General features: G+C 42.5%; 2 protein-coding genes across 3 annotated transcripts; one reads left to right on the top strand and one right to left on the bottom strand.

Annotated features, from left to right (window-relative positions):
- Positions 1-34,810: 34,810 nt before the first annotated feature.
- On the top strand, positions 34,811-37,609 carry LOC127331817 (uncharacterized). Of its 2 annotated transcripts, XM_051358020.1 has the most exons (9): positions 34,811-35,150; positions 36,102-36,215; positions 36,317-36,385; positions 36,484-36,503; positions 36,584-36,636; positions 36,752-36,782; positions 36,879-36,960; positions 37,262-37,292; positions 37,393-37,609. In XM_051358020.1, the coding sequence occupies exons 1-9, from the start codon at positions 34,907-34,909 to the stop codon at positions 37,403-37,405; spliced, it is 657 nt and encodes a 218-aa protein (XP_051213980.1). In that variant the 5' UTR covers positions 34,811-34,906; the 3' UTR covers positions 37,406-37,609. The 2 variants fall into 2 exon arrangements, with proteins under 2 accessions (XP_051213980.1, XP_071682077.1); XM_071825976.1 differs by having other exon boundaries at positions 34,821-35,150; positions 37,262-37,609.
- A 566-nt stretch (positions 37,610-38,175) lies between these two features.
- Positions 38,176-41,808, bottom strand: LOC127331816 (serine carboxypeptidase II-3-like). The gene is given in 8 exon segments (XM_051358018.2): positions 38,176-38,596; positions 38,777-38,864; positions 38,866-38,880; positions 38,981-39,073; positions 40,236-40,354; positions 40,474-40,731; positions 40,827-41,089; positions 41,162-41,808. Coding segments are annotated over 8 exon segments (1,524 nt in total). The 5' UTR covers positions 41,673-41,808; the 3' UTR covers positions 38,176-38,419.
- Positions 41,809-72,089: the final 30,281 nt, after the last annotated feature.

The raw sequence follows: 72,089 nt of genomic DNA, 5'->3' as shown, positions 1-72,089 counted from the left end.
GACAGCTACTGGGAATTTAACCCCGTCCAACTGCTCGAGCATGTATGCATTACCCTTCAAAACCTGGTCGACTCTGTACGGACCGTGCCAATTAGGAGACCATTTATCATATGCTTTATCCTTAGTTCCTAATGGCAACACAGCTTTCCATACTAGATCACCAACCTGAAACTCCTTTGGTTTCACCTACTTATTGTATGCGCGAGCTACCTTGGCTTTATTCTCTTTAATCTTCTCCAATGACCAAAGTCTTAGTTCCGTTAGATCCTCAATACTATCACTCATCAAAGCCGCATACTCTTCAGATGTTAGATCATTCTGAAACGTAACACGTCTCGATCCAGCCGTAATTTCCCAAGGCAATACGGCTTCTTGTCCATAAACCAGCTGGTATGGCGAAGTTTTTATAGCCCCATGACATGACATGCGATAAGCCCACAAAGCTTCTGACAATACTTCATGCCAACGTCTAGGGTGCTCGTCAACTTTTCTCTTAATCAGCTTGATGAGGCTCTGGTTGGACGCTTCAGCTTGCCCATTTGCTTGAGCATAGTATGGAGACGATCGGATCAACTTAATTCCCATGTCATCACAGAACTTTCTGAACTCTTTAGAAATAAAGACCGAACCTCCATCGGTCGTAATGGTCTGAGGGATCCCGAATCTATGAATGACATGTTCTTTCACAAAATTGATAACATCTTCCGATTTTACCTTCTTCATAGGGACGGCCTCCACCCATTTAGTGAAGTAATCTGTAATGGCCAAAATCCACTCGTGACCTTTGCTCGATGCCGGATGGATTTTGCCGATCATATCCATGCCCCAACCTCGAAATGGCCAAGGCTTGATGATGGGGTTCATCGCTGATGCGGGTACCATCTGCATCTTCCCAAACATCTGACACGCTTGGCATCCCTTATAGTACCTGAAGCAGTCCTCAAGCATGGTGGGCCAGTAAAACCCTGACCGTCTGATCAGCCACTTCATCTTATGAGCCGATTGGTGAGTTCCACAGGCGCCTTCGTGTACCTCGTGTAAGAGCCGATTCGATTCGGCCGGTCCCAAACATTTGAGAAGTAGCCCCTCCAATGTTCTGTAGAACATGTCATCTCCTATAAGGACATATTTCATGGCCTTGTATCTTATCCGTTTAGGTGCCCCCCGAGCCGAATCTTTCAAGTAATTGAAGATATCGGCTCTCCAGTCATCCTGTTCCAAGAACTGTACTTGAACATCGGCTCCATCTGTTACGTCCTTGTAGCCTGATGCCATCTGTGCGAGATCGTTGGCCTCGGTATTTTGTAACCTTGGGATCCAATTAAAGTTTATGTACCGAAACTGTGCCATCAACTCACGACATTCCATCCATAATGGGAAAAGTGACTCACTCTCGCACTTGTATTCCTCCGTGAGCTGGGAAATCGCCAATTTGGAATCTCCAAAAAGTTCCACTGCTTCTGCCCCGGCTTCTATAAGCAACTCCATTCCCTTGCGTATTGCTTCATACTCGGTAACATTGTTGGTACAAGGGGTAGATAATCTGATGGAGAACGAATATGTTGCCCCCCGGGGCGATACGAGTAGAATGTCGATGCCACAACCATCATCACAAGCCGATCCATCGAAGAACATGGCCCATGCACGTACAGACAGCGCTGCTATATCAGTATTGATTCGTTCAGCAATAAGATCGGCCAATGCTTGTCCCTTGACTGCTTTCGCAGGCTGATACCGGAGATCAAATTCCGATAATGCAAACATCCACTTACCAAGTCGGCCTTTCAAAACAGGGGCCGATAGCATGTGTTTGACGATGTCTGACTTGCATATGATGATAATTTCTGCGTTCAGCAAGATATGACGAAGTTTGGTGCAGGTAAAGAACAAGCAGAGGCATAACTTCTCGATCTCAGGGTACCTAGTTTCTGCATCCAACATCCTTCTGCTGAGGTAGAACGCGACTTTTTCCAGCCCATCATAGACTTGCACCACTACTGAGGCGATGGAAGTATCGGCTACTGACAGATAGATAAAGAATGGTCTGTCCTGCTGGGGCGGAACCAACACAGGTGGCTTCGTTAGATACTCTTTAATCTCGTCGAACGCTTGTTGTTGCTCTGCCCCCCCAGTGAAATTCCTCGTCGGCTTTGATTTTTACCAATCCCATGAACGGCTCGATCCGCCCTGATAGGTTGGAGATGAATCTTCTGACGAAATTGATTTTGCCGATGAGACACTGTAGTTCTTTTTTCGTGGTAGGCGGCTTCATTGTGCGCACCACCTCCTGAATTTTTAGGCCGATCTCAATTCCGCGTTCATGAACCAAGAAGCCCAAGAATTGACCGGCCGTCACACCAAATGCACACTTCTTTGGATTCATTCTTAGTCCGAATTTCCTAGTTCGGTCCAGGATGCGTCGTAAATCCTCCAAATGTCCCTCTACGGAGACAGACTTGACTACCACGTCGTCAATGTAGATCTCAACCAATTTGCCGATCAGATCATGAAATATGTAATTCATGGCTCTTTGGTACGTTGCACCGGCGTTCTTCAGTCCAAATGTCATGACTACATATTCAAACAAGCCCACTGAACCTGGTACTCTGAATGTAGTCTTGTGTATATCTTCTGGAGCCATGAATATTTGGTTGTAACCGGCATTGCCATCCATGAAGCTTAAAATTTTATGACCAGCAGCTGCATTGATCAACGTCTCTGCTACTGGCATTGGATACTCATCCTTTGGAGTAGCTCTATTGAGATCTCGAAAATCTATGGCGACGCGCCATCGGCCGTCCTTCTTCTCTACCGGTATGATATTAGAAATCCACTCGGCGTACCTGCATGGCCTGATGAATCCGGCGATCAACATCTTCTCGATCTCCTTCTTGACTTCTGCTAGTACTTCGGCCTTCATCTGTCGTACTCGCTGTTGGAACGGCCGAAATCCTTTCTTGAGAGGAAGCCGATGCTCAACGATGCTCCTATCTAGCCCGGGCATCTCTGTATAATCCCATGCAAAGCAATCTGGGTATTCTTTCAACAGAGCTATCATCAGGCCCCTCAGATGCGGATCCAACTTCTTGCTGATAAATGTTGGTCGTGGCTTATCCCCAGGACCAATGTCAACCTCTTCTAGCTCATCAGCCGATGTAAACCCATATCCTAGTTTTCCGTCGCCTGCTAGATCAATACTGAAAACAGGAAAAACGTACGGCGAGGATAATATGGGCTGATTGCTAGAATCGGCCCCCATTTTTATTGCACTGCTCAATGAAAGTTTACAACTTGTTCGTGCTCTACTATATCTACGTGACATGCTTGAGTTGAGATCATTACTTCTTATTTTTTGGGGCCGATCACAAGGATCAGCCTTGTCACGTAAATCCATAGACTTTGCTCTTACTACACTGTCAGGCCGGTGGATAAGACTAGCCTCACCCCGTTTTTTGTCACTTCGATGCGCTCACAGTCGTCCAAACTGACTCCAGAGAGTGGTTCTTGGTATGCGGCATCCCAAATGTTCATGTCAGCCGTTGAGATTTCGGCCAAGTCATCTGCATGGACGACTTCCACTTCATCGCCATCCCACTGTATCAAGCATTGGTGCATCGTGGATGGAATGCAGCAGTTGGCGTGAATCCAATCCCTTCCTAGCAGGACGGCGTAGGTGCCCTTGCTATTGACGATGAAGAATGACGTAGGGATGGTTTTTCGGCCTACCATCAGATCCACGCTCAGAACACCTTGCGCATCTGTTGCCTGACCGTTGAAGTCATTCAATGTGATGTTGGTTTTGATCAGATCCACGCTAGAGCGTCCCAGGCGACGTAACATGGAGTATGGCATTATATTGACTGCCGCTCCGGTGTCCACCAGCATCTTGTTGATAGGCTGCCCGTTGATATAACCTTTCAAGTACAGGGCTTTCAGATGTTTGTAACTCCTTTCCCGTGGCTTTTCAAAGATAACTGGCCGTGGGCCGCAGTCAAGTTGTGCTACAGATGCCTCTTCTGGTCTTGGAGCGCAAAACTCCGACGGGAGTATGAACACCATGTTTGTGCCAGCCGATGTCTTATCATCGGCTTTCTTCGGTTTGGGGCGCCATTCTTTCTTTTGTGGACGACCCTCCTCGTCCAAAGTTTGCTGAATTTTCGCGGCCAGATCGGGCCGCACCTTTCTCAGCGTGTGCAGGTATAACCTCTCGGCTTCCTCCAAGCTACGTAGCCGCTGAACCCTGCGCTTCTGAGAGTGACTGAGTCCATCAGGGCACCACCTTGGCCGGTGGTATCTATCTTCTTCTTCTTCTAACTCCTCGAGATCTTCCTCCCGAGCGGACCCAGCTTGTTTGTTCCGGGATGGGAGAGGTCCCAGACGTTCGAACACCGACACATCTCCTGTGTCCCTCTTCTTTGGTCTACATTCTGGGCAGCTTTCGATTGTAGGCAATCGGCTCATTCCTGAGTCCCAGCAGTGTTTAAAGAAAGGGCAGTCCCAGTGACGGTCCATGTCCTCTTGCTCCCTTGACCTTCCCTTAGCGCGGCACTCATATCCTTCGTCGTCTCTATCGTGCCGATGATACTTTCTGTCATTCACGTTGGGCCGACGAGCTACGTCGTCGGCTGTGTCATACCGCCGGCGTTGGTCATGCTGACGCTCATATTTGTTAAGAAGGTGCTCGGAGAGTGGTCGTTGGTACCGCACGCTTCTCACTTGCTCCTCGGTGACGTACCGTTTGTCATTATATCGGGGCCGGTTGCGTGAACCGGCCTCCTCCTTGTCCTTGCCACGAGAACGACTGCTCTCTTCTTCATCCTAGCCAGGGTGGTAACCAGGCCCTGCCATGTTAATACTGAACGAGAGATCTGGCCGACGCTTCGTGGGGTAACCATACTCCACCAAGTTGATAGCAGGGAACGGTTGCGTGTCCACCTTCATGGCATACTGGCTGAAAATCAGACGGCCTTGTTCTATCGCCATTTGGATCTGCTGACGCAACACTTTGCAAGTCGCTGGTGGTATGGGTGAACGAATGATGCCACTTGCAGTATGGCCTTCCGTTCATCTCTTGAGCCGTAGGGATTCTATGGCCTTCGGGTAACTTCAGTTGCTTCTCTTTAAGCAAAAGATCGAAAATCTGCTCTGCTTTGCTCACGTCGAAGTCAAACCTTTTTGCAGGACCTTGTGGTTTAACCCACTTGCAGGACACAGGATTTGCCCCCCGAGCCCATTCAGCCACGGCCACTTCCTGATCTCCTGCCGAGTCTTCATCCTCTTCTACCTCGATCAGGCCTACCGGGCGTTTAAATTTGTCCTGGTACAATTCTGGGTGGCGCTGTTCATATAAAGATAGTTTCTGAACCATATGCGCCAGTGAAGTATACTCCGCTTGAGAAGCTATGTCCTTGACCGGCGACGCAAGACCCACCACTGCCAGATCAACGGCTTCCTTTTCATTCAAACGAGACGAATAGCAATGGTTCCTCACAGTCCTGAAGCGCTGAATGTACTCTGACACGGTCTCTCCACGCCTCTGTCGTACTTGTGCCAAATCGGCAATGCCAACCTCGGAGGCCCCTGAATGATATTGTATGTGGAACTGCTCTTCCATCTGCTTCCATGTCCGGATTGAGTCTGGTGGCAGCGAGGTGTACCACCCAAAAGCCGATCCTGTGAGAGACTGCGCAAAAAATCTTACGCGTGGGCGGTCCAAATGCTTTGAGATCATGCCCAACTGTGCCAAATATCGGCTCACGTGCTCAATTGAGCTAGAGCCTTCTGACCCACTGAACTTTGAGAACTCAGGGAGCCGATACTTGGGCGGCAGTGGTATCAGATCATACTCATTGGGGTACGGCTTGGAATAGCCGATTGCCCTCCTCTTTGGTACCATGCCGAACTGGTCTCTCAAGATTGCACTGATCTGGTCCACTGTAGGAGCTGCAGGGGCTGAACTTTGCTGATCTGCCGCAGTGGCATATTTAGCCAGCCATGCCTGTTTATCGGCGTCTCCTCCAGTAATTCCTCCTGTGACTCCAGAAATTGCTCCTATGGCTCCAGACATACCTCCTGCTGTAATCTGGTTCGTGTGCGCCAAGTTATTGCAATCTGGCACATACGTGCACGTGTATCCATGCGGGATTTCCTTAGGCGGTTCCAGCAGGAACAGGTAATCAGCAGGATCGCCTCCAATCTTGTAGACGATGAACGCCGGTGAACTCTGTGGCTCTGGAGCTGTAAGCGCGAATGGCAGCGGCGGTCTGGTCTGGAATGGTAGTTCTCCCTGGTGAGTCCCTAGGACAGGCCCTGACGGAGAATATTGGTGCTTCATTATTTCCTGAACCACACGGACCGCAATGCGCTCCAAAGCGTTCACCAGGCTTTCAGAATGCCGGTGTAGAGAATGAGCCGCCATGTAATTAACTTCCTGGCGCAGAGCTCTGGTGCGTTCCTCTGAAGGGGTAGATAGGTCTACTCCATCGAGAGCACCCTCGGGTGAGAACCCTTTCCACCTGATGCCGTGTGAACGGGTATTCGTGAAAGAGCCGATGAGATCGGCTTCGAAGAGGGCCTTGATCTCATCATATTTCTTCTTGTGATCTTCAGGCAGCTCTTCGTACCTGACTGGTTCGTCCGCCATCTCAGAGGCGGATGTCGATACCGTTGTTGTAGAGTGTCCCACCGGGCGTGCCAGAATGTGTTACCCACCAAAACCCACGGGCGAGCAGCGTTAGGTAACACCGTAGAGCCGGGAGGCTCCCATGACTGCGGCTGGCCCTGGTCCCTCGGGCGACGGCCCGCAATGCTCCGGCACACGTCCAAGCTGGTGCGAGGGCGTGCCACCTGACCTATACCTGGTCAGGAAGGTGTTGGATTGCTTCAATTAGTTTCCTGCATGGCAAACACGCAAACATTAAATACGAGCCCCGATCGGCTCTTAGGTTGCTTTGTGAATCGGCTCTAAGAGCCGATTGTCCCATGGAACATGTTGGATTTTACGTTAACATGGGGGTTCTGCTTAATCCATATCAAGCTAAACTAATCTACGATAGTCTAGGGTTCCCACCGCATAACCGGAATATCCTACGCGTAGTTGAGCCTAGCAGGTACGTAAGATGATGGAAAACCAGCCCTAAAGAGGCCTAAAAACCAACATGAAGTTGATCCCCGGAACAATCCCTCTAGGACTTAGTAAACCACACCTTATGCACTAACGGATCGTTCAACCCGTTTATAAGGCCTAACCATACGGATATCAAACCAATCCTTGAAGAACAAGGAACAACTATAACGGATCAGATCTACTAGACAAAGAATAAGCACGATGCTGCCCTTACACCTAGGATAGGTGTAAGGGCAGCTAGATATCGAGGGGTAGCGTAGCTAAACAAGTATATCGTGAAAGCATCGACGTTAGCCCCAAAACACCTAAGATAAGGGTGTTGCTCGCCATCAAAAAGGCTTCAGCACGAGCAACACCAAACACGAATAAACAGATACTGCCTAGATCGCAAGATGCGATCTAGGCAGCATGTTGCTTACCCGGAAGAAACCCTCGAAACAATGGGTGGTGATGCGCCTAGATTGGTTTGTCGTGAACGTGATTGTCCTCCTTCTCAATAACCCTAGATACATATTTATAGTCCGTAGACTGTCTAACTCGGGAATAATCCCAACCGTGCACGAGCTAAACTCTATCTTTTAATCCTAACCGACATGTATCCTACTATTATTTATAGATACACGGGCAATTTAGACCAAACTCTTGTACAAGGCCGATTCATGCATATTTCCCGTGTATATTCTCCAAGCCCATCTCAATCACGGCCCACCTCCTGACTTGGTTAAAATCTGGTGATAACAGATGGTGGATGATCGGCATCAAGGGGAGTATAAGAAGATATCAACGGAATTGAGTCTTCCTGGCTAAAGAGAGTAAGGCGACGGACTTCATCAAGCAGCTCCTTTTCCGACAGTTCAGCGATATTTATCGTGGTTTCATCCTTTGCACCCGAATACAACCACATCGGGCGAATTCTGGCCATGACTGGTTGAACTCGACGCTTCAAGAACACCGCTGCTACCTCTGTACCGATGATAGTTTGACCATCGGCCTCTTTGATCCAAAGGAATTTGGCGAATAATTCGTCGGCTGCTGTCTTTTCGTCTGGAGAGAGAATGTTCTTCCAAGAATCCTTCGGCTTGGCTTCAAGGACATCGACAAAGCAGGGGAGCTGGGACTCGGTTGTCGAAGAGTCCTTGACATAAAACCATTTCAGTCTCGATCCTTGCACGGATTCTCTCATTGGGAAACTGAAATAGTTAACCTCTGAACGAGCCACAAACCCCACTCCTCCGATGATAAAGGATCCATTACTACTGCTGTACCTCTTAACATAAAAGATCTTTTTCCACAACCCAAAATGGAGCTCAATGCCCAAGAACGCCTCACAGAGGGTGATGAACACAGCAACGTGAAGGATTGAGTTAGGGGTGAGTTGCCACAGTTGGATTTCGTAAGTCCGCAGAAGATGGTGAAGAAATTCATGGGCAGAAAGCGAGAGATCCCGATACAAGAACGATAGGAACACCACGGTAAAACCAACAGGGGGATTGGGCTGAGAAACCGCACCTGGAAGAATCACATTCCCCTCGTCGGAGGAGATCAACCCGAGGCTTTGGCGGCGGCGCCACCGCTCGTGGAACTGGCGGCGGCAACAGGGTTCTTCTTCTTCACCATTGCGAGATCTGGGGAAGATCAGAAAAGCGGTGGTGGCGGCTGATACGTCCAATTTTCATCACTATTTTATATCATAATTTGCTGTTATTCATTGATATATTTCATATTTGGAGATGATACTTATGTTATTTCATCTATTTTGCATGATTCATGATTATTGGAGGATCGCGCACTGGAGTCAGGATTCTGCTGGAAAAAGCGCCGTCAGAATGCAATATTTCGGAAGATCAACAGTCGACGGAAATTATATGAAAATCCTATTTTTCAAGAAGACGAAGGGAGCCAGAAGGGGGACCCGAGGGGACCCGAGGTGGGCCCACCTCATAGGCCGGCGCGGCCCAAGGCCTGGCCGCGCCGCCCTATGAGGAGGGGGCCCACAGCCCCCTCTCGCCTCCTTTTCTTCGCGTACGCCTTCGTCCCGAAAACCTAAGCTCCAGGGGAATAGTCGCGAAGAGTCACAGCCGCCTCTGCGAGGCGGAGAACACCAGAGAGAAAAGAGCTCTCCGGCATGCTGAGATCCGCCGGGGAAATTCCCTCCCGGAGGGGGAAATCGACGCCATCGTCACCGTCATCGAGCTGGACATCATCTCCATCACCATCATCATCATCTTCATCATCATCACCGCCATCTCCACCGCTGCACATCGTCACCGCTGTAGCAATTTGGGTTTGATCTTGATTGTTTGATAGGGGAAACTCTCCCGGTGTTGATTTCTACTTGTTATTAATGCTATTGAGTGAAACCGTTGAACCAAGGTTTATGTTCAGATTGTTATTCATCATCATATCACCTCTGATCATGTTCCATATGATGTCTCGTGAGTAGTTCATTTAGTTCTTGAGGACATGGGTGAAGTCTAAATGTTAGTAGTGAAGTATGGTTGAGTAATATTCAATGTTATGATATTTAAGTTGTGGTGTTATTCTTCTAGTGGTGTCATGTGAACGTCGACTACACGACACTTCACTTTTATCGGCCTAGGGGAATGCATCTTGTACTCGTTTACCAATTGCGGGGTTGCCGGAGTGACAGAAACCTGAGCCCCCGTTGGTATATCGATGCATGAGGGATAGCAGGATCTCAGAGTTTAATGCTATGGTTAGATTTATCTTAATTACTTTCTTGTAGTTGCGGATGCTTGCAAGGGGTATAATCACAAGTATGTATTAGTCCTAGGAAGGGCGGTACATTAGCATAGGTTCACCCACACAACACTTATCAAAACAATGAAGATTAATTAGCCGTATGTAGCGAAAGCACTAGACTAAAATCCCGTGTGTCCTCAGGAACGTTTGGTTATTATAAGTAAACAAACCGGCTTGTCCTTTGTGCTAAAAAGGATTGGGCCATTCGCTGCAATTGTTACTCTCGCACTTTACTTACTCGTACTTTATTCATCTGTTACATCAAAACCCCCTGAATACTTGTCTGTGAGCATTTACAGTGAATCCTTCATCGAAACTGCTTGTCAACACCTTCTGCTCCTCGTTGGGATCGACATTCTTACTTATCGAAGATACTACGATACACCCCCTATACTTGTGGGTTATCAAGACTATTTTCCTAAGCGCCGTTGCAGTGATGAAGCGCTATTGGTAAGTGGAATCGGTAAGGGAAATTTCTACTGTTTGTGCTGATTTTATTTCTGCCTGCTGCCATAATTCATTATGGAGAGATCTTCTCTTGAGTGTTTATTTGGGAAATCTACTACTACTGCAAAGGTAGTGGATGAGGCGCCAGGTGAGGAAGAGATACCATACAAAATACCTATGAAAATTATTGAACGTGTAGTGGATAACCGTTCTACAGGGGATGGAACTGTCCACCCTGGAGATCATTTACTGTTCTTACATGAATTATGCGGTTTATTCAAGTGTGCAGGTATTGCTATGGATGAAGTGAGGAAGAAATTATTCTCTATATCGCTATGCAGTAAAGCGGCGCATTGGTATAAATTCTTGGATAATGGGGATTCTCTTGAATGGAATGATATTGTGCCCGGTTTTATTCTAAGTTCTATCCTCCAAGTGAAATTCATAAGGATCGGAACCGCATATATAATTTTTGGCCTCATGATGGAGAGAGTATTGCCCAAGCGTGGGGGAGATTGAAGTCTTTAATGCTCAAATGCCCCATTCATGAGCTTCCTGGTAATGTTATTATTTATAATTTCTATGCAAGACTTTCTTTTGAAGACAAGACCTTCTTTGGATACTTCTTGTTCTCGATCATTTACGCGCAACAAAGAAGAGTTTAAAAGGGACCTTCTTAATCGGATCCAGGGAAAATGCGAAGGATGGGAGAACGACAAAGATAGAGAATCGGTATAAATTATGATTACAAATGCATTGAAGCTTTTACGGATACCGATAAATTCCGTAATATGAGTGCTACTTATGGTCTTGATTCTCAAGTTGCTGCAAATCTTTATAAAGCTTTTGCCTCTCATTATGAATTGCCTAAGAAGAATTTTGATAAGTATCATGAACCGTATAAAGATAAAATTGATTCATCTATAAATAAATGTGTTGTAGTTGAAACTGTTGATCATGTTATTCCTGAAGCTTATATTGAAAAAACTCCTTTCCCTGCTAAAATGAAGGAGTATTCTGTTATAAATAGTGTGGTTCATAAAAGTGAAAAGAAACCTATAGAACCTGAAGAACAAATAAAAGTTGAACCTGCTGTTGCAATAGTTAAAGATCTTGTGACTGAAAATGTGGAGGATGGTCATATTATTTTCTGTGAAGATGCTTCTAATATTGTTTCACATCCTACTAAGTCTAAAAAAGCTAGTGTTCCTATGCTATCTGTTAGAATTGGAGATCATTGTTATTATGGTTTATGTGATATTGGTGCAAGCATTAGTGCTATTCCTTATGAGCTTTACACGGAGATTATGCACGAAATTGGTTCTTGTGAACTTGAAGATATTGATGTGGTTATTCGGCTGGCTAATAGAGAAACAATCTCTCCAATTGGTATTGTTCGAGATGTGGAAGTTCTATGCGGTAAGATTAAATATCCTGCTGACTTTTTGGTACTTGGTTCTGCTGCTAGTAAATATTGTCCTATCATTTTTGGTAGACCTTTTCTAAATACTTGTGGAGCTATTATAGATTGCAAGAAAGAGAAAATTTTGACTAAATTTGCTGGTGAATCTTATGAGTTTAACTTCTCTAAATTTACCAAAACTCCTTATAAAGCTGATTTGCCTAATAACGATTTTAGAGTTGAACAGTGTGCATCTATTCCTCTTGCTCCTAATAACCCTTTGCAGCAACATTTGGAGAATAGTGAGAGTGAAGTTTTTAGGGAAGAAAGAAATGAGCTTGATGAAATTTTTCTCCGTCAACCTATTCTTAAGCATGATTTACCGGTAGAAGATCTGGGTACAACACCGCCACCAAAGGAAGATCCTGTCTTTGATTTAAAACCATTACCTGATAATCTTAAATATGCTCATATTGATGATAAGAAAATATATCTTGTTATTATTAGTTCTAAGCTTACAGAGTTTGAAGAAGAAAGGTTATTGGAAATATTGAAGAAACACCGAGGTGCTATTGGCTACACTCTTGATGACTTGAAGGGGATTTCTCCCTCTATTTGCCAACACGCCATTAATATGGAAGATGATGCAAAGCCTGTTGTTGAACCTCAGCGTCGTCTAATTCCTAAGATGAAGGATGTGGTAAGAAATGAGGTATTAAGACTTCTTGAAGCTGGTATTATATATCCTATTGCTAATAGTAGATGGGTTAGTCCTGTGCATTGTGTTCCTAAGAAAGGAGGAATGACTGTTGTGCCTAATGATAATGATGAGCTCATACCTCAAAGAGTAGTTGTAGGGTATAGAATGTGCATTGATTATCGTAAAGTTAATAAAGTTACTAAGAAAGATCATTACCCTTTGCCTTTTATTGATCAAATGTTAGAAAGGTTATCCAAAAATACTCATTTTTGCTTTCTTGATGGTTATTCTGGGTTTTCACAAATTGCTGTTAAAACTAAGGATCAAGAGAAAACCACTTTCACTTGTCCCTATGGAACTTATGCTTATAGATGTATGCCTTTTGGTTTATGTAATGCTCCTGCTACTTTTCAAAGATGCATGTCTGCTATTTTTCATGGCTTTTGCGAGAGTATTGTAGAGGTATTCATGGATGATTTTTCTGTCTATGGGAATTCTTTTGATAATTGCTTATGAACCTTGATAAAGTTTTGCAGTAGATGTGAAGAAACTAACCTTGTTCTTAATTGGGAGAAATGCCACTTTATGGTTAATGAAGGAATTGTATTGGGACATAAAATTTCCGAGAGAGGTATTGAAGTTGATAGAGCTAAAGTTGAAGCAATTGAGAAGATGCCCTATCCTAGGGATGTTAAAGGTATTCGTAGTGTTCTTGGTCATGCTGGGTTTTAAAGGAAGTTTATTAAAGACTTCTCCAAGATTTCAAAGCCTCTTACTAATCTTCTTCAAAAAGATGTACCTTTTGTTTTTGATGATGATTGTAAGGAAGCTTTTGAAACTCTAAAGAAAGCCTTAACAACTGCTCCTATAGTTGAACCTCCTGATTGGAACTTACCATTTTAAATTATGTGTGATGCTAGTGATTTCTTTGTAGGTATTTGTCCTTGGACAGCGAGTAAATAAAAAATTAAATGTTATTCATTATGCTAGTAAAACTCTTGATGCTGCTCAAAGAAATTATGCTACCACTGAAAAAGAATTGTTAGCTGTAGTCTTTGTTTGTGATAAGTTTAGATCTTATATTGTTGATTCAAAAGTTACTATTCATACTGATCATGCTGCAATCAGATACCTTATGCAAAAGAAAGATGCTAAGCCAAGGCTTATTAGATGGGTGCTTCTGTTGCAAGAATTTGATTTACATATTGTAGATAGGAAAGGTGCTGATAATCCTGTTGCTGATAATTTGTCTAGATTGGAAAATATTGCTTATGATCCTGTTCCTGTTAATGCTAGTTTTCCAAATGAACAATTGGCTGTAATAAAGGTGAGCTCGCGAGACAGTCCTTGGTATGCTGATTATGCTAACTTTATTGTTTCCAAGTACTTGCCTCCGACCTTTTCAGCTCAGCAAAGGAGGAAATTCTTTTATGACTTGAGGCATTATTTCTGGGATGACCCACACTTATATAAAGAAGGAGTGGATGGTATTCTGCGAAGATGTGTTCCCGAATATGAACAGCAGGAGATATTGAGTAAATGTCATGGGAGTGCTTATGGAGGACATCACGCCGGAGATAGAACCGCGCAAAAGGTTCTACAATCAGGTTTTTATTGGCCAACTCTCTTCAAAGATGCAAGGAAGTTTATTTTATCTTGTGATGAATGCCAAAGGGTTGGTAATATCTCCAGACGCAATGAAATGCCTATGAATTATACTCTTGTTATTGAACCGTTCGATTGTTGGGGATTTGACTTCATGGGACATTTTCCCTCTTCAGAAGGTAACACTCATATACTTGTTGCTGTTGATTATGTTACTAAATGGGTGGAAGCCATACCTACAAAAAGTGATGATGGTGAGACCTCTTTAAGAATGCTTTTAGATTTTATTTTTCCTCGATTTGGAGTTCCTAGATATATTATGACTGATGGAGGTTCTCATTTTATTCATGGTGGTTTTAGAAAAACTCTTGCTAAATATGGCATTAATCATAGAATTGCTTCCGCTTATCACCCTCAAACTAGTGGGCAAGTAGAATTATCGAATAGAGAGATTAAATCTATCTTGCAAAAGACTGTTAATAAAACTAGAAAGAATTGGGCTAGTAAATTGAAGGAAGCACTATGGGCTTATAGAACTGCTTATAAAAATCCCATGGGAATGTCACCTTATAAAATGGTTTATGGAAAAGCTTGTCATTTACCTTTAGAACTAGAGCACAAAGCTTATTGGGCTGTTAGAGAATTAAATAAAGATCCTAAACTAGCTGGTAATAAGAGGTTGCTGCAATTGAGTTCTCTAGATGAATGGAGAAGTGAAGCTTATGAAAATGCTAAACTCTTTAAAGAGAAAGTTAAAAAATGGCATGATAGAAGGATTATCAAAAGAGAATTTAATATTGGGGATAAAGTCCTATTGTATCGGTCTCGTCTCAGATTCTTTGCAGGGAAATTACTCTCGAAATGGGAAGGACCATATGTTGTTGAGGAGGTGTATCGTTCAGGAGCAAAAAATTAGCTCTCTCCAAGGCAATGTCACACAAGTGGTGTATGGACAAAGACTCAAGCATTATATCTCAGGTGATTCTTACAATGTAGATGTTGATGTTATTCGAGTGGAAACACCGGAGGCTTTCATCAAAGGACAAATTGACAGTCCGCCAGAACTCGACTTTGAATAGGTAACAGTACTGGTAATAAAAAGTTCGCAATTTACTTTCCGAACAATGTTTTTGGTATTTTTTGGAAAATATGAAAATTTATGAGATCGAAACGGAGTGGAGGAGACGCACAAGGGCGTGCCCCCATAGGCCGGCGCGGGCCCCAGCCAGGCCGCGCCGCCCTATGAGCTGGCCGCCTCGTCGTCCCTCTCCGACTCTGGTTCGGCCTGGTACTTTCTGTTTGTCATAAAAATTTATTCTATATAATCCCCCGGACCCCTAGAGGTCTGTATATCGTTTTCTCGTCGTGTTTTGTTTCGAGCTGTTTCTGCCAGGTTCTGCTCCGGATCTAGATCCATCATGTCTTCGTCGGGAACTCCTAAGGACAGTTTCTTTGAGGATGTCGTCAACCCGTACATGAACGAGTTGAAGATGCACCCCAAGGAATTGCTGCTCGTAGATGGGGAGTTGCAGATCAAAGATGTTCAGGGGCCTAAAGGAGAAGGAAGCTTGGAAGACAGGATGGAGAAGCTAGAACAAGAGGTCTTCAACTACAAGAAGATGGCTGAGCGTGAGGTGGATATCTTCCACAGGATTGTGTCTGAACTTATTGATGGACACAAGAAGGAGACTGCAAAGCTGTGGGATGACATCCTCTCGCTTCATGACACCACCAACCAACTCCAAGCTCAACTCTATGACATTCGGAATCAAAACTGTGAGTATGAAAACAGGTTTAAACACATAAGCTATGCTGCTAGTTTCAGGATTCCTGAGACCAAGATGTCGTTTGTTGATGGAGAGCCTCTTCCTTGGAAGTCTGATGATTCATCACCACCACCGCCAAAGGATTAATTCATCATCGGTATTGGCATCCCCTTGGTTTGTTCCAAGCTTGGGGGAGTGCCGCGGTATCACATCATCAATATCTTTTACTTTTTACTATCAAGTAGTGTCATATCATGAGTAGGGAAGTTATCATATAAGATGGGTTGCAGTGTGGAAGTATCTCTCCTTTAGTTGGTTGTCTATGTATCCCTTGGTGTGAGTTATCGTTATGGAATATTAATGAGAAGTCTTATCATTTACATATTGCACATCTTATTTTAGTTTGCAATCCTTATTATATGATTGATCTTGTTATTAGTATGGGTATCACTTTGGGAGCATTGAATAATCTATTTGGTTTTGGCAAACTTAGCATTGGTCAATAGCAACAATACTTTGAGGTTTAAGTAGAAAAGAGAAATACATGTAGTTGTTTCATTATCTTTCTTTCTTGTTAGCTCATAGCTTATTATTCTGAAGTTAAAATTGTTTGTGCTTACAAGGAAGCTGCATGATTGTTTCTATCACATGTATATTTGTTTATTTCCCTCGACTCTTATGCTTGCTAATTAACCTTGCTAGCCAAAGACCTGTACTGAGAGGGAATACTTCTCGTGCATCCAAACCTTAACCCAAAACCTATGCCATTTGTGTCCACCATAACTACCTACTACATGGTATTTCCTGCCATTCCAAGTAAATACTTCGTGTGCTACCTTTAAAACAATTCAAAATTTATTACCTCTTATTTGTGTCAATGTTTTATAGCTCATGAGGAAGTATGTGGTGTTTTATCTTTCAATCTTGTTGGGCAACTTTCACCAATGGACTAGTGGCTTCATCCACTTATCCAATAATTTTGCAAAAAGAGCTGGCAATGGGATTCCCAGTCCCAAATTAATTAACCTAAATAGACACTCCTCCATGGTATGTGATTGATGGACGGCACCCGAAGGATTCGGTTAGCCATGGCTTGCGTAAGCAAAGGTTGGGGGGAGTGTCATCATAATAAAACTAAAATAAAAAGGCACTCCTTCATGGTATGAGATTTTTGGCAGGCACCCGAGGATTCGGTTAGCCATGGTTTGTGAAAAAAAGGTTGGAAGGAGTGCCACATAAAAATAAAAATAAAATGGGAGCCGCTCTTTGAAGGTTTGTCTGGCAAGGGGGTTAGAATACCCGCTACCAGTCGTTGACAACATCAAACACCTCTCAAAATGTTACTTTCATTCTCTTTATATGATTTCAAAACTGAAAAAGCTCTAGCACATGATTTAATCCCTGCTTCCCTCTGCGAAGGGCCTGTCTTTTACTTTATGTTGAGTCAGTAAACCTATTTCCCTCCATCTTAAGCAAGCATTTGAGTTGTTGTGATCAAACCATTATATTGTGATTTGCTTCATCATGTCTTTTATTCTTCCTTGTTTAGTACAAGTTTTATCTGAATGAATATAGCTTTGCAAGTTATCAATGATCATGAGGAGGTTATTATGATTGAGTATGCAAGTTGTGCCATATAAACTTTAACATAAGAGCGCTGCTCGATAGATAAGTATAACCTGTTAACTGTTCTTTGACCAAGAACGAAGTTTGCCATCACCAACTATGATTTCTTATGCACCTTTATTTGTGATTACCTTATACTTGTTTCAAGTTGAATTATATGAGGAAGTTGTTTACTAAAATGTCTTGTGTGAATGAATATGAAGCTTCTTGTCCATATTTTATTTATCGACTCTTCACTCCATAAACATGTAGTCATGTTTACCGAGTTCAGTTTCGCTTGGGGACAAGCGAAGTCTAAGCTTGGGGGGAGTTGATACGTCCAATTTGCATCACTATTTTATATCATAATTTGCTGTTATTCATTGATATATTTCATATGTGGAGATGATACTTATGTTATTTCATCTATTTTGCATGATTCATGATTATTGGAGGATCGCGCACCGGAGTCAGGATTCTGCTGGAAAAAGCGCCGTCAGAATGCAATATTTCGGAAGATCAACAGTCGACGGAAATTATATGAAAAATCCTATTTTTCCAGAAGACGAAGGGAGCCAGAAGGGGGAGCCGAGGGGACCTGAGGTGGGCCCACCTCATAGGTCGGCGCGGCCCAAGGCCTGGCCGCGCCGCCCTGTGAGGAGGGGGCCCACAGCCCCTCTCGCCTCCTTTTCTTCGCGTACGCCTTCGTCCCGAAAACCTAAGCTCCAGGGGAATAGTCGCGAAGAGTCACAGCCGCCTCTGCGAGGCGGAGAACACCAGAGAGAAAAGAGCTCTCCGGCAGGCTGAGATCCGCCGGGGAAATTCCCTCCCGGAGGGGGAAATCGACGCCATCGTCACCGTCATCGAGCTGGACATCATCTCCATCACCATCATCATCATCTTCATCATCATCACCGCCGTCTCCACCGCTGCACATCGTCACCGCTGTAGCAATTTGCATTTGATCTTGATTGTTTGATAGGGGAAACTCTCCCGGTGTTGATTTCTACTTGTTATTAATGCTATTGAGTGAAACCGTTGAACCAAGGTTTATGTTCAGATTGTTATTCATCATCATATCACCTCTGATCATGTTCCATATGATGTCTCGTGAGTAGTTCATTTAGTTCCTGAGGACATGGGTGAAGTCTAAATGTTAGTAGTGAAGTATGGTTGAGTAATATTCAATGTTATGATATTTAAGTTGTGGTGTTATTCTTCTAGTGGTGTCGTGTGAACGTCGACTACACGACACTTCACCTTTATGGGCCTAGGGGAATGCATCTTGTACTCGTTTGCCAATTGCGGGGTTGCCGGAGTGACAGAAACCTGAGCCCCCGTTGGTATATCGATGCAGGAGGGATAGCAGGATCTCAGAGTTTAAGGCTGTGGTTAGATTTATCTTAATTACTTTCTTGTAGTTGCGGATGCTTGCAAGGGGTATAATCACAAGTATGTATTAGTCCTAGGAAGGGCGGTACATTAGCATAGGTTCACCCACACAACACTTATCAAAACAATGAAGATTAATTAGTCGTATGTAGCGAAAGCACTAGACTAAAATCCCGTGTGTCCTCAGGAACGTTTGGTTATTATAAGTAAACAAACCGGCTTATCCTTTGTGCTAAAAAGGATTGGGCCACTCGCTGCAATTGTTACTCTTGCACTTTACTTACTCGTACTTTATTCATCTGTTACATCAAAACCCCCTGAATACTTGTCTGTGAGCATTTACAGTGAATCCTTCATCGAAACTGCTTGTGAACACCTTCTGCTCCTCGTTGGGATCGACATTCTTACTTATCGAAGATACTACGATACACCCCCTATACTTGTGGGTCATCAGCGGCGCAGCGGTTGCGAAGGAAAGTGGAAGAAGAAAGTCAAGAAGATGCTACGGCGAATATGGGAGAAGATCAGAGATTTTCGTCCTCTGGAGATTTTAAGAGAGGAAGAACTTGAGGACTGCGTGGGCACGTGTCGTTGCTGCCAGTTCATTAAGGGAACCTTTTTCCATTGATGATTGCGGAAATCGAGGAGGCACCTTGGTAACTGTACGAGAAAGGCGGATATTGTTTAAAATAGGGCCAAAACAGAGAAATAATGGGCCCAGCGGGTCGCGTCTTATCAGTCAAAATCAAGATGTCAGTAAAACGGCATCACTGACGTCGTGAAGAATGCTCGAAGCACTCGAAGGAATAAAAAGGTATCGGATGGTGAACTTGAGTCTATGCATAGACTGTGAAGCATTTGCACTTAGACTCGGGGGCTACTCCCATCGGGAGCGCTGACGCGCACCCGACCGAATGAGGACTCGAAGGAAAAAAGGATTGAAGAAAAATTGGCTAATCAGCTAGAGTCTGCACTCGGTTGCAAGCACCCGCGCTCAGACTCGGGGGCTACTCCCATCGGGAGCGCGTGACGCGCACCCGACATAACTTTTTTGCACTCCAGGATCATGCCCGGGGACTTGATTCTGTGTACAGTAACGTTGTTTTGCCATCGGTAGTTAACCAGCGAAATTTGGGCACGTTACTCATTATCCCTTGCATGCGGGAAATATATCGGATGACCGATGAAGACTTGCAGAAAAACTTCGGCAGAGCAAAATGTTCGAGTGGTACAACTTGAGTCTACGCACGGATTGCAAGCATCCGTACCTAGACTCGGGGGCTACTCCCATCGGGAGCGCTAACGCGCACCCGACAGAAGAAGGTGAAGCTGATTCAAGATGAACAAGGACAATCAAGGAGAAGAACATCTGAAGGAGATATGCTTCAGTCTCTACCCGAACTATGTTCGGCTAGACACTCGGGGGCTACTGACGTGGGCATTACCCTTCGGGTAACCGACATTGCCCTATCCCGTATTGTTTAGTGGAGGCCCATGAAGGCACTTGGAAGCAAGACGGGCCACTTGGATGGTGCACCAGAAGATTCCTTGATGGGCAAGACAAAGAAGTAGCCGAACAAGGAAAGATTAGATTTAAAACTACTGTAAACCTAGTCGTACTCGGTTAGACCTCTTGAGACCTAGTCGCCTATATAAAGGCCAGGAGAGGGGCTGCCGAGGGACACAATCAATCTTAGCAGCCTTAGCCACCAAAAGTCTAGAGCTAGGTCGCCGCAGCACTTAGCCTCACGACGAGATCTCAGCCGAACTATTTGGCACCCCATTGTAACCCAATATCTTCATAATCAAGAACAGACGGGCAGGACGTAAGGGTTTTACCTCATCGAGATCCCCGAACCTGGGTAAATCGCTCTCCCCGCTTGTCTGTGAACCGATATCTCGTGTCAGCTTGCAGGATTCCATCAACCCTAAGCCCCAATCGGAGGGCATTATCGAGGAGTACCCTCGACACCCGGTCCATTCTTTTACATCTGAAATACAACCTACTGCAATCATTGTTCTATGTTGTTCTTTGCAAACAAACATCATTCTCCACACCATACGTTTAATCCTTTGTTTACAGCAAGCCGGTGAGATTGACAACCTCACTGTTAAGTTGGGGCAAAGTATCTTGATTATGTTGTGCAGGTTCCAAGTTGGCGCCAGAATCCCTGGTGTTGCGCCGCACTACACTCCTTCACCAACAACCTTCACGTGGCCTTCATCTCCTACTGGTTCGATAAACCTTGGTTTCTTACTGAGGGAAACTTGCTGCTGTACGCATCACACCTTCCTCTTGGGATTCCCAAAGGACGTGTGCTTCACGCATCATCAAGCTAATTTCTGGCGCCGTTGCCGGGGAGATCAAGACACGCTGCAAGGGGAGTCTCTCGCATTCAATCTCTTTACTTTGTTTATTGTCTTGCTTTATTTTATTTTCTGTCTTGTTTGCTTTCTTAATATCAAAAACAAAAAAAAATTAGTTACTTGCATTTACTTTATTTATCAGTTTACCTTAGTTTATTTCATCATGCCTCTCCCTAAGTTCACTCTGAAAGATATATCAGTAGGGCGTGGGTCTATCATTGGAAGAGATAATATAGAAGAATTTTTCACTCATGTTAGTAGGGTTAAAGATTTTGAAGATAGATCCTTGGTGGAACTTGCTCCTAATTATGAAATTGCTGCTGCCTCTTTAGTGCACATGCTGGAAGCTATATTTGTTAATCTTAATCCTATAATGCAACATATGTTTCTTACACTCTGTGATATGGAAGAAGGAGAGAAGAAAGATTTTGTTTTAGAAACCCTTCTTAAAGAATTTGGTGATGTAGCTAGAGAAGCTAGAAAAGTTTTTATTCAACATAAGATGCTTGGCTTCTTTACCAATTTTGCAAGTACCCTTGAAAAGATGGAAAAAGATAGGCTAAAGTACACTAATGAAGCCAATTGTGAGGGGGAGACTAAAGTACCAATACCTTATAAGCTCATAGGAATGCATGAGGCACTAGAAAAGAATTTTGATTGGATTGTTCCTGAAAATTTATTTGAGGAGGATAGTAAGCCTAAAAGTAATGAAAAAGGAGATTCTGAAACTTACATAGATAAGATACAGTGCATTGTTGAGAAAACCCCCAACTCCTCTATTGATGCTTCTTCTCTTGATGTTACTTGATTTACACTTTCTGCGCCTAGCTGAAAGGCGTTAAAGAAAAGCGCTTATGGGAGACAACCCATTATTTTAATTCTGCAATTTTTGTTTTATATTTGAGTTAAGGTGCTTGTTACTACTGTAGCAATACCTTTGTATCTTTATTTTACTGCATTGTTGTGCCAAGTAAAGTCTTTGATAGAGAGTTGATACTAGATTTGGATTTCTACGCAGAAACAGATTTTTAGCTATCACGAATTTGAGATGTTCTCTCTGTAGGAGAGTCTAAAAATTCTGTGAACATTCATGAGTAATCCTCAGATATGTACGCAACTTTCATTCAATTTGAGCTTCTTCATCTGAGCATGTTAAGTGCCTCGAAAAAATTCGTCTTTACGGGCTATTCTGTTTTGACAGATTCTGCCTATTATTTCATATTGCCTCTTTTACTGTGTTTGAGTGAATTTCTTTGCTCCATTAAATTTCAGTAACCTTGGGTAATGTCCAGAAGTGTTGGGAATGATTGTGTCCTTTCTGAACATGTGAATTTTTGATTATGCACTAACCCTCTAATGAGATTGTTTTGAGTTTGGTGTGAAGGAAGTTTTCAAGGGTCAAGAGAGGAGGATGATATAATATGATCAAGAAGAGTGAAAAGTCTAAGCTTGGCGATGCCCCCGTGGTTCATCCCTGCATATTTCAAGAAGACTCAAGCATCTAAGCTTGGGGATGCCCAAGGCATCCCCTTCTTCGTCAACAACTTATCAGGTCACTTCTAGTGAAACTATATTTTTATTCCGTCACATTTTATGTGCTTTACTTGGAGCATCTGTGTGCTTTTATTTTTGTTAATGTTTGAATAAATTCGGATCCTAACAATCCTTGTGTGGGAGAAAGACACGCTCCGCTTTTTCATATTGAAAACTGGTGTTCTTAGTTTTACTTTTAATGTTCATGGCAAAAGTTGAAAGCTGCTTCATTTATTGCTATTTGGTTGGAAACAGAAAATGCTTCATGTGGTAATTGATATATTGTCTTGAATAATTTGATACTTGGCAATTGTTTTGAGTTCTCAAGTAGATCATGTTTAAGCTCTTGCATCATGTGGTTTGAACCTATTAGTGGAGAACTACCGTAGAGCTTGTTGAAATTTGGTTGCATGATTGGTCTCTCTAAAGTCTAGATATTTTCTGATAAAAGTGTTTGAGCAACAAGGAAGACAGTGTAGAATCTTATAATGCTTGCAATATGTTCTTATGTAAGTTTTGATGTACCGGTTCATACTTGTGTTTGCTTCAAACAACCTTGCTAGCCAAAGCCTTGTACTGAGAGGGAATGCTTCTCGTGCATCCAAAACCTTGAGCCAAAACCTATGCCATTTGTGTCCACCATAACTACGTACTATGTGGTATTTTTCTCGTGCATCCAAAACCTTGAGCCAAAACCTATGCCATTTGTGTCCACCATAAGAACATATTGCAAGCATTATAAGACTCTTTTCTGCCATTCCAAAGTAAATTGCTTGCGTGCTACCTTTAAAATTTCATTCCTTGTCTTTGCAATACATAGCTCATGGGAAAGTAGCCTAAGAAACTACCGTGGTAAAGAATATGTCGCTTATGTATTTTAGTTCTTATAAGTTGCTTGTTGAGCGGTAACCATGTTTCTGGGGACGCCACCAACCTGTCACACCTTTGTTGAATATCATGTGAGTTGCTATGCATGTTCGTCTTGTCTGAAGTAAGGGAGATTTGCCATGAGTTGAATGGTTTGAGTATGCATATTGTTAGAGAAGAACTTTGGGCCGCCAACCAAAGCCATGTATCATGGTGGAAGTTTCAGCTTGAACATTAATCCTCAAATCTCTTATGAGAATATTATCTGTTGTTGAATGCTTAAAGCATAAAAGAGGAGTCCATTATCTGTTTTCTATGTTGTCCCGGTATGGATGTACTCAAGTTGAGATCTATCAAAATTGAGAGATCAAATGCGATCTATCTCCTTGGACCTTTGTACAGGTGGCATAGAGGTACCCCTTTGTGACACTTGGTTGAAACATATGTAATGCAATGATAATCCATGGAAATCCGAGCTAATTAGGACAAGGAGCGGGCACTATGAGTATTCGATGCATGAGGCTGATACGTCTCCAACGTATCTATAATTTTTTATGTTTCATGCTAGTTTATGCCAATAGCTACATGTTTTATATGCACTTTATATCATATTATGGCATTTATTTGACTAACCTATTAATAGTTGTAAAAGTGCACAATGTTCTTGTTTTACACTTTGTTGTGTAGGAATTACATGGAAATTGACAAGAACTCAAAAGGAAATCTTGTTGGAGTCGAATTGGAACTTTCCTTAAATCTGTCTGAAAACTTATTTTAAATATCGTCAGTTTGCGACCTGAAGATGACATCATATTGAAAAAGCATAGTCACGAAAGTTGTGGAGAATTTCGAGAGAATCGATCTGGACTTAAAATTCTTCAAAATCGGAGTTCGGACGGCCGAGAAAAGCCCGTTTTACTGAAGCCCAAAATCTGATGACGGGAATCCGACGGGAATCCGAACTTCTATATAAAGAGGAGAACCCTAGGTCTTGGAGGACCACGAATTTTCCTCCTCCCAAGCCGCCGTCTTGGAGGGGAGGACCAGCATCATTGCAGCACCATCCACAAGGAAGAAGGGGGGCCAAGGAGCCACCGACCCGGAGGGCCGCCGCCGCCGTTGCCGGCTCCGTGGCTGCCTCCTCCACCATCTTCGCGGGGCTGCACCTCTTCATCAACACCACCATCAAGCTCCTCATCACCGTACCATGTCCATGTGTGAGTAGTCTCCATTGGGGCTGAGGGCTCTACCGGTAGCTATGTGGTTCATCTCTCTCCCATGGTGTGATCTTTATGTGATCATGAGCTTTGTATCACTATTAATCTATGTGCTACTCTAGTGATGTTATTAAAGTAGTCTATTCCTCCTCCATGATGTAAAGTTGACAGTGTGTGCATCATGTAGTACTTGGTGTAGGTTATGATTGTAATCTCTTGTAGATTATGAAGTTAACTATTATTATGATAGTATTGATGTGATCTATTCCCCCTTTCATAGCTATTGTTGACAGTGTGTATGCTATGTTAGTACTCGGTCTAAATTGCAACGGTCTATTATGCACTCTAGAGGTTACTTTAATATGAACTCCGGATTCACTCTCCACGGTGTGATGGTGACAGCGTCGCATCGTGTGGGACTCCTTTATGAAGTTGTGGAGCTTGTTTACTCCGGCTTGAGGTGTGCTTTGTAGCCCTACACAATGAATGGTATTTGTTATCCAATAAGAGAGTGTTTAAGAGTAGCATTTATTTATTCAGTTATGTGATCATTGTTGAGAGTGTCCACTAGTGAAAGTATGATCCCTAGGCCTTGTTTCTAAGCATTGAAACACCATTTCCAACAAGTTCTGTTACATGTTCGCTTGCTGCCATATTTATTTCAGATTACAGTTACTACTTACAATCATCCATATTACTTGTATTTCACTATCTCTTCACCGAACTAGTGCACCTATACATCTGACAAGTGTATTAGGTGTGTTGGGGACACAAGAGACTTCTTGTATCTTAATTGCAGGGTTGCTTGAGAGGGATATCTTTGACCTCTACCTCCCTGAGTTCGATAAACCTTGGGTGATTCACTTAAGGGAAACTTGTTGCTGTTCTACAAACCTCGTCTCTTGGAGGCCCAACACTGTCTACAGGAATAGAAGCGTGCGTAGACATCAAGCTATTTTCTGGCGCCGTTGCCGGGGAGGTAAGGTAAAAGGTATTCACATCCTCCGACTACTAAGCTATTTCCTAGCACTGTTGCCGGTGTGTGAGTGCTCGAAGCTATTTCCTAGATTCTGCAATTATATCTTTTTGTTTCTTGTTTTTATTTCACTAGTTAGGCTTAATGGAAAACAACAAAAATATTAGAGATCTTTATAGTATTTATCTTGAGTTAGGACATGAGGTGTTTGAAGAGAAAATTAAAAAACCTATGGAACTTTATATGCATGCTAATGACAATGTTATTAGTATGAATGCTTTGAACACCATTGTTGCTAATGCTATGGAAAATTCTAAGCTTGGGGAAGCTGGTTTTGATGAGCCTGATATTTTTAGTCCCCCAAGCATGGAGGAGAAATTTTACTTTGATGATACTTTACCTCCTATATATGATGATTACAATGATGACTATCATATTTTCAGTCCACCTACTATTGAGGAGAAAATTAATTATGATTACAATATGCCTCCTATATATGATGATTATGGTGATGAGAATAATAATGATAGCTATTTTATTAAATTTGCTCCCACTACAATTAATAGTAATGACTATGCTTATGTGGAGAGTAATAATTTTATGCATGTAGCTCAAGATAAGAATGTTTTAAGTGATGGTTATATTGTGGATTTCATCAATGATGCTACTGAAAGTTATTATGAGAGAGGGAAACATGGTTATATGCATCTTAATAATATTAAGTTTCCCCTCTTTATGTTGAGAATCTTGAAGTTGCGCTTGTGTTGCCTTTCTATGCTTGTTGCATTATGCTTATATGACTTGTTTATTTACAAGATTCTTTTTCATAGGAAGTGGGTTAGACTTAAAAGTGTATCTTATTTACTTTTGATGCTCTCTTTTGCTTCAACTCTTATTTCTTGCAAGTGCATCATTAAAATTACTGAGCCCATCTTAATGGCTATAAAGAAAGCACTTCTTGGGAGATAACCCATGTTTTTATTTTGATACTGTTTTGTTGTGTCTTGGAAGTTGTTACTACTGTAGCAACCTCTCCTTATCTTTATTTTATTGCATTGTTGTGCCAAGTAAAGTCTTTGGTAGAGAGTTGATACTAGATTTGGATTTCTACACAGAAACAGATTTTTAGCTGTCACGAATTTGAGCTGTTCTCTCTGTAGGATAGTCTAAAAATTCTGTGAAAATTCATGAGTAATCCTCAGATATGTATGCAACTTTCATTCAACTTGAGCTTCTTCATCTGAGCACATTAAGTTCCTCGAAAAAAATCGTCTTTACGGACTGTTCTGTTTTGATAGATTCTGCCTTTTATTTCACATTGCCTCTTTTGCTGTGTTTGAGTGTATTTCTTTGCTCCATTAAATTTCAGTAACCCTGGGTAATGTCCAGAAGTTTCGGGAATGATTGTGTCCTTGCTGAACATGTGAATTTTTGATTATGCACTAACCCTCTAATGAGATTGTTTTGAGTTTGGTGTGAAGGAAGTTTTCAAGGATCAAGAGAGGAGGATGATATAATATGATCAAGAAGAGTGAAAAGTCTAAGCTTGGGGATGCCCCCGTGGGTCACCCAAGCATATTTCAAGAAGACTCAAGCATCTAAGCTTGGGGATGCCCAAGGCATCCCCTTCTTCATCAACAACTTATCAGGTCACCTCTAGTGAAACTATATTTTTATTCCGTCACATCTTATGTGCTTTACTTGGAGCGTCTGTATGTTTTTATTTTTGTTTATGTTTGAATAAAATCGGATCCTAGCATTCCTTGTGTGGGAGAAAGACACGCTCCGCTGTTTCATATGAACACTGGTGTTCTTACCTTTACTTTAATGTTCATGGCGAAGGTTGAAAACCGCTTTGTTTATTGCTATTTGGTTGGAAATAGAAAATGCTTCATGTGGTAATTGGTATATGGTCTTGAATAATTTGATACTTGGAAATTGTTTTGAGCTCTCAAGTAGATCATGTTTAAGCTCTTGCATCATGTAGTTTGAACCTATTAGTGGAGAATTACTGTAGAGCTTGTTGAAATTTGGTTTGCATGATTGGTCTCTCTAAAGTCTAGATATTTTCTGGTAAAAGTGTTTGAACAACAAGGAAGACAGTGTAGAGTCTTATAATGCTTGCAATATGTTCTTATGTAAGTTTTGCTGTACTAGTTCATACTTGTGTTTGCTTCAAACAACCTTGCTAGCCAAAGCCTTGTACTGAGAGGGAATGCTTCTCGTGCATCCAAAACCTTGAGCCAAAACTTATGCCATTTGTGTCCACCATAACTACCTACTATGTGGTATTTTTCTGCCATTCCAAAATAAATTGCTTGCGTGCTACCTTTAAAAACTTCATTCCTTGTCTTTGCAATATATAGCTCATGGGAAAGTAGCTTAAAAACTATTGTGGTAAAGAATATGTCTTATGTATCTTATTTCTTATAAGTTGCTTGTTGAGCGGTAACCATGTTTTTTGGGACGCCATCAACTGTTTCACTTTTGTTGAATATCATGTGAGTTGCTATGCATGTTCGTCTTGTCTGAAGTAAGGGTGATTTGCCATGAGTTGAATGGTTTGAGTATGCATATTGTTAGAGAAGAACATTGGGCCCTCAACCAAAGCCATGTATCATGGTGGAAGTTTCAGTTTGGACATTAATCTTCAATCTCTTATGAGAATATCATCTGTTGTTGAATGCTTAAGCATTAAAGAGGAGTCCATTATCTGTTTTCTATGTTGTCCCGGTATGGATGTCCTCAAGTTGAGATCTATCAAAAACGAGAAAATCAAATGCGATCTATCTCCTTGGACCTTTGTACAGGTGACATAGAGGTACCCCTTTGTGACACTTGGTTGAAACATATGTAATGCAATGATAATCCATGGAAATCCGAGCTAATTAGGACAAGGTGCGAGCACTATTGGTATTCTATGCATGAGGCTTGCAACTTATAAGATGTTTTATGCATAACACATGAATTATTACTACCGTTGACAAAATTGTTTCCATGATTTCAAAATAAAAAGCTCTAGCACATGAGTAATCCCTGCTTCCCTCTGCGAAGGGCCTTTCTTTTACTTTATGTCGAGTCAGTTTACCTACTTCTTTCCATCTTAGAAACAAACACTTGTGTCAACTATGTGCATTGATTCCTACATACTTGCTTATTTGCACTCATCATATTACTTTGTGTTGACAATTATCCATGAGATATACATGTTGAAAGTTGAAAACAATTGCTGAAACTTAAATCTTCCTTTGTGTTGTTTCAAAACCTTCTATTAAGAATTTATTGCTTTATGAGTTAACTCTTATGCAAGACTTATTGATGCTTGTCTTGAAAGTACTATTCATGAAAAGTCTTTGCTATATGATTCAGTTGTTTAGTCATTATCTTTACCATTGCTTTGAATCACTTCATTCATCTCATATGCTTTACAATAGTATTGATCAAGATTATGATAGTAGCATGTCACTTCAGAAATTATCCTTGTTATCGTTTACCTACTCGAGGGCGAGTAGGAACTAAGCTTGGGGATGCTTGATACGTCTCCAACGTATCTATAATTTTTTATGTTCCATGCTAGTTTTATACCAATAGCTACATGTTTTATATGCACTTTATATCATATTATGGCATTTATTGGACTAACCTATTAATAGTTGCAAAAGTGCACAATGTTCTTGTTTTACACTTTTTTGTGTAGGAATTACATGGAAATTGACAAGAACTCAAAAGGAAACCTTGTTGGAGTCGAATTGGAACTTTCCTTAAATCTGTTTGAAAACTTATTTTAAAGATTGTCAGTTTTCGACCCGAAGACGACGTCATATTGAAAAAGCGTAGGCACGAAAGTTGTGGGGAATTTCGAGAGAATCGATCTGGACTTAAAATTCATCCAAATCGGAGTCCGGACGGCCGAGAAAAGCCCGTTTTACTGAAGCCCAAAATCTGATGACGGGAATCCGACGGGAATCCGAACTTCTATATAAAGAGGAGAACCCTAGGTCTTGGAGGACCACGAATTTTCCTCCTCCCAAGCCGCCGTCTTGAAGGGGAGGACCAGCACCATTGCAGCACCATCCATAAGGAAGAAGGGGGGCCAAGGAGCCGCTGCCCCCTAGGGCCGCCGCCGCCCCGGTGGGCCGCCGCCGCCCCTAGGCCGCCGCCGGCTCCGTGGCTGCCTCCTCCACCATATTCGCGGGGCTGCACCTCTTCATCAACACCACCATCAAGCTCCTCATCACCATGTCCATGTGTGAGTAGTCTTCATTGGGGCTGAGGGCTCTACCGGTAGCTATGTGGTTCATCTCTCTCTCCCATGGTGTGATCTTTATGTGATCATGAGCTTTGTATCACTATTAATCAATGTGCTACTCTAGTGATGTTATTAAAGTAGTCTATTCCTCCTCCATGATGTAAAGTTGACAGTGTGTGCATCATGTAGTACTTGGCGTAGGTTATGATTGTAATCTCTTGTAGATTATGAAGTTAACTATTACTATGATAGTATTGATGTGATCTATTCCCCCTTTCATAGCTATTGTTGACAGTGTGTATGCTATGTTAGTACTCGGTCTAAATTGCAACGGTTTATTATGCACTCTAGAGGTTACTTTAATATGAACTCCGGATTCACTCTCCACGGTGTGATGGTGACAGTGCGCGCATCGTGTGTGACTCCTTTATAAAGTTGTGGAGCTTGTTTACTCCGGCTTGAGGTGTGCTTTGTAGCCCTACACAATGAATGGTGTTTGTTATCCAACAAGAAAGTGTTAAAAGTAGCATTTATTTATTCAGTTATGTGATCATTGTTGAGAGTGTCCACTAGTGAAATTATGATCCCTAGGCCTTGTTTCTAAGCATTGAAACACCGTTTCCAACAAGTTCGGTTACATGTTCGCTTGCTGCCATATTTATTTCAGATTACAGTTACTACTTACAATCATCCATATTACTTGTATTTCACTATCTCTTCGCCGAACTAGTGCACCTATACATCTGACAAGTGTATTAGGTGTGTTGGGGACACAAGAGACTTCTTGTATCTTAATTGCAGGGTTGCTTGAGAGGGATATCTTTGACCTCTACCTCCCTGAGTTCGATAAACCTTGGGTGATTCACTTAAGGGAAACTTGCTGCTGTTCTACAAACCTCTGCTCTTGGAGGCCCAACACTGTCTACAGGAATAGAAGCGTGCGCAGACATCAGAGGTTTGCAACTTATAGGAAGTTTTATGCATAACACATATGAATTATTACTACCGTTGACAAAATTGTTTCTATGTTTTCAAAAAAAAAAGTTCTAGCACATGAGTAATCCCTGCTTCCCTCTGCGAAGGGCCTTTCTTTTACTTTATGTTGAGTCAGTTTACCTACTTCTTTCTATCTTAGAAGCAAACACTTGTGTCAACTGTGTGCATTGATTTTTACATACTTGCTTATTTGCACTCATCATATTACTTTGTGTTGACAATTATCCATGAGATATACATGTTGAAAGTTGAAAGCAACTGCTGAAACTTAAATCTTCCTTTGTTGTGCTTCAAAACCTTCTATTAAGAATCTATTGCTTTATGAGTTAACTCTTATGCAAGACTTGTTGATGCTTGTCTTGAAAGTACTATTCATGAAAAGTCTTTGCTATATGATTCAGTTGTTTAGTCATTATCTTCACCATTGCTTTGAATCACTTCATTCATCTTATATGCTTTACAATAGTATTGATCAAGATTATGATGGTAGCATGTCACTTCAGAAATTATCCTTGTTGTCGTTTACCTACTTGAGGGCGAGTAGGAACTAAGCTTGGGGATGCTTGATACGTCTCAAACTTATCTATAATTTCTTATGTTCCATGCTAGTTTTATGACAATACTCACATGTTTTATATACACTTTATATCATTTTTATGCATTTTCCGGCACTAACCTATTAACAAGATGCCGAAGCGCCAGTTCCTGTTTTCTGCTGTTTTTGGTTTCAGAAATCCTACACAGGAAACATTCTCGGAATTGGACGAAACAAAAGCCCACGGTCTTATTTTCCATGGAGCCTTCCAGAACACCGAAGAGGAGACGGAGAGGGGACTCGAGGCGGCCACACCATAGGGGGCGCGGCCCCACCCCTGGCCGTGCCGCCATATGGGGTGGGCCCCTCGTGCGTCCCCCGACTCTGCCCCTTCGCCTATATATTCCCTCCGTCGCGAAAACCCTAGTACCGAGAGTCATGATACGTGAAAAGTTACTGGGACGCCATCGCCGCCAATCCCATCTCGGGGGATTCTGAAGATCGCCTCCGGCACCCTGCCGGAGAGGGGAATCATCACCGGAGGGCTCTACACCACCATGCCCGCCTCCGGACTGATGCGTGAGTAGTTCATCCTTGGACTATGGGTCCATAGCAGTAGCTAGATGGTTTTCTTCTCCTCTTGTGCTATCATGTTTAGATCTTGTGAGCTGTCTATCCTGATCAAGATCATCTATTTGTAATGCTACATGTTGTGTTTGCTGGGATCCGATGAATATGGAATACTATGTCAAGTTGATTATCGATCTATCATATATGTGTTGTTTATGATCTTGCATGCTCTCCGTTGCTAGTAGAGGCTCTGGCCAAGTTGATACTTGTAACTCCAAGAGGGAGTATTTATGCTCGATAGTGGATTCATGCCTCCATTGAATCTGGGACAGTGACAGAAAGTTCTAAGGTTGTGGATGTGATGTTGCCACTAGGGATAAAACATCAATGCTTTGTCTAAGGATATTTGTATTGTTTACATTACGCACAGTACTTAATGCAATTATCTGTTGTTTGCAACTCAATACTGGAAGGGGTGCGGATGCTAACCCGAAGGTGGACTTTTTAGGCATAGATGCATGCTGGATAGCTGTCTATGTTCTTTGTCGTAATGCCCTAAGTAAATCTCATAGTAGTCATCATGATATGTATGTGCATTTTTATGCCCTCTCTATTTATCAATTGTCCAACTGTAATTTCTTCACCCAACATGCTATTTATCTTATTGGAGAGACAGCGCTAGTGAACTGTGGACCCCGGTCCATTCTTTTACATCTGAAATACAACCTACTGCAATCATTGTTCTCTATTGTTCTTTGCAAGCAAACATCATTCTCCACACCATACGTTTAATCCTTTGTTTACAGCAAGCCGGTGAGATTGACAACCTCACTGTTAAGTTGGGGCAAAGTATCTTGATTGTGTTGTGTAGGTTCCACGTTGGCGCTGAAATCTCTGGTGTTGCGCCGCACTACACTCCTTTACCAACAATCTTCACGTGGACTTCATCTCCTACTGGTTCGATAAACCTTGGTTTCTTACTGAGGGAAACTTGCTGTTGTACGCATCACACCTTCCTCTTGGGGTTCCCAACGGACGTGTGCTTCACGCGTCATCAGCCGGCTGCAAGGCGTTGCCCATTCGCTTGGTGTCACCGCTTTGCCACGGATGGTCTGGGATGGTCGGCGGCGTCGGGGCCCGACCTGAATATTGGTGGTGGTCCTAGGGTCTCTCTTCTGCGAAGATGAAGACCTATCTAAGGTTTGTCTGTCTAAATCTGGTCGGAGTGATGAGTTCCGGTAACCTCCATCGGCAAATGTAACAATGCATATTTTGCCTGGAGTTTGATGTATCGGGTGGTATTCGGTCGCGCGCACCCATGCTTTTATTCCAACCGTTTGGTTCTGGAGGGAGCGACACGAAGCTCTATTCTGTGTTGACATCAAGTGACATTTTGATCCATGATGAAGTCAGAAGAAGAGAATATCATGAAGGCCGGATTGGAGGACTAGCTAAGGAAGGTTCAAGTCTTCGCGTTGTTGAGGGACTTGCTTGGTGTTCCGGGCTCCGCAATAATGGTATGAAATTGAGGGCGGCAACACAGGTGAAGTTTAGAGTCCTACCTTTTAGGGTGAAAACCCAAGGTCTGGCCTTTACTGGTTGTGCTTGGCAATGAACTTGTTGAAGGCATTGTTTTGAGAGCGGGGACTATCTTGAGGGTGAAAATCTAAGATCTTTGGTCGGGCGATGACGTCGCTGGTGCACCGTTCCCTTCTGGAAGGCGTCGCTTTTCGAGAGTCTGTATTTCAGGTGTTGTCTTGGTGGTGGTTGTATTGCTGTTGCTAGACCTGAGATGTTACATCGGGACTTTTTTTTTCTTAGTTTTCTTTTATTTTTTTGGCTGTGTGCATCAGTACTGCCATTAGAGTGTTGCGTTGTTGCAAAGGTTGGATGTAATTGGTATCTTTTGATATTAATATATTTCCTTTATTGAAAAAATATATTTTAGATCTAACTATTAAAAATTAAGTTAGGTGACGTGGATTAACCTATTATCCCTGGGATGTCAGTTCCTCTTGCGGTTTCCGGCATGTCTGTGTTTTCCCTGCTACAACATGGGCGAGTGTGCTACCGCGCCGTGCTCTGGCTAGTTCCATGTTATAGTGCCGCGAAGAAGGAACAAGTGAACACCATCCTCCTTGCGTGTGATCTGGTAGGCCATGGTAGGAAGCCTGTTTTGGTCGGGAAACTTCATGTACTTCTTCCGTTCAAAAAAGGTAGTAAAATGCTTTGTCAGAAGATGCACGACCACAAGAAGATGCCTGACCACAATCAAAGGGACTTGCTTTTGTGATTAACCAAATTACAAATAGTTGAGTTTGTCATCGATCAAATATTGAACTCTGGGGAGTTGAAATGGAGATACGGAGTATCATTTTTTTCGGGCAAGCAAAATAATTCGCAAAAAAAGTAGTGAATATAAATTTTGAGCCGCATAATCAGAGCAACATGCCAACGGCCAAGACGAGAGCAGACCGTCGGAAAAGTCGGCGTGATATGGCAACCGAGAAGAAAGGGGCGAAAAACCTGAGGCGGGAGAAAAACGAACGGAAAGGGTAACAACAGGTAATAACGAAAGAAAATGCGCATCGGGTGGCGACGACGGCGACGTGTGGTGGCGGGCGGGCGGGCGGGCGGGCGGCTGGTCCCAAGCTCGCCCGAGCACACCGGTACCGATGCCGATGCTCCTCCCACTCCCACCACCACCTACTATTCTCCCCTCCCTTCCCCATCCGCCCCGCGCGCCTCCCTCAGCTCACTCCCTCCCTCCATCCCTCCCCCGGGCGCGCGATGTCGTCGTCCTCGGCGCCGCTTTCGCCGCGCGTGGCGGAGGAGGACGAGGAGGGGGCCGCAAGAACCGACGGCGGCGGCACGGTGTTCTGCTACGGGGAGGCGGGGTACTGGGACGCGCGGTACGTGGAGGAGGGCGGCGCGCCCTACGACTGGTACCAGCGCTACGCCGCGCTGCGCCCCTTCGTCCGCCGCTTCGTGCCGCCGGCCTCGCGCCTCCTCATGATCGGCTGCGGCTCCGCGCGTACGCACCCCCTTCCCTTCTCCTCCTCCTCCCACCGGTTCGGCGGTTCCCTCGATTGAACCGTAGTCCGAAGAGACCACGCTCGCTTGTGCCCGTTGCGCTAGTGCTTGCCTATTTTGGCTCTTTTTTTATCCGGAAGTAGAAACCTCCTTTCTTTTTCTCCTCCCCCCTTTGGGAACTCATTCATACTAATATTGGCGTGATTGTGATCTGTGAACTGGGGTGATTGTCAAAGACTAGTGAACGAGTGATCACTGTTGCTTGCACAGCGCTTTGTCAATGTCTGTTCTGGTGGAAATTGCTGTCACTCTTGTAGCTACGCAATATTTTGCGGAAATTATCCAGGACTAGGTGGCGATTTTGCTGGAATTCTTTCCTTGTCATTCTACATTGTCGTGGCAATAACATAAGGCCAATCTATAAGTCCACAATCTGACATATGGCAGTGCCCTTAATCTGATACTTATACTCTGTATGACACACTGTGGTATATTGTTGCTGTTAGGGAATGTGTGAATGGACAGGGTCGTGATGCTGAGCAGTCACTGTGAACTGTCATGGCCTAATGGGGCAGGAACAGATTGTCCGAAAAGTTAAAATTTTCAGAGGAACTACGGAAACACACATCTGTAACCATCATACCTCTGTATGACAATCCCAAGTTCCCAACCACAAACCAAACCTTCATCTGGCAAATTCCGCAGCAACTATTGGCATGAGTTTTTTTTGGCATGTTTCCCCCATAACACAAACACGCCCTCTATGTGCTATGCTGGTTTTCCCCCTCTCTTAATGAGCAGGAGTTGGATTTTGCTCCCTGGATGGGATGAGCAGGAGTCAAGGATAGAGTCTAGGGATTTAACCTGCGCTCTTAAATCCAAGCTCCAAAATATTAATGATTACACTCCCTGTGCTAATTTAAATTTTCTTCCCATGCTCTGCTGTTCGTAGTTATGTCAGAGGATATGGTCGCTGATGGCTACAGGGAGATTATAAACATTGACATTTCTTCGGTTTTAATTGAGATGATGAGAAAGAAGTATTTCGATCTTCCACAACTACAATGTATCCTTAAGTAAATTTTCCTTTCTAGCGTGTATCGATTTCCTTTTTTTTTTTCCTGTGAAGTGCAATCTAGCGCCTGTTGATTTTCTTATGATCTGTAGACATGCAAATGGATGTTAGGGATATGAGTAAATTTCCTGATGAATCATTTGATTGTGCCATTGACAAAGGTATGAGTTTCTTCAGGCAACATTGGTGTTTTAATAAGTAATGAGTCGATTGCCACACGTGCCTAATACCACTTGTTCTGTTTGTGCATTTCTTCAAGGTACTTTGGACTCTTTGATGGTAAGTAGGTGACATTATGTCATTGTCTATGTTCCTTATATTGGTACATCTTCAACATCACGCTCTTGCTACTTCCACAGTGTGGTGTGGAGGCTCCTCTCAGCGCAGCTCAGATGGTCCTGGAAGTAGACAGGTTTTTAATATCTTCAACCCCATTGAAGTATCACTTACATTCTCATCTACACCAATATATCTCCTACATTTCAGCAGTCCTGCCTTCTTATCAGTTGTACCTTTTCTAACTGTAGGCTTCTTAAACCAGGGGGAGTCTTTATGTTGGTACGCAGTTTGGATGAGTTTCTTAGTAGCACAGCTTTAATATGTTATTTTCTGCCACTGATTATAATGATCAAAATTTTGTTTCTGAACTGATAGATAACTTATGGTGATCCATCAGCACGAATTCCTCATTTGAACCAGCCAGTATGCAGTTGGAAAATTTCACTGTACATTCTGCGTACGTACAAGTATTATGTCAATTCTGTCTTTTCTTTGCATGGCAGACATGTCCAAGTTTAGTCCGCTGTGTTAACAATTTCCCTGCTTAATGACAATAATATTTTGGTCTAAAAAAAGGCAATAGTATTTCTGTTTGTGTGTCCATGAGTAGGGTTGCCCCATATTTTGTATGAATTGGAGCTTTAACTTACAAAAATGAAAATGTTTCTTTGTCACATCTATCCTGCCTGAGTGAGCTCAATTTCTGTAATTCTACAGTTGTTTGTGTACTTTATGATCGGTATTTTAACGTATTGCAGCAAGACCTGGGTTCAAGGGAAAGACAAGAAGGTCTGTCTTCGATCCTGTTCCACTGGATGAGAGTGGTAGATTGCCTGACGGCTTTATTCCAGAGGATCCTGACTCTCATTATATTTATGTCTGCAAAAAGGTGCAAGGATTAACAGGGATAGGTTCTCCAACCAAAAACCACTTAGAGATGCAAGATTCAGAGTGAGCTGTTGAATGATTCGTCTCACAATATTTGTGCATTGTTGCGCGTGATGTTGCCACCATTATGGCCATCCAAAGATAGAAAGTGTGTTTTTGCACATGTGTACATTTTTTCAGTGATCTTATAAGAATCAGCGAGTCACTATATTGTGTTACACTGGTTATTATCCTGTGCTCAAGGGAGCACGGGATTATTTGGCGCATTTGAGGAAGAAAATGTGTCAAATTTCATCCTCTGTGCAATGCCAACACAATTGCCGTTGTTCAATCATTGTATTTTGTTGTATGCAAGTAACACTAGCTGTTTCCTGAAAGAGTATATTCACACAGCTTTTTGTATCTACTGGTTCTGCAAGATATAGTTTCGTTCTCCTGATTGGTGATTGTAACACATGTAGGTCTCAGAATTTCAGCATGCCATTTGGTCTATCATTCTTCAGACTCGGTAAATTACACCATACAGACTTCTATCTATGTGAAAGCATTTTGCTGACCTGCAGTTCATGATTAGTGAAGCGCATCGATTCGATAGTTTGACGGCTTTATCTATCTAACTTCACTTGATTTTCTTATTCTATGTACTGAATGAAATTGATGTAGCAATTGGAATTGTTATAGCAATTGAAATTATGCAACTCTTGATGCTGCTTCTGCTTTGGAACCAACATACTATATAAATTTCATTCTCCTGATTAGTCACTGTAACACATGGAGGCACCACTTGATACAGTTATCTCTAGTATTGCAGCATGCCATTTTGGCATAAATATTCGGACTTAATAAATTACTCATACAGTTTCTTATCTGTATGAAAGCATTTCCTGACCTGCAGTTACATGATCTTCAGAGGGCATGGGTTTGATGCTTTTCTGTGTCTAACTTACTTGATTGTGCTTATTTCTTGTACCGAATGAAATGATACAATCTGTAAAACTGCTGGTGTACTACTTTTAATATTTCTTATGTTAATCCTGGTCGCACGTTTTGCAGAGAGGGAGCATTGTGCCTGCGAGGAAATTCTGGACAAGCACAAGCGCTCGCTGTGGCTGGTAGCTGGGGACCTCATGGCCTGCTCCTCTCACGGTTACCAAGCTGAGGTCGCCCTTGTACTGCACAACGTAGCCACCAACCTCTCCAGCACCCTGTTTTTACAAAATTGAACAAATCATTTTATTTCTCTAGTCCGAGCATAAAACTGGTAATTATAGTATCGGAGCTTCAGGATTTCAAATTCTGCCGAGTTTATTATCAGGGTAGAATCACGTGCATTCTCTTTTTATGAACTGATTATTGCCAAGGAAGAGATGAGTGTAAGTAAGCACCTTGGTGTTGCTGAACCATGGCCTCCATTTTGCTGCCACTGGAAGCTGGAGCTGGTTGACAGAGAGTCTACTAGAAGTGACGGGCACTGCCATCGGTGTCTCCACTGCAAAGGTAAATGTCCATTGTGTTATAATTAATTTGCATTGCATGTACACCGCAAATTTGTTCACTTCTCCTCTAAAAAAAAGTCATATCATGCATACCTGTAAACCCAGACTCTGATGTTGTTTTTCATCAGCTCCCGGATTATAGGCAGGACCGTTGTGGCGCTGTCAACCCAGTGTCTCAAGACTTCACTGAAAATAAGATAGCCGCAACATTTTACAAATTACTCCATGATTCGAAGGAAACAAACTTTATTTTTCAAGGTGATCTGGATTGACGGATCTGATTGCACATGGGCCTGCCAATCATCACAGGCTCGCAGCATGGGCAACTAGCAATATGGACAAAAAATCCCTAATAATTCCACGCATGTTGCGCAAGATATGTAGTATCGTATTGTTATACGTTACGTATATGCACAAATTAAAGAACCCAAGAGCATATGGGTGGTTGGTGCAATCCGACATGCGCATTGGATCACGCCATGAAAAGGAAAATGCAGGATCAGATCTTGGCATGAATCTTTCCTCGAGAACACGCGTCTAAATTAGTCAGAGTGAACTGGTACCACGCATGCATGACCTATCTTCTCACTTGTTAACTCTGGATGAAATTGCTGGAGGACAATGAGTTTGGACACCAACTCATTGAAAAAACTATGTCAATTTGCATCTAGATCACGTGAAGGGCAGCAGGTGATCGCTACAAGTTTGGGCAACCAGCCAGCCTTTTGAGCACATATATATACTAATGAATTACCACATTGCTTACTGCAAGTTAGCATCTACCCTTGTTGTGATGCACCTACCATCCTTGCATGGTCGGTAGGGCATATATCCCTATAGTAGTTACTACTTGCCAAATTGGAGTATTATACTTTTTGTTGATGAGAAAAAATGAGGGTACTTTTCGTGCAAGGGTATTGATTAGTGTGGTGTGTGGTTTACTTCAACCAGGGTTAGTAGTTGTTGTTGACGCATGATTGATGAAGCACCCAAAAAGAATCCAATAATGCAGTGTCATGTCGATCCCTCCCTGATTGTGTTTCTTCTATCAATCGGTTTCAGCTCGATGGCGCCCTGCACTCTGCACTGTGCTCGGATCCATCATAAGCAACACTAATAGGAGTGGTGTCCTATACATCTACCTTTGTTTTTGGATAACTGAAGATGAAATCGTTAGGCTTCTACATCCTATATATGATTCAGACGACTTCATGTCGTGGAGTAAAACTGAGCATGATGCAATTGGTGATATCGTCTCACTGAGAATTAAGTTAGTTCTATGTCACTAAAATCTAGAAACGTCCTTTTTTCCCTCTTTCTAGAAAAAAAGGATCGAGTACGGATGTACCTGCAGGCTGACCAGGAATGGCCGAGGCGTGTGACGTTCGCGTGTAGCGCCTTTTGTACGTCCGGGCGGTTGAGGTAGGCGTCCACATAATAGTCCGTGCAAGGATCGAAGTTGTCGATCTGGCCACACGTAGAATCAAAGTAAACTCAATCAGTATCCCTGTGAATCAGCCTCACCCATTATTTGGGACTAGTGCACTACTGTAGAACTAGTTAGTGACGATCGATGGACAACGCACCGACGGGGTGATGGGCGGCGTGACGAGCTTCTCGGACTGGCAGTTGGGCGCGTAGATGTTGTAGATGTCGATGTCCCGGAGGCTCTCGTCGGCGGCGCTGGAGGAGTCGTCGCAGAGCTCGTTGGACGCCGCGCCGGGGGTGAAGTTGCAGTTCTTGTTGATGCCGTCGGCGGTCTCGTCGGAGATGAGCGCGTGCGTCCAGAAGAAGTCGTACATGCCCTTGCTGTCCGTCCAGTCGTTGATCACCGCGTTCCCGATCTTTACACACCAATCATCGTGTTAGCGGTGAGAGACTTCTGGATAGGTGTGCGAATAAAATGGCCGAGGTTGACGTGTGTCGGATTGATTATTACCATGATGCCTTTGAGGTTGATGTTCGGCGAGGCGTGGCGGAGGATGGCGTGGGCCAGCTGCGGGACGTAGTGGCCGGCGTAGCTCTCGCCGGCGAGGTAGAAGTCGCGGCCCTTGTACTCCGGGAACCGCTCCATCCAGTTTGCCAGGAACAGGTACGCGTCGTCCGCCGTCTTGTTGTCGCCACTCCGGCTGTAGTCCGCCGTCGTGTTCGAGTACGAGTACCCCACCCCCGCCGGGCTCTCCAAGAACAGCACGTTCGACGCTGCACACCGTTGCTCGATCAGTTCACGCTGTCACTAATTTGCCAACTGAAATGAGTGTGGTGCATGCGTACCGTGGTTCCAGGAGTAGGGGTTGCGGTAGAGCGTCTTGCCGTCGCTCATGACGCGGAACGGGCCGAGCTCCTCCATGGCGCCGTACCCGAACGACGAGCACCCGGGCCCTCCGTTGAGCCACAGGAGGAGGGGCTTGGACGACGACCCGCCGACGGCCTCGGCGAGGTAGTAGAACAGGGCGCGCCCGGCCGCCGCGTCCACCGTCACGTAGCCGGCGTACTGCGCGAAGTCCACGCCGCGCGGCTGTCCGGGGAGCGCCTCCACGCGGTCGGCCTCCTTGCGCCCGACGTCCGCCGCCACGGGCTTCCTGCTACCCGCCGCCTTCGTCGTCTCCTCCACGGCCGCCAGCGACTCCCAGGACGACAGGCCCGAGGATGGCGATCCGCGCAGCCGGTTCAGGTAGTCGCCCTGCCGCGTCCGGCGCACCTTCGCCGCAGCTGCCGTGCCGGAGCCCAGCGCGAGGCATTGCGCCGCCACCAGAAGCAGGAACACCGCGACAATGGTCTTCATGGCGACTGCGCGCGCTGCTCGTGCCGGATCGACGGCACCTCACTGTCAGTATATCGGCAGGTAGCTTTCAGACAGGCACGCTGCACGCTGGAGACAACGGGCTCTCGTTTCGACCTGGTATTTATAGGGCGGGAATCCGCAGTGCCGATTAAATTCGACATGGGACAAATTGACGGACAGGTAAGAATCGGTGGCAAAGTTCCCATCCAATACAAGATAGATCATCCATTTGATCCGTCCATGCATCCACTAGGGCAGCACATGCTTTCATTTCATTGCAATAAGATTTCTTCTGTTATAACCGACGAACCATTTCCTGTTTGTTACTTTAAAGGGAAGGCAGCGATGAAGTAGCAACTTGCAAGCATTATCAGGATCTCTTGGATTTTGCTGATGACATAACTGTTGTGGTGGTGTCTCCATCAGAATCGAACGGTTCAGTTAAAGCATCTCCACTAGAACCTTATAAATGACTCCCAAAATGTCTGTCTTTTTTCTACTACCTCTGTCCATCTTTTGATGTCAAAAGTTTATCTAAATTTAAATGTATCTAGACACTCTTTAGTGCATAAATACGTCTAAATTTAGACGACATCGGACATCTATTAATAGATGAAGGGAGTATTACAACCTTGACCACGATAATAATACTCCAGTAGTATCACTGAATGCACATTTAGGAACATGTTTTCTTCTCAAAACCATATCTTTCGATCTTCTTCATCTTCAAGGTAGCTGATTCTCAAAAATGTTTCTGATCTATTTCCTGTAGCTGCAGTACAAACACCACCAAGACAACACATGAAGTCTAAATTCCTACAAAGCGGCGTTTCCAAGAAGGAAACAGAGCACAAACATCGTCGTCGCCCGATCATAGATCATAGGATTTCACCTTGGAGAAAGTCCACGCTCTCAAAACAATGTCTTTATAGAAATTGTAGAACCATAATTTTCGTGTGGTGTATTGCTTGGACCCTCGTGTGGTATATATAGAGGTACAAAGGGAAAGGGTAGACTTGGAGTACAAAATGATGAGTCATAGTCTTACATATATACCCTTACATATTATACTTCTAATAGTCTTCAATAAGGCTATTGGTAGACCCAACCAATTAAGATCGGACCTTAGACTTTCACCCTGCAATGTAAGACATTAAACTTCACCTATGTTGTTGCTCCAACTTGCATACCGCTACTACGAGTCACGAATCACCAAAAAAAATTCATCATCAATACAAAGACTCGAACCACCATTACTAGTCCTCCGATCTCGGCTTCCATGATATTCTCCACCTCTGACTTCACCATGGAACGTACAAGACATGTCCCATGATGGACGATATATGTTGCATCTTTTGTTTGTTTATTCTCTTCTTTCATCCTCGATCTTCTTCATTGGTTCATCCGTCATTGTATTAGCATAATGTCCTAGTGATATCTTCTCTTTCACCTTCTTCGTTTCTTCCTCGTATTTTTCTTCTCGTCGACCGTCAAATTTAAATCTTCAAACATAATCATTATTCCTTCAAAATAATGTCTAAGTCTGACTTTTAAACCAGTAATTACACATCAACACTGAGAAAATCCTAAACAAACCTAACTCATCGGCCAAGAAGGTGGCTCTTTGGATGGACTCCATGTCCTCGCTCATATCCCATGAAACCATTGCGACGCTCGCATGCTCGCAGGAAGGATGGGCGACGCCGGAGGGAATGTGGCGAGCAACACACAATGATGCTAGAGGGCGGAGTGTCAGTACGAGGAAGGCCACGAGAGCTCTGATGGACAAGTGGCGGTGGGCAGGGGGTAGAATGGTAGGGGAGATGCACGACCGATCTCCAGGAGGCTTTAATGGCGGTGGTGCATCCGGTTTGACGGCTCCTTTTCCTGCTGAATTAAGACCGAATGAGGGGTTGAAGTTGTTCAAACAGTGGAGGGGTCACAAGAGGATAGGCGTGACATTGGGACATTGGAAGGATGTGCCGACGGTGGAGCGGGCAGGGGATTGAAATTTCAGTGTGGTGGTTGGGTCTTTCGCGTGTCTCGGGAATATGAAGTGGTGTGTTTTGAAAGTTCTTAATTATTCCTTTTAAATTATGAGGTGGTTAGGGAGTCTATTATAGGGGAAAGTGATAGAATACAGAAAAAATCTACTTACACAAACCACCGAGATCTATCTACGAAGATGCAATAAACAAGACAAGATATAGAAAATCTCACCAATAAAAGTGTGGAAGAAATTTGGTGAAATACTGAACGCGGCAATCCCCTTAGCTAGGCATATAATCCCTCCGAGTCGTAAGTATGGTCTCCATCTCGCTCCTAGGATCAAAGGTATGATCCCTCCTTCAGTGTCAACAGGTACGCTAATCTAATCTAGTAGCATTCCAACGTCTAGGGCATTGCACTAACGGCGGTAGTGGTGCACCCTTTCAGCGTTTATGTGAAGAGTTTTGAGATAGAGAGAGAGAGAGTGAGAGGGAGGGAGGGAGAGACATACGGAGCGAGCAGACTCTAAGAACTTGGAGTGGATGAAGGGTCTACCCCATCTCCTTGAAGGGATTCGTTGCATAGAAAACAAAAAATTTCCTACCGCGAGAACGCAATCCAAGCCAAGATGCAATCTAGAAGACGGGAGCAACAAGGGGATGATCAAGACTCACCCTTGAAGATTTCCAAAGCCTATAAGAGTAGGCTCTTATTGCTGTGGTAGACGATCACTTGCCGCTTGCAAAAGCGCGTAGAAGATCTTGATCACGGTGCCACGATCGGGCAGCACCTCCGTACTCGGTCACACGTTCGGTGTTGATGAAGACGACGTCCTTCTCCCCGTTCCAGCGGGCAGCGGAAGTAGTAGATCCTCCTCGGAATCCCGGCAGCACGACGGCGTGGTGGCGGTGTCGATGGAGAACTCCGGCAGGGCTTCGCCTAAGCGTATGCAGGAGTTGTATGTGGAGGAGGGGTGCTAGGGTTTGGGGAGAGGGGTGCTTTGGGCGCCGGCCATGAAGGGGGCAGCCAAGGTTGGAGGCCAAGAGTGGCCGGCCACCCTCCCCTTGTCCCTCATTATATAGGTGGAAGCCCCAAGAGTTGTAGTCCAAGTCTTCGAATAAGACCCCAACACTAAAACTTCCCAAAGGTGGGAAACCTACTCAAGGGGGGAGTCCTACTCAAGGTGGGACTCCCACCTTTCCTTGAGGTGGGGCTGGCCGGCCACCAAGGTGGAGCCCACCTGGGACTCCTCCCCTTTAGGGTTTGGCCGGCCATGCTAGTGGAGTCCCTCCGGGACTCCACCTTCCATAGTGCCATTCTTCCGGATTTTTCTAGAACCTTCTAGAACCTGCCATAAATGCACCGGATCATTTCCAAACTTGGAATATGACTTCCTATATATGAATCTTATTCTTCGGACCATTCCGGAACTTCTCGTGATGTCCTGGATCCCATCCGAGACTCCGAACAAAACTTCGAACTCCATTCCATATTCCATATCTACTTAAACGACATCAAACCTTAAGTGTGTCACCCTACGGTTCGCGAACTATGTAGACATGGTTGAGACTTCTCTCCGACCAATAACCAATAGCGGGATCTGGAGATCCATAATGGCTCCCACATATTCAACGATGACTTAGTGATCGAATGAACCATTCACATACGATACCAATTCCCTTTGTCACGCGATATTTTACTTGTCCGAGGTTTGATCATCGGTATCACTCTATACCTTGTTCAACCTCGTCTCCTGACAAGTACTCTTTACTCGTACCGTGGTATGTGGTCTCTTATGAACTTATTCATATGCTTGCAAGACATTAGACGATATTCCACCGAGAGGGCCCAGAGTATATCTATCCGTCATCGGGATGGACAAATCCCACTGTTGATCCATATGCCTCAACTCATACTTTCCGGATAATTAATCCCACCTTTATAACCACCCATTTACGCAGTGGCGTGATACATCTCCGACGTATCGATAATTTCTTATGTTCCATGCCACATTATTGATGTTATCTACATGTTTTATGCACACTTTATGTCATATTCGTGCATTTTCTGGAACTAACCTATTAACAAGATGCCGAAGTGCCAGTTCCTGTTTTCTGCTGTTTTTGGTTTCAGAAATCCTAGTAACGAAATATTCTCGGAATCGGACGAAATCAACGCCCAAGTTCCTATTTTCACCGGAAGCATCCAGAACACCCGGGAAGGACCAGAGGGGGGCACTGGGCCCCCAGACCATAGGCCGGCGCGGCCCAGGCCCTGGCCGCGCCGCCCTATGGTGTCGTCGCCCCTTCGACCCTCCTGCGCCGCCTCTTCGCCTATTTAAAGCCCCTGGATCGAAAACCCTGAGGCGTTCGACGAAACCCACAGAAACCTTCCAGAGCCGCCGCCATCGCGACGCCAAGATCTGGGGGACAGGAGTCTCTGTTCCGGCACACTGCCGGAGCGGGGAAGTGCCCCCGGAAGGTTTCTCCATCGACACCGCTGCCATCGTCACCGCCATCTTCATCGCCGCTGCTGCTTCCATGAGGAGGGAGTAGTTCTCCATCGAGGCTCGGGGCTGTACCGGTAGCTATGTGGTTCATCTCTCTCCTATGTGCTTCAATACAATAATCTCATGAGCTGCCTTACATGATTGAGATTCATATGAGTTTTGTATCACTACTATCTATGTGCTACTCTAGCAATGTTATTAAAGTAGTTTTATTCCTCCTGCACGTGTGTAAAGGTGACAGTGTGTGCACCGTGTTAGTACTTGGTTTATGCTATGATCATGATCTCTTGTAGATTGCGAAGTTAACTATTGCTATGATAATATTGATGTGATCTATTCCTCCTACATATGCATGAAGGTGACAGTGTGCATGCTATGTTAGTACTTGGTTTAGTCTCTTGATCTATCTTACACTATAAGGTTACCAAAACATGAACATTATTGTGGAGCTTGTTAACTCCGGCATTGAGGGTTCGTGTAATCCTACGCAATGTGTTCATCATCCAACAAAAGTGTAGAGTATGCATTTATCTATTCTGTTATGTGATCAATGTTGAGAGTGTCCACTAGTGAAAGTGTAATCCCTAGGCCTTGTTCCTAAATACTGTTATCGCTGCTTGTTTACTATTTTACTGTGTTACTACTGCTGCAATACTACCACCATCAACTACACGCCAGCAAGCTATTTTCTGGCACCGTTGCTACTGCTCCTATATATTCATACCACCTGTATTTCACTATCTCTTCGCCGAACTAGTACACCTATTAGGTGTGTTGGGGACACAAGAGACTTCTTGCTTTGAGGTTGCAGGGTTGCATGAGAGGGATATCTTTGACCTCTTCCTCCCTGAGTTCGATAAACCTTGGGTGATCCACTTAAGGGAAAACTTGCTGCTGTTCTACAAACCTCTGCTCTTGGAGGCCCAACATTGTCTACAGGAAAGGAGGGGGAACGTAGACATCAAGCTATTTTCTGGCGCCGTTGCCGGGGAGGAAAGGTAAAAGGTACTCACACTCCGGACCTCGGCTACTAAGCTATTTTCTGGCGCATCGTAAGTACTCAAAGCTATTTCCTTTAGATCCTGCAATTGCATCTTTTTGTTTCTTGTTTACACTAGTTTGGCATAATGGACAAGAATGATCTTCTTATTCTATTTCCTGATTTAAAAAATGGATTGTTTGATGCGAAAATTAAAAAACCTATGGAATCTTATTTGCATGCTGGTAGTAATATTAGTATGAACGCTTTGAACACCATTGTTGATAATAATATAGAAAGTTCTAAGCTTGGGGAAGCTGGTTTTCATGATCTTTTTAGTCCCCCAAGAATTGAGGAGAAAATTTTCTTTGATGATACTTTGCCTCCCATATATGATGATTATAATGATAGTGGTCTTTTGGTGCCACCTACTATGGAGAGTAAATTTTGTTGTGATTATACTATGCCTCCAACACTTGATGAGAATAATAATGATAGCTACTTTGTTGAATTTGCTCCCACTATTACTAATAAAATTGATTATGCCTATGTGGAGAGTAATAATTTTATGTATGAGACTCATGATAAGAATGTTTCATTTGATACTTATATTGTTGAGTTTGCTCATGATGCTACTGAAAGTTATTATGAGAGAGGAAAATATGGTTGTAGAAATTTTCATGTTACTAAAATGTCTCTCTATGTGCTGAAATTTTTGAAGCTACACTTGTTTTATCTTCCTATGCTTGTTACTTTGCTCTTCATGAACTTGTTTATTTACAAGATTCCTTTGCATAGGAAGCATGTTAGACTTAAATGTGTTTTGAATTTGCCTCTTGATGCTCTCTTTTGCTTCAAATACTATTTCTTGCGAGTGCATTATTAAAACTGCTGAGCCCATCTTAATGGCTATAAAGAAAAGAACTTCTTGGGAGATAACCCATGTGTTATTTTGCTACAGTACTTTGTTTTATATTTGTGTCTTGGAAGTTGTTTACTACTGTAGCAACCTCTCCTTATCTTAGTTTTGTGTTTTGTTGTGCCAAGTAAAGTCTTTGATAGTAAAGTCAATACTAGATTTGGATTACTGCGCAGAAACAGATTTCTTTGCTGTCACGAATCTGGGCAAAATTCTGTGTAGGTAACTCAGAAAATTATGCCAATTTACGTGAGTGATCCTCAGATATGTACGCAACTTTCATTCAATTTGAGCATTTTCATTTGAGCAAGTATGGTGCCTCAATAAAATTCGTCAATACGAACTGTTCTGTTTTGACAGATTCTGCCTTTTATTTCGCATTGCCTGTTTAGTTATGTTCGATGGATATTTTGATTCCATTGACTTTCAGTAGCTTTGTGCAATGTCCAGAAGTGTTAAGAATGATTATGTCACCTCTGAACATGTATATTTTGATTGTGCACTAACCCTCTAATGAGTTGTTCTAAGTTTGGTGTGGAGGAAGTTTTCAAGGATCAAGAGAGGGAGATGATACAACATGATCAAGGAGAGTGAAAGCTCTAAGCTTGGGGATGCCCCGGTGGTTCACCCCTGCATATTCTAAGAAGACTCAAGCGTCTAAGCTTGGGGATGCCCAAGGCATCCCCTTCTTCATCGACAACATTATCAGGTTCCTCCCCTGAAACTATATTTTTATTCCATCACATCTTATGCACTTTACTTGGAGCGTCTGTATGTTTCTTGTTTTTGTTTTTGTTTGAATAAATGCTTGTGTGGGAGAGAGACACGCTCCGCTGGTTCGTATGAACACATGTGTTCTTAGCTTTTAATTTTCATGGCGAAGGTTGAAACTGCTTCGTTAATTATTATATGGTTGGAATTGGAAAATGCTACATGTAGTAATTAGTATGATGTCTTGAATAACTTGATACTTGGCAATTGTTGTGCTCTTGTTTAAGCTCTTGCATCATATACCTTGCACCTATTAGTGAAGAAATACATAGAGCTTGTTAAAATTTGGTTTGCATGAGTGGTTTCTCTAGAGTCTAGATATTTTCTAGTAAGATGTTTGAACAACAAGGAAGACGATGTATAGTTTTATAATGCTTGTAATATGTCTTTTATGTGAGTTTTGCTGTACTAGTTCGTGCTTGTGTTTGCTTCAAACAACCTTGCTAGCCTAAACCTTGTATCGAGAGGGAATACTTCTCATGCATCCAAATCCTGAGCCAAACAACACTATGCCATTTGTGTCCACCATACCTACCTACTACATGGTATTTCTCCGCCATTCCAAAGTAAATTGCTTGAGTGCTACCTTTAAAATTCCATCATTCACCTTTGCAATATATAGCTCATGGGACAAATAGCTTAAAAACTATTGTGGTATTGAATATGTAATTATGTACTTTATCTCTTATTAAGTTGCTTGTTGTGCGATAACCATGTTCACTGGGGATGCCATCAACTACTCTTTGTTGAATTTCATGTGAGTTGCTATGCATGTTCGTCTTGTCTGAAGTAAGAGCGATCTACCACCCTATGGTTAAGCATGCATATTGTTAGAGAAGAACATTGGGCCGCTAACTAAAGCCATGATCCATGGTGGAAGTTTCAGTTTTGGACATATATCCTCAATCTCAAATGAGAAAATTATTAATTGTTGTTACATGCTTATGCATAAAAGAGGAGTCCATTATCTGTTGTCTATGTTGTCCCGGTATGGATGTCTAAGTTGAAGAATAATCAATAGCGAGAAATCCAATGCGAGCTTTCTCCTTAGACCTTTGTACAGGCGGCATAGAGATACCCCTTTGTGACACTTGGTTAAAACATGTGCATTGTGATGATCCGGTAGTCCAAGCTAATTAGGACAAGGTGCGGGCACTATTAGTATACTATGCATGAGGCTTGCAACTTGTAAGATATAATTTACATGATACATATGCTTTATTACTACCGTTGACAAAATTGTTTCATGCTTTTAAAATCAAAGCTCTAGCACAAATATAGCAATCGATGCTTTTCTCTTTGAAGGACCATTCTTTTACTTTTATTGTTGAGTCAGTTCACCTATCTCTCTCTACCTCAAGAAGCAAACATTTGTGTGAACTGTGCATTGATTCTTACATACTTGCTTATTGCATTTGTTATATTGCTCTGCATTGACAACTATCCATGAGATATACATGTTACCAGTTGAAAGCAACCGCTGAAACTTAATCTTCCTTTGTGTTGCTTCAATACCTCTACTTTGAATTATTGCTTTATGAGTTAACTCTTATGCAAGACTTATTGATGCTTGTCTTGAAGTGCTATTCATGAAAAGTCTTTGCTATATGATTCACTTGTTTACTCATGTCATATACATTGTTTTGATCGCTGCATTCACTACATATGCTTTACAAATAGTATGATCAAGGTTATGATGGCATGTCACTCCAGAAATTATCTGTGTTATCATTTTACCTGCTCGGGACGAGCAGAACTAAGCTTGGGGATGCTGATACGTCTCCGACGTATCGATAATTTCTTATGTTCCATGCCACATTATTGATGTTATCTACATGTTTTATGCACACTTTATGTCATATTCGTGCATTTTCTGGAACTAACCTATTAACAAGATGCCGAAGTGCCAGTTCCTGTTTTCTGCTGTTTTTGGTTTCAGAAATCCTAGTAACGAAATATTCTCGGAATCGGACGAAATCAACGCCCAAGTTCCTATTTTCACCGGAAGCATCCAGAACACCCGGGAAGGACCAGAGGGGGGGCATTGGGCCCCCAGACCATAGGCCGGTGCGGCCCAGGCCTTGGTCGCGCCGCCCTATGGTGTCGTCGCCCCTTCGACCCTCCTGCGCCGCCTCTTCGCCTATTTAAAGCCCCTGGATCGAAAACCCTGAGGCGTTCGACGAAACCCACAGAAACCTTCCAGAGCCGCCGCCATCGCGACGCCAAGATCTGGGGGACAGGAGTCTCTGTTCCGGCACGCTGCCGGAGCGGGGAAGTGCCCCCGGAAGGTTTCTCCATCGACACCGCTGCCATCTTCACTGCCATCTTCATCGCCGCTGCTGCTTCCATGAGGAGGGAGTAGTTCTCCATCGAGGCTCGGGGCTGTACCGGTAGCTATGTGGTTCATCTCTCTCCTATGTGCTTCAATACAATAATCTCATGAGCTGCCTTACATGACTGAGATTCATATGAGTTTTGTATCACTACTATCTATGTGCTACTCTAGCAATGTTATTAAAGTAGTTTTATTCCTCCTGCACGTGTGTAAAGGTGACAGTGTGTGCACCGTGTTAGTACTTGGTTTATGCTATGATCATGATCTCTTGTAGATTGCGAAGTTAACTATTGCTATGATAATATTGATGTGATCTATTCCTCCTACATATGCATGAAGGTGACAGTGTGCATGCTATGTTAGTACTTGGTTTAGTCTTTTGATCTATCTTACACTATAAGGTTACCAAAACATGAACATTATTGTGGAGCTTGTTAACTCCGGCATTGAGGGTTCGTGTAATCCTACGCAATGTGTTCATCATCCAACAAAAGTGTAGAGTATGCATTTATCTATTCTGTTATGTGATCAATGTTGAGAGTGTCCACTAGTGAAAGTGTAATCCCTAGGCCTTGTTCCTAAATACTGCTATCGCTGCTTGTTTACTGTTTTACTGCATTACTACTGCTGCAATACTACCACCATCAACTACACGCCAGCAAGCTATTTTCTGGCACCGTTGCTACTGCTCCTATATATTCATACCACATGTATTTCACTATCTCTTCGCCGAACTAGTACACCTATTAGGTGTGTTGGGGACACAAGAGACTTCTTGCTTTGAGGTTGCAGGGTTGCATGAGAGGGATATCTTTGACCTCTTCCTCCCTGAGTTCGATAAACCTTGGGTGATCCACTTAAGGGAAAACTTGCTGCTGTTCTACAAACCTCTGCTCTTGGAGGCCCAACACTGTCTACAGGAAAGGAGGGGGAACGTAGACATCATGGCGTTTGATGTAATCAAAGTACCTTTCCGGTATAAGTGATTTACATGATCTCATGGTCGAAAGGACTAGGTAACTATGTATCGAAAAGCTTATAGCAAATAACTTAATGACGTGATCTTATGCTACGCTTAATTGGGTGTGTCCATTACATCATTCATATAATGACATAATCTTGTTACTAATAACATCCAATGTTCATGATCACGAAACCATGATCATCTATTAATCAACAAGCTAGTTATACAAGAGGCTTACTAGGGACTCCTTGTTGTTCACATAACACACATGTATCAATGTTTCGGTTAATACAATTATAGCATGGTATGTAAACATTATCATAAACACAAAGATATATAATAACCATTTTATTATTGCCTCTTGGGCATATCTCCAACAGTCTCCCACTTGCACTAGAGTCAATAATCTAGTTTACATATGTAAAGATATAACACCTTGGCCTTCCGGTGCTTTATCATCTCACGGGAGAAGTTTTAGTCAACGGATCTGACATGCTCAGAAACGTATGTATTTTGCAATTCATTTGCTTCTTCACGCATCACTCATTTTCCAAATGAGTCGGCATTAAATATGTTTGGTCTTCTGGTGGAACCTTAATTCCGCGGTCTGAAATATGTCACTAATATTGTCATACACAATATAGCTTCAAAGTTCTGACACTATCGGAACTACACCAAGTTCTCAAAGAACCTCTTGACTTTAACATCCTCAGTCATTGTCAAAACAATGACATATTCTGCCTTCGTTTGTAGAATACGTCACAATATTTAGAACTCTTCTAAATCTAGCATTGTGCTACCTTTTAAACAACACTTAGCCTAATTTTGAGATTGAAATTTTATTTTTATATGTGACAAAACCAATATCAGTGCAACACCTTACAGCGATTTGTTTGTCATTTCTCCATACAAAAATATTTATATATCCTTGGTTCTTCTAAAGTACACAGGGATATTCTTACTGTTTTTCCAATGATCATCACATGAATCATTCTGGTATATGCTCCTAACATTTTAGAGCACAGGACATCTGATTGTGTACATATTAATTGTGATCTAAATCACTCATGTGTTTTTACTCATTGAGTGTCAGATACACTCAAGTTTTGTTAAAACTTCACATGACAAGAACATTTTCTTAATATTTCTATATTGAACTACTTCAGTATCCTTTCTATGTACTTTGACTTAAACTTATTATGTGTTTCAATCTATCTTCATAGATCTTGACACTAAATATGTTTCAGTCCATATCCTTTCATTGAAGTTAATTCTCAATGAAACCTTTTATAATCAAGTATATAATTACATCATTTATAACCAACTATATGTATCTACATAAAGTATTATAAATATGTCTCAGCGCTCCCACTTAATTTCTTGCATATGCAAGCCTCTTCATCGTTTCTGATGAAATCAAAAACTCTTTGACTATTTCATCCGGTGAAGATTCCAACTCCGTGATACTCACTTCATCCAATTGAAGTTGGTTTACCTATCTAGTATTCCACGGACTAGCAAAACAATTGGTTGTATCTTGTATACACTTTTAATACACACTTCTGTTAAGTAATGTATTTTGCCATCCTACTATCATATCTCATGAAAGAAATATGTAGCGTTTACTAGAATAATCCACATAGACTATAAGCATTGCTACGGAAGATCTAATCTTATCGTAGTCAACTCTTTGAACTTTGCCGTAAACAACTTTTCGACAAGTCGAGCTTATTCAAGGATATTCCATTCAAGTCCATCAGTTTTATAGATCCGTTTACTTTCAAAAAGTATTCATCTATCTTGGATTTCATGGCGTATAGCCATTTTAACGGAGTCAGGGCCCATCATAACTTCTTTGTATGTAGTTGGTTTATCATTGTTCAAAAACAATCCTTTGTTCACAAATCATTTATTTGATCACAAAGTAAACCATACCTACAAGGTTCAATAAGTACTTCGATCTCCATGACTATAACATTTTGTAGACATGGGAGCCATGATCGTCGTGGCCGCTTCCGGAACCAATTCCGATGCTGCGCTACTCTGATCATTATGCTCAGGTTTATAAACCTTATCAAGTTTTATTGTCCTCCCACTCAAATACTTCGCTAAAAACAATTTCTTGGAAATAAGTAAGAAACATCGACAAACACTTTTGTCTTTGTCTCCATAGTGGAAAGAATTCCCAATCAATTCTGTGGGATAACCAACAAAGACATTCATCCGATTTTGGTTGTAAACTTATTTACTTTATGCTATGCATTCCAAAATTTTAAGAAAGGACTATTAGGGTTCATACCCATGCCATAACTCGTATGGTGTCATTTCAACGGATCATGATGATGCTCTATTTAGTGTAAAAGCGGTAGTCACTAAAGCATAATCCACAAAAATATAATAGCATCAATATTTTATCTCATCATTGACCCAACAAGGTTTGGATACATCTCTCGGATACTCCATCATCACTATGATACTCCAAGAAACATGAGTTGTAGAACAATTTCATAACTCTCTTAGATGTTCGCTAAAACTCGTAATTCAAATATTTCCACTATGATCCAATCATAGATATTTGACTTTTCTATTACGATGATTTCCACCTCATGCTGAAATTTATTTGAATCCATTCAAATGTTTCAAACTTCTTCCTTATCGAATAAATCCACATATATATACTCAATTCATTGTTAGAAGTTTTCATGAAGTAGAAGAATCACCCGCACAACCTATGCCCAGTGAACCACATACATCATCATGTATTTTTCCACTAAGTTAGTTGCCCGTTCAACTCTTGGCCTATGAACGGTATTTCAGTCATTCTTTTTAGAAAAGATTTGCAAGCGCCAAACGATTCAAAAATCGAATGACTCCAAAAATCCATTTGCATGGAGTTCTTTCATGCGTTCCTTTCTAATATGACCTAAATTACGGTTCCACAAATAAGTGGAATTCAAATCATTTGCCTTATGGCATTTTAGCGTTAGTATTATGTATGTGTGTTTCACCATTAAGATTTATAATAACTTATCCAACGTACATGGAGTAATGTCATAATTTGAACAACTCATTGTTTTCATTTGACCAGAGCAAAATAACAATTATTAAGTTCTTTATTATAAATTCTAAGGGCTAGATAGGATGCCAACGACGAACATAATAACAATTTATTTTTGTTCCAGAAGTGCATTCCTATCATATTCCTTGTCAGTCACTTAGGCCATTGTATTCTTGTATTGCGTTGTTTTGTATGACATTTCATACCAACCAATATGGTACTAATACCCAAGAATTTCATTGTGTGACCAAACTAGGAATACAACCATAACATGTATATCATGTATATACACCTGAGCTAGACTTTCTAGTCTTCTCTTTTCTTTTTGCCAAAATATCTTTTGTAGTTTCTCTTTTAGCTTTCCTCATTATTCAGAAAATACTTCACCTTCAATAACTTCTAGGTTTGTTGGTCAAATACCAATAACCTTGAGGTTCTTACTTTGAAGTTGATCATCATATGACAAGTGTTTCAGATTTCACTATTAGTAACTTTGTAATATGATGAACAATTTCACTCATAATTTTATCATATCATGACGACTTTTCTGAGAGCATGTCTGTACATGCTAGGCTCATAAAGTTTAACCTCAGTATTCGCATGTGCAAATCTGGCTTGCACCCGTTGTATGCACACGTAGTATCTATAACACCCGATCATCACGAGATGCTTCGAAACGACGAGTCTTAGCAACGGTGCATACTAAGGACGATCACTTCATGGATATGCGAATATCGTTAGTGCCCCAAAAGTTGGAGAATTGGGACGCCTGGCGTCTTCAACCTTCATACATTCCCATAAAACTTATGAGTTTATGTAATCTCACCAAATTATATTCTATCATCTTGCAATAAGGTCTTAGATATCACATATATCTCATACCTTGATTATTTCTGAAAATTAAATTTTCAGCTCCTTACTTTTCAAACAGATTTGAACTTCAAGTTTTACGGAGACAAGATAACTTTAGGTACTAATTGAAACCATAGTTCTTTGAATCAACAATGTGAGGTTTACTAAAAGTTTGCAATAGGATTTAATCATTTCTTGATTCTTTAACAATACGGTACCAGTCCGTAAAGTTTCTTGTCAGATTTTAACAGTATTTCTATCTCAATTACAAGACTAGCGCTTGGTAGAAAACGGACGCCAATACTACAAATTAATTCAAAATACTACTCAGACTATGTTTATGATAATTAGTTCATGTTTTAATCTAATTACTAATGAACTCCCACTTAATACAACATCCCTCATAGTTGTTAAGTGGTACACGATCCAGATCCACTACACCAAAACCGATCATCACGTGAGATGATGTAGCTTCAATGGTGAACATCAACATGTTGATCATATCATCCATATGACTCGTGTTCAACCTTTCGGTTTCCGTTTGTCCCGAGGCCATGTCTCAGACATGCTAGGCTCGTCAAGCAAACCCAAGTATTCCGCGTGTGCAACATGGCTTACACCCGTTGTATGTGAACGTTGAGTCTATCACATCCGATCATCACGAGATGCTTCGAAACAACGAACTATATCAACGGTGCATACGAGGGGAGAACACTTTATTATCTTGATATTAATGTGAGGGATCATCTTATAATGCTACCGTCGCGTTTTAAGCAAAATAAGATGCATAAAGGATTAACATCACATGCAATTCATATGTGATATGATATGGCCCTTTAGTCTTTGCGCCTTCGATCTTCATCTCCAAAGCACGGACATGATCTCCATCATCAACGGGCATGATCTCCATCATCGTCGGCGTAGCGTCAAGGTCCATGGCGCCGTCTTCATGGTTGTGCACCTCATGTAGCAACTATTACAACTACTTTGAAATACTACTCAACATGAAATTTAAAGACAACCATAAGGCTCCTGCCGGTTGCCACAATACAATAATGATCATCTCATACATATTCATCATCACATCATGGCCATATCACATCACCAAACCCTGCAAAAACAAGTTAGACGTCTCTAATTTGGTTTGCATATTTTACGTGGTTTAGGGTTTTCGAGTAAGATCTAATCTACCTACGAACATGAACCACAACGGTGATACTAGTGTTGTCAATAGAAAGAGTAAATTGAATCTTCACTATGGTGGGAGAGACAGACACCCGCAAAGCCACTTATGCAATACAAGTTGCATGTCGAACGTGGAGCAAGTCTCATGAACGCGGTCATGTAAAGTTAGCCCGAGCCGCTTCATCCCACCATGCCACAAAGATGCAAAGTACTCGAACTGAAGACAACAAAGCATCAACGCCCACAAAACAATTGTGTTCTACTCGTGCAACCATCTATGCATAGACACGGCTCTGATACCACTGAAGGGATTCGTTGCATAGAAAACAAAAAATTTCCTACCGCGAGAACGCAATCCAAGCCAAGATGCAATCTAGAAGACGGGAGCAACAAGGGGATGATCAAGACTCACCCTTGAAGATTTCCAAAGCCTATAAGAGTAGGCTCTTATTGCTGCGGTAGACGATCACTTGCCGCTTGCAAAAGCGCGTAGAAGATCTTGATCACGTTGCCACGATCGGGCAGCACCTCCGTACTCGGTCACACGTTCGGTGTTGATGAAGACGACGTCCTTCTCCCCGTTCCAGCGGGCAGCGGAAGTAGTAGATCCTCCTCGGAATCCCGGCAGCACGACGGCGTGGTGGCGGTGTCGATGGAGAACTCCGGCAGGGCTTCGCCTAAGCGTATGCAGGAGTTGTATGTGGAGGAGGGGTGCTAGGGTTTGGGGAGAGGGGTGCTTTGGGCGCCGGCCATGAAGGGGGCAGCCAAGGTTGGAGGCCAAGAGTGGCCGGCCACCCTCCCCTTGTCCCTCATTATATAGGTGGAAGCCCCAAGAGTTGTAGTCCAAGTCTTCGAATAAGACCCCAACACTAAAACTTCCCAAAGGTGGGAAACCTACTCAAGGGGGGAGTCCTACTCAAGGTGGGACTCCCACCTTTCCTTGAGGTGGGGCTGGCTGGCCACCAAGGTGGAGCCCACCTGGGACTCCTCCCCTTTAGGGTTTGGCCGGCCATGCTAGTGGAGTCCCTCCGGGACTCCACCTTCCATAGTGCCATTCTTCCGGATTTTTCTAGAACCTTCTAGAACCTGCCATAAATGCACCGGATCATTTCCAAACTTGGAATATGACTTCCTATATATGAATCTTAATCTTCGGACCATTCCGGAACTCCTCGTGATGTCCTGGATCCCATCCGAGACTCCGAACAAAACTTCGAACTCCATTCCATATTCCATATCTATTTAAACGACATCAAACCTTAAGTGTGTCACCCTACGGTTCGCGAACTATGTAGACATGGTTGAGACTTCTCTCCAACCAATAACCAATAGCGGGATCTGGAGATCCATAATGGCTCCCACATATTCAACGATGACTTAGTGATCGAATGAACCATTCACATACGATACCAATTCCCTTTGTCACGCGATATTTTACTTGTCCGAGGTTTGATCATCGGTATCACTCTATACCTTGTTCAACCTCGTCTCCTGACAAGTACTCTTTACTCGTACCGTGGTATGTGGTCTCTTATGAACTTATTCATATGCTTGCAAGACATTAGACGACATTCCACCGAGAGGGCCCAGAGTATATCTATCCGTCATCGGGATGGACAAATCCCACTGTTGATCCATATGCCTCAACTCATACTTTCCGGATACTTAATCCCACCTTTATAACCACCCATTTACGCAGTGGCGTTTGATGTAATCAAAGTACCTTTCCGGTATAAGTGATTTACATGATCTCATGGTCGAAAGGACTAGGTAACTATGTATCGAAAAGCTTATAGCAAATAACTTAATGACGTGATCTTATGCTACGCTTAATTGGGTGTGTCCATTACATCATTCATATAATGACATAATCTTGTTACTAATAACATCCAATGTTCATGATCACGAAACCATGATCTTCTATTAATCAACAAGCTAGTTATACAAGAGGCTTACTAGGGACTCCTTGTTGTTCACATAACACACATGTATCAATGTTTCGGTTAATACAATTATAGCATGGTATGTAAACATTATCATAAACACAAAGATATATAATAACCATTTTATTATTGCCTCTTGGGCATATCTCCAACACTCCTTATATAGGGGAGGGGGTGTGGGTGCCTACCCCTTTGGGGAAGGGTTTCCTTCCCCTAGGGTCGGCCGCACCACACGGATAAGAGGGGGAGGCACCCCTTCCACAAGCCTTATCCTACCATTCTTACCCCTCAAGGCAAGTGGGGGCTCCCCACTAATGCTCATTAGAGGCCCATTTCGCTGCCTCAACATGGCTTACCTAGGTGGACAGACCCATGTCGCCCTCCAGAAAATTATAGAAGGTTCCAAAACCTTCTAGATCCTTCCTAGGCCTTCAAGTGCACATTACAGTTCTCCAAGGCCTTCCTATTACTATGAAATTCTTTCGGTTTCTTTCTAAATAATTTCAATGAATTTGGAACAATTTTGCTGACCTTTCTCCCATCCACATACGATCTATTAAGACCGACTTAGTTTAAGAGCCTCATTCAACTGCATTATTTTCAAAGGAGAACATGATTGGGATGATATGTACTATAAATTGTTGTAGGATTTGGAAGCACAAAAGATGTGTCTTTGGACGGTTCTGATGACACTACAACAAGTGTGTCAGTTTGTTAGGACTCCAAGGGCAAAGTGATGCATCAAGATAAATTTTGCCCACAAGGGTGACTCGGGTTTTATATCGAACTATCGGGGACCAAAGGTGAAGCTACTTCCAACCTCGTCTAGCATCCTGCAAAGCAAAGTCTGTATCTTGTGCCCCCAACTACGACGTGTGGTTGTCAAGCACAAGGCTTCGGTATTAGTAAAGTAAAATATCAATAAATAAAATACTAGAGAGAAAACTATAACTAGAAAGTAAATAAAAACAAGTAAATAAAGATGTTTTGGGGTTTTTAGTTGTAGTTGCAAGAAGTAAAGATATTTTTGTATTTTCGAAATTAATTAATGCTACAAATGCAAAAGCAAGTAAAAACAAGTAAAAGTTGTTTCTTATGATAAAAAATGGAATGGGGTTCATGTGTTCACTTGTCTACTTTGTCATAAAAGTGTCGTGGCTTTAAGAACATGATAGATAACTAAATATTGATGAGATTTTATTATGTGTCTTGGTTAGCATTCATACGGGCATCACATCCTAACATAAAGATGATACGACACATCTTACTTATGCTCGACTAGAAAGGGATATACTCCAAGCAATCTAGATTTAAGAATTAACAGAGCATAGATTTAGATACTTTGGCACGATGTTTAAAAAAAAATGCTACCTTGAATTAAACGTATCACAATAGATCAAGCATACGATCCATAGTTTAATGAAGACTTCTTAGCTGTCACCGAGAATTATATAGCACATGCATTCACTTTATCCCTATTGAGGTAACAAAAGAATTGGTAAAGACCATAGTAGATATGAGGCTTGCTGTCACAACTCATTACTACCACCATGCATGTTACTTCATCTAATACACAACCATCCCGAACACATACTCTTGCCTAAAATTTTGATCAGAATAAGTAATAAAGAACACGGTAACAATATGCATCTATTAATACATCAAGAACACAATAAAGATTAAGATCTCATAGATCATCCAATAAAACAAAAGATCCACCACATAGGAATTATAAATATAGCCATAATCCATAATCATGATAGGCAACTCATATGGCATCTAAACAACATAGCGCACGAGAGAGAGAGAGAGAGAGAGAGAGAGAGAGAGAGAGAGAGAGAGAGAGAGAGAGAGAGAGAGAGAGATCAAGCTAATGGCATAAACCCATAGACTAGAGTGGACTACTCCCTCTTCATCATCATGGTGGTGTTGACAATGTTGGAGAGGGTGGAGTTGCAAACAGGGATGGCTCCGGCAGTGTTTCCCCCTCCAATCTTCGCAGGTTCATCATAAGTTTTATGGTTTTCGTGTGTCCGTGCCGCTTCCTTCGAGAACGCCTCGAGGGGTCTATATATAGTGGTTTTTAGGTCAAGCTCGCCAGTTTGAGATCAAAATAGATGGTTGCGGGCACTCGAGGAGGGAACGAGACATGGTGGCGCAGCCTAGGGTGGGGCCCGCACCTCATGCGCTCGTTCGGGCCTCGTGAGCCCTTACTGGTACTTCTTCTCATATTTTTTCTCCAGGGAAAATATTGACTCCAGAAAAATCCTTGCTCCATTTGAGTTCCGTAAGGTCTGTAAAACTTAAAAATACATAAAACATGAGTTTCCTGTTCTGTAGAGTTATAAACCAATGAAAGGGTATCAATGGTAAATCCCCATAAATCAATGCAAAACTTGAATATAACATCTTATAACATGCAAAAATGTTAAAATATATGACAGTAAACTACAAAGTGCATGCATGCATTTTACATGCATTAGGTGTGCATTAAACAAACACATGAATTTTGCAGGAATCGGGAGAGATAAAGAGTGTATAGAGAGAGAGAGAGAAATAGAGTGTAAGTGCATTGGGCTTCTCAAAGGAAAAAATGAATGAGGTTTGGATTCATGTTGAGATTCCTATGGAGTGGAGGGCATATGAATGGATCCATGGAAAATGATGGCCTCGATCTTATGATCTAATGGGCTTCAAAATTCCTACAAAATTCCTCTAAAATTCCTATGAAATTCCTCCCATCCAAAGAGTCTATAAGCGTGTGACCTAGCAGGCTCGGTAGTGCGCAAACATGACTCTTGAACCCTTTCGGGTCAATAACAGAGAGCCAGCGCATACAGGGATGCCATCAAGCAGGCCTTGTGTTTAAACAAATATTAATCCCTTTGTTTCACCATATTAATCACAACAAGAGGCGTGACTTTGGTTTCCTCGTGATTCAACACATCGATCACTATACCCGCTATTCTTGTTTCAGTTCCATTTTTGTTTTCTCGTTATGTATTCCGATTTCTTTGTGATAATAATCACGCTATGTCAGTTCAGACGACCAGGTGGAATTTTGATACCAAGATGGCCTATAGTGTATCTCTCAGTAACTAGGAGGAGCAAAATACCATTCTTGAACTATCCATGTTTCTAGACACAGTTTCTGATGTGCCTAATAATCACCGTTATGATCACCCTGTTTCATGCAACATCTGATGACAACCAGAGTACACCTTCTAGTATGAGTACATTTGATATTACATGTGCTTACGAGTTTTCTGCAAATCTCATATTCAAGAAACCATAACCGTCTTAGCACACCCTAAAAAAATAACAGTCTTAGCGTAATATATTAAGACGGGAGGGGACCTCTAGGCGCCGACATAGGGAGACACAAGGATACCAGGGCTCAAACCCATGTCACAGGAGCACGCGCTGGGAGGGATGCAAGCCACTACAAACTAGTTGACACCTAGTTCCCAAAACACAAGACCAACGGGAGTGAGGAGCTCCTTGCGGCAATAATATATATAGGAGGGGAGCTCTAGACTTAGACACTAGGAAAGCCTAGTGCTCAAACCCAGGTCATGGGAGCGCGCAATGAGGGAGGTGGGCTGCTACCATTTGGGTGATACCCAATTCTAGTTATAGCGCGAAAATAATTTATAATAAATAGATATTTTGATGTTTTTTGGGGATTGACAATGAATATAAGTTCCTAGTGGAGATGTTTTAGGGCTAGTTTGGTAGCTTGCATGTTTTTTAGGATCTTGGGAGATCTGCTACACGGAGCCACGATTTGTCGGGCCTAGTCCAAATCTGTGCTTCGCACTTCGTTTGGTCACCCACATCGAGCCCAAGTGAAAAATAGGCAAGGGATAACAGTTTGTAACAAGAAGCGTTAAGGTATATTTTATTTAACTAAACTAGTTAAACTTAATCTCCTCTAATCTACCCAAGCATGCTTTGATTCGAGATAAGATCTACATGAAAAAGGTGTGCCTCCACATTGCAATTCCATTCCTGTGAACGGGTCATAGTTTTCTCAAGTGTTTAAAATCCTATTTCGTCTTTATGTTTAGAGCTTCGATCAACTATTTGAAATTTCATTCGGCGAGTAGCGTCATCTCACATTTTCTCAAAACTTTCATATTCTAAGTTTCTGGTTTTGAAATTCTTAGACGAGTATATCTACATCTTCATACGGTGTATTAGGGAGATGGAGATCTACTCGTATATGAATGCCAAAACGGAAAACTTACAACACGAAAGTTGTGTAAAACTGTCATATCACACTACTACTCGAAGGAATTTTTAAACGGTCGACCGGTGCGGTGAATTTGATAAAATTCCTCCGGTAAGTTTTAAACATGAACACGAAATAGACATTCAAAAACACGATGAAAATAGGAGCCGGTCGAGGAAATAGAATTGCAATGTTGAGACATGTCTTTTTCATATACAACTTATCTCGAATAGAAGCACCATTATATAAATTAGAATAGAATTAAGATGAACTAGATTATTATAGACAAGGTTGTATGCGTGAAGGCACGAAGGACCCACTTTGCGCTCGCCAACACCTAGCTAGCTTGAAACTGTAAATCGAGCCTGCCGTGATAAATTTTAAGCACTTTTAGACTGATTTAGAAACTATGCTATAGAGGCAATCTTCTTGTTATTTTCTTTTTTTCTAAAAACGAAAAGCAGGTTTGCGAGCAACCAAACAGGGAATCTCGCGCACGAGATAGCCCCGCCATGGTTAAGAAAGTAGATACACGTTGGGTTAGGACTTAGGAGTGTTGGGTGCTCTTGTCCGTAGACTTCACATTGGTGTGCCGTGTGCAGACGTGGATTTGACTGCCCCCGGCGTTGAAAGCGAAGAAAAATCATCTCACCGCAGATGGAGAAAGAAAAATCTTCTTCTGAGCCTTTTTCTCTGCTTGATGAACCATGTACAGCTCTGCTGGTTGTTCTAGAAAACAATTGGTCACTAGCTATGTCTTACAAATAACGTTGGATGAGTCTTAATCCGTCAGCCTCAGCGATGTCGTAATCAGTCATAATCAGCTATAGAATAAAAGGGGACCAATTTACCATGTGATGTGGTGTCTTTAGCTGCAACGCATATAGTCTGCATACACCTCATGCGTTGATCAGATTTTGGACCTTGTGCTGTACACGAATGGGAGTGATGGTGGAATCAACTTTCCGGCAACGTACTGCGAATCTGATGGCTGTTTAGTTGCTCCAGTTATTATATCCGATGGTTGGTTGGGTGAGCTCCCAATTAGGCAATCGATTGCCATGGTGATTGGGTCAAAAGCTTGGTCGGCGTTTGAGGCCTTTTTCTTAGAAACGACCTGATTGAAAAAATTATGACTTCGTGCAGAGGTTGTATCTTAACTAAGATATAAAAACACTATCTCTCCTCATTAACTATGGGGCAACATAAGCATTTTATCTATAAATACCGAGCTAAGAGTCTTTCATTCTGAAAGGCCTTAGATAATTAGTACTTTCTTTGGCCTTAAATACATGTTGCATGTTCAATGAATCTAGACACACTTTATATTGTTACCGTTGTGTACATATAGTTGATCTACCGATAACCAAGCAATCACAGAACAAAGACGACACGAAGATTTATTAACGCAGTTCGGCAAATTCGCCTACTCCGTGGGACATGTGACTATGGGTGCTTCTCCCCTCTAAAACCATCAAGTGACAAGTATTTAGGACCGAAGAGTACCATATGCTACTATGGATACAAGGGTTGGTCAAAGTTAAACTTCGTCAAGTTTAACTAATTTTATATTAAAATATATTGTTATTTAGAAACCAAAAAATTATCATTAGTACCATAACTTAGCGTACTATCATATCATTTACATTTTCTTATGTATATTGTCGGGGTTTTGATTCCCGGTCATAAATTTGTATGTAGGTGGGGGATTGCCACCACAATTCGATGGGGTAACAATCTCATTGACACAAGGGGTATACAGGTTCAGGCCCCGGGAATAGATCCCCGGTAATAACACTACTTTCTGGTGGTGGTGATGAGATTAGTATGTGTGAGATGCTGGTGAAATGTGAGGTGGTGCCGGCTTCCCACCGGAAGCCGGCTTGCGCTTGTTCTTCCCGGTTGGGCAAGAATAGGCTATGAATGATGGGAAGGTGTAAAAGATCGTGTCACCTCGTTATTTCCGAGTGCGAGACCGAGAGATGAACTAATCTTATTTCACTCTCGTCCCTTAGGGTTGTGGTTTCTTGGTCTGCTTTTGCTTTTGCTCTGGCTTGGTCTTACTCGGGTTGGTCTTGCCTGTGTTGGTCCATCTCCCTATGGTAGAGGGACTTGTTTATACTACGAGGAGTGGCCTCATTTTTCGAAGGAGAAAAGGCCATGTCTCCCTTTGTACGACACAGAGGACCTCAGTATGAGACCCATACTGAGAGCCCTTTTCGTACGCCTAGATATGTCGTACACCGTTCGGGCGTCACGATGAAGGCTGAACTCCGGGGTAAAAGTCCGTACCCGAGAATTTGGAGTGTTAGGAACTGACGTAGGAACGCTCTCCTTTTCTGTCACCCTTCCGTGACCGGGTGTCATCCCTACGTGGCTGAGTTGTCCTATCGCCCTAACCACTCCTATGGCATAGGCAGTGGTGTGGCCCGAGAGGAAGCCGGCATGGCTTCCCGTGGCCCATTTACAATCTAGCTTTGTCGGGCTGCGACGAAGGAAGATTTTGGCCTTCTGGCGAGGTCTTTCGCCCTCTCTGGGTACCCTTTGTTTGGAAACCCCATCATATATATATTGATATTTTATCTTGAATAATTAGTCAAAAGATACAAAGCTTGACGTCGACCTAACATATTTGCGGAGTACGATGAAACGGAGGGAGTATTCTTTTTACAAGCCCAGACCGTGCCTTTAGTATTCTTTTACATCACTAATCCAAGAATTGCACTATTGGATGTGCGAGTTGAGCGAAATGTCAATGCAATTTACGGATATCAACCATAAATTGGATCCGGTTTTCTTTATAAACTGGGTCACTCTCGATGACCAGCTGATATCGATGCACATTTACCTTAAAAAAATTCAATTCAATTTACGTATGCCATATGCAGGTGAGGTGAAGATAATATCTGCCACGGTCTCTTCTGAATGCTTGGCCAGGCCGAGCGAGTCCGCCGGACGGATTTAAGATTTTGCCCAGCTTATCAGGTCAACTGCTCAACCTGGCAGGTCATCGCTACTAATGCGACGGTGTGGCATGGAACATTGCGTCCAAATCCGGTCACCATCGCCGTCGATCTCAGTGCACACCACCGCACTGGCGGTCGGGATATGCAAGTGGAGCCAGTCCTACATCACCGCACAGCAGTTTGGTCTTTGGTATGCTGGAGTTAACTTTTTTTCTTTTGAGGGAAACATGCTAGAGTTAAATGTACTGTGCGCTGAACGGCGATCCCTATTCTCCGCTCAACGCGGGAGGGAGCGCTAGCTTCGCTCAGAGCGGGACAGAGTTGGGCCGGCCCATTAACGATGGAATTGGTTTTCTTTCGTTTTTTCTTTAGTTTTGTCCTTTTTTACTGGTTTTTCATTTGGTTCCGCTGGTTTTTTCTCTTCAGTTTTTTTGGTTTTGCCGATTGGTTTTTTCTGAACTTTACAAAATTTGAAATTTTTCGAATTTGAAAGTTTTTTAAGTTCGAACATTTTAAGATTTGAACTTTTAAAAATTTCAACAATTTTTAAGTTTAAACAATTTTTATTTTGAACATTTTTAGATATGAACATTTTTCGTGTTTGAACAATTTTCAGATTTTGAATTTTGAAAAATGTTCGGGTTTGAAAATTGTTCTATTTTTAAACTGTTTGATTTTATGAAAATTTATTAGATTTTTAAAAAATGTTTGTTAAATTGAAAATCGTACAAATTTGAATATTTGCCAAAGCCGAACAAATTTTAAATATGAACAATTTCAAAATATGAACAAATTTCAAATTTAAACATTTTTTAAATCTGAACGTATTTTGTATCTGAGCTATTTCAAAATATGTACAAATTTTCAATTGAACATTTTGTATATGTGAACAAATTTTAAATATGAACAAGTTCTAGATGTGGACAAAAAAAATTAAATTTGAACATTTTTCAAAGACGAACAAAAAATTATATACTGAACGAATTTAAAGATTTCAACATCTGAATGAATTTCTCTTTGAACAATTTTTAGATCTAAAGAATTTAAATTTGAACAGTTTTCACATATAAACATTTATTCAAACATATAAGAGAAAGAAAGAAAAATATACAAAAAGGAAATTTACCAAATCTTACGTAAACATCAGCAGGCATCCGCACGTACGTAACATGGGCCAAGCCCATCTTAGACTGCCACATCTAATTCCCTAAGCGGAGCCGGCCGCGATCGTCGCTTAAGGCGATCTATAGGAGCTCCCGCGCTGAACGGGCTTGGCCACTCATTTTTAACCTGGCCCAAAAGGCTATTCTTGGACGTCATTGTTGGGCCTTATCAAGTGAGGCCTTCTGGTCTTCTGGCATATAAGTGTAGGCCATCTCTCCAAGTGGCAATAATATACTCGCCTCTCATTTGCACATGAGAGTCGATCGTCCAATAAGGAGGCGCATAATCTTGCGCGTTTAAGTTTTTGTTTACCTGGAGGGTGATATTTTTTTTTGTTTTCTGAGGAATCAACGGGGGGCGATCGCCCACCTGAACTCAGTTTTCATTAATTAACGGGGGGTACAAGGTGCGACGCCAGGGGGCGTAAGCCAACAATCCTGGGTCAGGGAGGCGGCATACCGCGCTCAACACGAAGGGGAGCCAGCTAGAGGAGGGGTACAAGTGTTTAAGGGGCTAAGAGATAGATCCACACCAAGCTAGCAGGGGGGTCGTGTCGACACTAGAGGGGGCGCGGACGATCCACAGGCGGAGGTGGTCGGCTACCATATCCAACACGCGCAGGGTAGACATAAGATCCGCGTCGAAGACCATTCTATTGCGGGATTTCCAGATGGACCACAGCAAGGCAAGGATGGTGGTGTTACGCGCTTTCGGGTGCATGTGGGGCAAGTCTTCGGAGAGAGCATCGAGGAGGCCCAACACGTCATCATCGGCCCGGGGGCGCCCTGAGGGGGAGATGATATTCCACAAGGGGCGGAGGCGGGGGCAGCCAACGAACAGGTGCGGGATGTCTTCAGGCTGGCCAGGGCTGAAGGGGCAATCCGTGGAGGGCACACACCCGAGACGATGCAGCAGCGCACGCGTCCTTGTTTTCTGGAGGCGCATGATCCAGAAGAACACTTTCACCTTGAGGGGCGCGAAGCAGTTCCAGTTGACGTCCTGGCCCGGGACAATACAACCGGAGGAGTGAAGAGCTCGGTAGACACACCCCGTGGAGAAGTCGACAGATGGGCCGAGGGCGACGAAACGAACGTCCGGTGACGCCGCGAGGGAGATCCGAGAGAGGCAAGTGATGCGTGCAATTAACACACGTCCGTTGGGAACCCCAAGAGGAAGGTGTGATGCGTACATTAGCAAGTTTTCCCTCAAAAAGAAACCAAGGTTTATCGAACCAGGAGGAGCCAAGAAGCACGTTGAAGGTTGATGGCGGCGAAGTGTAGTGCGGCGTCCGGTGCCAACGTGGAACCTGCACAACACAATCAAAATACTTTGCCCCAACGTAACAGTGAGGTTGTCAATCTCACCGGCTTGCTGTAAACAAAGGATTAAACGTATTGTGTGGAAGATGATAATTGTTTGCGAAGAACAGTAAAGAACAATTGCAGTAGATTGTATTTCAGATGTAAAGAATGGATCGGGGTCCACAGTTCACTAGTGGTGTCTCTTCCATAAGATAAATAGCATGTTGGGTGAACAAATTACAGTTGGGCAATTGACAAATAAAGAAGGCATAACAATGCACATACATATATCATGATGAGTACTATGAGATTTAATCAGGGCATTACGACAAAGTACATAGACCGCTATCCAGCATGCATCTATGCCTAATTAGTCCACTTTCAGGTTATCATCCGAACCCCTTCCGGTATTAAGTTGTAAACAACAGATAATTGCATTAAGTATGGTGCGTAATGTAATCAACACAAATATCCTTAGCCAAAGCATCGATGTTTTATCCCTAGTGGCAACAACACATCCACAACCTTAGAACTTTCTGTCACTGTCCCAGATTCAATGGAGGCATGAACCCACTGTCGAGCATAAATACTCCCTCTTGGAGTTACAAGTATGAACTTGGCCAGAGCCTCTACTAGCAACGGAGAGCATGCAAGAACATAAACAACATATATGATAGATTGATAATCAACTTGACATAGTATTCAATATTCATCGGATCCCAACAAACACAACATGTAGCATCACAAATAGATGATCTTGATCATGATAGGCAGCTCACAAGATCTAACATGATAGCACAATGAGGAGAAGACGGCCATCTAGCTACTGCTATGGACCCATAGTCCAGGGGTGAACTACTCACACATCGATCCGGAGGCGATCATGGCGATGAAGAGCCCTACGGGAGATGATTCCCCTCTCCGGCAGGGTGCCGGAGGCGATCTCCTGAATCCCCCGAGATGGGATTGGCGGCGGCGTCTCTGGAACGTTTTCCGTATCGTGGCTCTCGGTACTGGGGTATTCGCGACGAAGGCTTTAAGTAGGCGGAAGGGCAGGTCAGAGGGCGTCACGAGGGACCCACACGCTAGGGCCGCGCGGGCCCAAGCCTGGCCGCGCCGCCCTAGTGTGGCGTCGCCTCGTGGCCCCACTTCGTATCTCCCTCGGTCTTCTGGAAACTTCGTGGAAAAATAAGCCCCTGGGCGTTGATTTCATCCAATTCCGAGTATATTTCCTTACTAGGATTTCTGAAACCAAAAACAGCAGAAAACAACTGGCTCTTCGGCATCTCGTCAATAGGTTAGTGCCGGAAAATGCATAATAATGACATAAAGTGTGTATAAAACATGTGAGTATCATCATAAAAGTAGCATGGAACATAAGAAATTATAGATACGTTTGAGACGTATCAAGCATCCCCAAGCTTAGTTCCTACTCGCCCTCGAGTAGGTAAACGATAACAAGGATAATTTTTGAAGTGACATGCTATCATAATCTTGATCAATACTATTGTAAAGCACATGAGATGAATGCAGCGATTCGAAGCAATGATGAAGATAATGAGTAAACAACTGAATCATATAGCAAAGACTTTTCATGAATAGTACTTTCAAGACAAGCATCAATAAGACTTGCATAACAGTTAACTCATAAGCAATAAGTTGTTAGTAGAAAGCTTTAAAACAACACAAAGGAAGATATAAGTTTCAGCGGTTGCTTTCAACTTCAACATGTTTATCTCATGGATAATTGTCAACACAAAGTAATATAACAAGTGCAATAGGTAAACATGTAAGAATCAATGCACACAGTTTACACAAGTGTTTGCTTCTAAGATAGAAAGAAGTAGGTAAACTGACTCAACAATAAAGTAGAAGAATGGCCCTTCGCAGAGGGAAGCATGGATTACTATTTTTGTGCTAGAGCTTTTCATTTTGAAAACATAGAAACAATTTTGTCAATGGTAGTAATAAATCATATGTGTTATGTATAAGACATCCTATAAGTTGCAAGCCTCATGCATAGTATACCAATAGTGCTCGCACCTTGTCCTAATTAGCTTGGATTAACACGGATTATCATTGCATAGCATATGTTTCAACCAAGTGTCACCAAGGGGTACCTCTATGCTGCCTGTACAGAGGTCTAAGGAGAAAGTTCGCATTGGATTTCTCGCTTTTGATTATTCTCAACTTAGACATCCATACTGGGACAACATAGACAACAGATAATGGACTCCTCTTTAATGCATAAGCATACAACAACAGTTAATATTCTCATAAGAGATTGAGGATTTATTGTCCAAACTGAAACTTCCACCATGATTCATGGCTTTAGTTAGCGGCCCAATGTTCTTCTCTAACAATATGCATACTCAAACCATTTGATCATGAAAATCGCTCTTACTTCAGACAAGACGAACATGCATAGCAACTCACATGATATTCAACAAAGGTAAAAGTTGATGGCGTCCCCAGAAACATGGTTACCGCTCAACAAGCAACTTATTAAGAAATAAGATACATAAGTACATATTCTTCACCACAATAGTTTTTAAGGCTATTTTCCCATGAGCTATGTATTGTAAAGGCAAAGAATAGAAGTTTAAAGGTAACACTCAAGTAATGTACTTTGGAATGGCAGAGAAATACCATGTGGTAGGTAGGTATGGTGGACACAAATGGCATAGTTTTTGGCTCAAGGATTTGGATGCACGAGAAGAATCCCTCTCAATACAAGGCTAGGCTAGCAAGGTTGTTTGAAGCAAACTCAAGTATGAAATGGTGCAGCAAGACTCACATATGAACATATTGTAAGCATTATAAGACATTACATCGTCTCCTTGTTGTTCAAACACCTCAACCAGAAAATATCTAGACTTAGAGAGACCAATCATGCAAACCAAATTTTAACAAGCTCTATGTAGTTATTCATTAATAGGTGCAAAGTATATGATGCAAGAGCTTAAACATGATCTATATGAGCACAACAATTGCCAAGTATCAAATTATTCAAGACATTATACCATTTACCACATGCGGCATTTGTTGGAGATATGCCCAAGAGGCAATAATAAATGTGGTTATTATATATATCTTTATGTTTATGATAAATGTTTATATACCATGCTATAATTGTATTAACCGAAACATTAGTACATGTGTGATATGTAGACAACAAGAAGTCCCTAGTATGCCTCTTAAACTAGCTTGTTGATTAATGGATGATTAGTTTCATAATCATGAACATT

Source organism: Lolium perenne, chromosome 2 (genome assembly GCF_019359855.2).
Source record: "Lolium perenne isolate Kyuss_39 chromosome 2, Kyuss_2.0, whole genome shotgun sequence".
Classification (NCBI taxonomy): domain Eukaryota; kingdom Viridiplantae; phylum Streptophyta; class Magnoliopsida; order Poales; family Poaceae; genus Lolium; species Lolium perenne.
Note: the sequence above shows the minus strand (reverse complement) of the source record. Positions and strands in the feature narration are given on the sequence as shown.

Coding starts and splice junctions, on each gene's coding strand:
- LOC127331817 (XM_071825976.1), top strand. CDS start 34,907: ATGTCGTCGTCCTCGGCGCCGCTTTCGCCGCGCGTGGCGGAGGAGGAC. Junction 36,637..36,751: donor ATGGTCCTGGAAGTAGACAG/GTTTTTAATATC, acceptor TTCTAACTGTAG/GCTTCTTAAACCAGGGGGAG. Junction 36,961..37,261: donor AATTTCACTGTACATTCTGC/GTACGTACAAGT, acceptor AACGTATTGCAG/CAAGACCTGGGTTCAAGGGA.